The sequence below is a fragment of the Phacochoerus africanus genome, chromosome 8, assembly GCF_016906955.1.
Source record: "Phacochoerus africanus isolate WHEZ1 chromosome 8, ROS_Pafr_v1, whole genome shotgun sequence".
Taxonomy (NCBI): domain Eukaryota; kingdom Metazoa; phylum Chordata; class Mammalia; order Artiodactyla; family Suidae; genus Phacochoerus; species Phacochoerus africanus.
Genome location: NC_062551.1, coordinates 126,972,654 through 127,044,742, shown reverse-complemented (window position 1 = coordinate 127,044,742; position 72,089 = coordinate 126,972,654). Strand labels below are relative to the sequence as shown.

Sequence of the window (72,089 nt, the reverse complement as noted above, 5' to 3'; positions counted from 1 at the left end):
TTTATTTCTTTTTCTTCTCTGATTGCCATGACATGCCATAGGACTTCCAAAACTATGTTGAATCAATGTGGTGAAGTAGACATCCTTGTATTGTTCCTGATCTTAGCAGACATATTTTCAGTGTTAACAAATGACAATGATATCTGTGGGTTTGTCATATATGACTTATTGCGTTGAAGTAGTTTCCCTCTATTCCCATTTTCTGGAGAGTTTTTAATATTTTTATCAGAAATGGGTGTTGAATTTTGTCAAAGCTTTATCCACATCTATTGAGATTATCATATGATTTTTATTCTTTAGTTTGTTGATGTGGTGTATCACACTGATTGATTTGTGGATATTGAAGCGTTCTAGTGTACCTGGGATAAATCACATTTGATCATGGCGTATAATATTTTTAATACATACTTGGATTCAGTTTGCTAATATTTTGTTGAAGATATATGAATCTACTTTCTTCAGTGACATTTACCTGTAATTTTATTTTTTATGATATCTTTGGTTTTTGAATCAGGGTGATGGTGGCCTCAGAGAATGAGCTTGAAGTGTCCCTGCCTCTGAAAATTTTTGGGAAAATTTAAGAAGCATAGGTGTTAACTATTCTCTAAATATTTGATAAATGTATCTGTAAGACCATCAGGTCCTGACCTTATTTTTTCTTTTTCTTTTTTTGGATGTTTTTAAACACAGTTTAAATTTCAGTGCTTGTGATTGGTCTATTTAGTGTCTATTTCTTCCTTGTTCAGTCTGGAACAGAATCCTACAAAAGTAGTTGAGGTTTTTCTTTTTTTCTGAGCTAAGATTCTATCACCATAAATTTCCCTCTTAAAATTGCTTTAGCTGTGTTTCATAGGCTTTGGATAACTGTGTTTTCATTTTAATTTTTATTTATTCTTTAAATTTCTTCAGTGATCCATCATTTGCTTAGTAGCATGTTGTTTAGTCTCCACATGTTTGTGTTTTATTGCAGTTTTTTAAAAACTTTTTTCTTAGAGTTGATTTTTCACTTTATAGCTTTTGTGGTCAGAAAAAATTCTTGATATGATTTTGATTTTTTTAAACTTTACTGAAGCTTCATTTGTGGCCCACCCTGTGCTCTATCTTGAAGAATGTTCCCTGTGCACTTGAGAAGAATGTGTATTTTTCTATTTATCAATAGAATGTTCTATAAATATCTCAAGTCTATCTGGTGTAATGTGCCATTCAAGGTCTATATTTCTTTGTTTATTTTCTGTCTGAATGATCTGTCCATTGATGTATGTGGGGTGTTAAAAGTAGGTTGTGTTAAAGTCCTCTAGTACTTTTATGTTACTGTTGATTTCTCTTTTTATGGCTGTTAGTCTTTACTTTATATATTGAGGTGCTCTTATGTTTGGTGTACATATATTTACAATTTTTATACATTCTTCTTGGATTATCAGGGCTGCATTTAACCCCTGGAGAAGAAATAGGAAGCAAAGTTAAGTACAAAATAACCTTGATTTCAACAATGAATTCATGTTAAATGAGCTCATAAATTTTAAACTAAATAAAATCTTGTTTTTTTTTGCATGATGGAAACACTGTCTTCAAAATAAATGTCAAGCAAAAATATACTATGTGTAAAATAAAATTAAAATGATTGAAAAACAATCCATAAGATGCAGCATGAGCAGCTCCAAGAGGCAAGATTATGGCTATTCAAGTGTACCTTTGGAAATGAGAAAAATCTCAAACAGAAAAATTTGACCTTGCACCAAAAGGAACAAAGGAAACAAGGAAATGTAAACACAGAGTTAGTAGAAGAAAATAAATAATATAGGACAGTGCAAAAATAAATGAAATATTGACTAAAATGATAGAAATTATCAATAAAACTAAAAGCTGTTTCTTTCAAGGGATAAAGTAAATTGATAAAACTTCAGCCAACCTTATTAAATCAGATCAGAAATGAAAGAGGGCACAATAAAACAAATGCCACAGAAATACAAAGAATCATAACAGGTGACTATAAGTAATTGCATGCCAATAAGATGGAAATAATAGGAGAAACTGATAAATTTCTAAAAAATATACACTCTCCCAAGACTGAATCAGGTGGAAATAGAAAATATTAATAGGTTGACTAGAAGGAAAAATTGAATAAGTTATTTAAAAAAATCCCAAAATGCTAAAGTGCATATAGTTCTATAGGTGAATTTACCAAATATAAAAGAGCTAAAAACAATCCTTATTAAACTATTCCAAAATTTTGATAGGAAGAAGTGCTCCTGAATCCATTCTTCAGGGATAGATTATCCTGATAAACAAACAGACAAAGACACAACAAAAATTAAAAATTATAGGCCAATATTCCTGATGAAAAAAATGCAAATATCTTCAAAATATTATCCAACAAAATTTAATAATGTACTAAAAGATCAAATACCATGATCAAGTGGGAAATATCCCAGGGGTGCATGGATTATTTGATATCACTAAATCAAACAATGAATTACAATGCATTAAAAACTTAATTATAAAAATTATATAATCATCTAAATAAATACAGAAAAAGTGTTTTACAAATTCAACATCAGCTTATGATGAAAGCTATCCAGGAAAAGTTGGTATAGAGGGAAGCTATCTAGACACAATAAAACCATATATGACAAACCCATAGCTGACACCATATGCAAGATTAAAAACCTGAAATTTTCCTCTAAATTTAGAAACAAGAGAAGAATGCATACCTCACCATTTGTAGTATTCAACTTGTATTGAAAATCATTGCTGTAGCAATCAGAAAATTAATATAAATATTAACAAAGTATGATCAAAACCCAAAGTTAGTTGAAGGACAGAAATCATAAAGATCAGAGCAGAAATAAGCATAGGGACTAAAAAATAAAAGACAATAAAAGATAATAAAACTAGTTATTTGTAAAGATAAAATTGATAAACCTTTAGCCAGACTCATTAAGAGAAAAATGGAGAGGTCCCAAGTCAATAAAATAGGTAATGAAAAAGAAGTTACAGCAGACACAAAAGAAATACAAAGGGTCATAAGAGGCTACTAAAAGCAACTATATGCCAATAAAATAGACAACCTAGAAGTAATGGAAAAATTCTTAGAAATGTACAGTCTCCCAAGACCAAACCAGGAAGAAAGAAAATATGAACATACCAACTACCTGTATGTGAATCAATAAATTAAAAAAAATAATCTCAACAAGCAAAATTCCAGGACCAGATGTCTTCACAGGAAAACTCTACCAAACATTTAGAGAAGAGTTAACATTTATACTCCTGAAAATATTCTGAAAACTTTCAGAGGAAGAGGCACTTCCAAATTCAATCTATGAGACCAGCATCACCTGATACACAAACCAAAGATACTTATAAAAAAAAAGAAAATTACATGTCAATATCATTGATGCACATAGATACCACATGCCCCATCAAAATACTAGCACACGGACTCCAACAAATCTTTAAAGGATCATACAACTTGGTCCAGTGGTAGTTACCCCAGGGATGCAATGATTTTCAATATCTGCAAATCACTGAATTTGATAAACCACATTATCAAATTTAATAATGGAAACCTCCTAACTATCTCAATTGGTACAGGACAGTATTACAATAAAATTCAGCATCCAGGGGAGTTCCTGTCGTGGCACAGTGGTTAACGAATCCGACTAGAAACCATGAGGTTGCAGGTTTGATCCCTGCCCTTGCTCAGTGGGTTAATAATCTGGCATTGCCATGAGCTGTGGTGTAGGTCACAGACATGGCTCAGATCCCATGTTGCTGTGGCTCTGGCATAGGCTGGCAGCTACAGCTCTGATTAGACCCCTAGCCTGGGAACCTCCATATGCCATGGGAGCAGCCCAAGAAATGGCAAAAAGACAAAAAAAAATCAGCATCCATTTATAACAAAAAATAAACATCTGCAGAAAGTGTGAATATAGGGAACATACCACAACCTAAATAATTGCTATATATGACAATCCCACAGCCAACATCATACTTGGTGATGAAAACCTGAAAGCATTTCCTCTAAGATAAGGAACAAGATAGAGATGTCCATTCTCAACACTTTTACTCAACATTTTTGGCAGTCCTAGCCACAGTAATCAGAGAAGAAAAACAAATAAAAAAGACTTAAACTGAAAAAGAAGTAAAATTGTCACTGTTTGCAAATGGCATGATCCTAAAGATGCTACCAGAAAACTACTAGAGCTTTTCCATTCACTCAGTAAAGTTTCATAATACAAAATTAATGTACAGAAATTTGTTGCGTTTTTATACAACAAAAATGAACTATAAGAAAAATAATCCCATTTACCATTACATCAAAAAGAATAAGGTAGCTAGGAATAAACCTACCTAAGGAGGCAAAAAACCTGAATTCTGAAAACTGATTTAAGTGATTGAAGACAACACAAATATATGGAAAGGTAGACCATCTTGAATTGGATCAATATTATTCAAATGACCAAATCACCCAAGACAATCTACAGATTTAATATGATCTCTAATAAATCATTAATGGCCTTTTTCACATAACTAGAACAAAATAATTTTAAATCTGCATGTAGCACAAAAGACCCCAAATGGCCAAAAAATATTGAGAAAGAGTAGAGATTGAGGAATTAAGCTCCCTGGCTTCAGGCTCCTTACAAAGCTGTAGTAAAAGAGTATGATATTGGCACAAAGCCAGACATGTAGATCAATGGAACAGGATAGAAATCCAAGTAATAGTCCTATGTATATGCCAGCAATTAATCTAAAACAAAGGAGGGAAGGATGCCCTGTGGAAAAAAGACAATATCTTCAATAAGTTTTGCTGGGAAAACTGGACAACTTCCTGGAAAATAATGAAATAAGAGCATTATATAATACCATATACAAAAAAAAAAAAAAACCCAAACACTCAAAATGGATTAGGACCTAAATGTAATATTAGATATTATAAAACACATGGAAGAAAACAGAGCACAGTTTGTCATAAATTGCAGCAATATCTTTTCAGATGTTTCTCCTAGAATAATTGAAATAAAAAAAGATAAATAAATGGGACCTTATTAAACTCTAAAGATTCCACACAGCAAAGGAAACTACAAAAAAATGAAGGCAACATACAGTCTGGGAGAAAATACATGCAAACCATGGAACCAATAAGGCTTAATTTCCAAAATATACAAACAGTTCAAAGAGCTTAATATATGCATTTAAAAAATCAATTAGGGAATGGGCAGAAGGTTTAAATAGACATTTCTGCAAAGAAGACATGCAGATGGCCAAAAGATACATAAAAATATGCTCAACTGCGGGGAGCCGAGAAGATACAAGAAGACAAGGAAGGGAGCTTGCCTGAACGGTACAATTCCGAGGGCAGGCTCCTAATCAGAAAAAGGGTCATGCCTGAATGGTGCAGTTCTGAGGGCAAGCTCCCAATTAGAAAAAGGGGCCTGTCTGAATGGTGCAATTCCGAGGGCAGGTTCCTAAACAAGGGGATGCCTGCCTGCATGGAGCAATTCTGAGGACAGGCCCTAGAAGACAATAAAGCTCATCCATTGACCATGGTGGGGAACTCAATTTTCCAGGAAACAATTTCCATTTTGAGTTGCTGAGTGGGGATTGTTCCATGGATGACTTAGTCTTTTCTGTCATTTACTTGTTACTCAGTTTTTATCTCAGTCTTTCCTGATTATTTACTTATTATTATTATTTTCTATTCTTATTTTCCTGTGGTGATTTGTGATTTAACAAAATTACCACAATAATATAATAAGAATTTCATCCTGAAGGACTTTCCTCTATTTAAATCCAACTTAATTAAAACATAGTGTTTATCTACTAACTAGTTATACAGTAAACTGTAGAGTTAGGATTTTAATGAGGTTCATAGAAGTTAGGCATATATTATTCTCGATCAAAAGACACCTAGCTATGGGTTTAGAAACTTTTAAGTGATAGCTAGTTAAGTTGGTTTATATTTTCTTATACTGTCTCCCTGCCGTAATGCTTTAAAGATAAACACTAGTCTAAAAACAAGATTTGTGAATGCCAAATTCTTGTGTCTGTGACCTCTTCAACTTGTGGAGATTGACTGGCTATGGGATGATTTGTACTGAGTCTCCTCCTTTCCACATGATGTATTGTACCTAATTGCCCTTAAATTGTACTCACTAAATTTAGTTAAAACAAAGATCTTAGAACATGATGTATAGCTGCTGTACCATGTAAAAGTTAACCAATGTACTTTTAACACTATGATGTAATCTGCAGTTACAAACTGTCTATATAATCAACCACTATGCCAATAAAATTTGTTTAGTCCAGCAGCCTGAAAGAAGGGACAAAGAGGCTGTCTCCATTGCATACGGAGAGGCTGTCCATCTCCTTCGGGGAAAGTGTACACTCCCTGGCAGCCAGAGCTGGCCTCTGGCACTCAACATCACTAATTATTGAAGAAATGCAAAGCAAAACTACAATGTAGTATCACCTCACACCAGTCAGACTGTCTAGAAATAATAAATGCTGAGAGCATGTACAGAAAAAGGAACACTCCTACACTGCTAATGGGAATGTAAATTGGTATAGCCACTATGGATAAGAGCATAGAGGCTACTTTAAAAAAAAGTAAAAGTAGAGTTACCATATGTTTATCCAACAATCCCACTCTTGGTCATATATTCTGAGAAAACTGTAGTTTGAAAAGATACATGCACCCCAATATTCACTGTAGAATTATTTACTATAGACAGACTTCTATAAGCAACCTGTCTATGAATAAATGGATAAAGAAGCTGTGGAATATATGCACACACACACACACACACACACACACACATATATATATATATAAATATAGAGAGAAGGTATATATATAGAGAGAGAGGGAGAGAGAGAGAATTCCTTTATAACTAAATTAGTTTGCTGTATACTTAAATCTAACACAACATTGTAAAGTAGCTTCAACTTAAAAATTCTAAAAAAAAATAAAAATAAAAATAATCCAAATCAGAAAGAAAGAGGTTAGATGTCACCATTTGCAGTTAACAAAATACTATTTATAGGAAATATACAGATTCCAACAAAAACTATCATATTTAATAAATTGATTACATAATGTTGCAAGATAAAAAATTAACATACAGAAATCTGTTGCACTTCTGTAAAATAGCAACAAATTATTTAAATTGAGTCCCATTTACAATTCCATAAAAATGTTTCAAGTATAAATAAATATAACTTATGTTAAAAATAATTGTATTAGACTAATTTGAATAGGTATACATTTAATCAAGGAAATGAAAATCTCTTCTATGAAAACTGTAAGATATCCGTGAAAGAATTGTAGGTGCCCTCTATGGCCACTTTCGCAGTATTTTTTTGTAATCAGAAATGGGTGATGGGTTTTGTCAAAAGATTTTTCTTCATTTATTGAAATTATTATATGTTTCATATTCTTCCATTTGTAAATGTGGTGCATCAACTTGATATGTGGATGTTGAAAAGTCCTTGCATTCTTGGGATAAATCACAGTTGACTATGGTGTTAAATCCTTTTAATGTTTGCTGGATTTGGTTTGCTCACTCATTTCTCTATAGTCTTGTTATTCTTTTTCCCATTTTCTATCCCTTCACTATTTCCTGTGTTTTTTTCCTCTTCTCCTTCTTCTTCTTTCACTTCTTCTTCCTCCTCCTCCCCTTCTCCTCCTTCGTCTTCATCTTCATCTTTGTCTTCTTTTTCTTTGTCATCTCCTTCTTATTATTTTGGATTTTTGAATAGTAGCCTTAGGCATTTTAATGAAGTTCATAATTTTCTAGAATATTAGCAGATCTAGTCAGCAGTTCTGAGTCACGACTGCACATCAAATGGTCTAAATGTGATTTGATGCCAAAAGTTAATTAGTAGAATATATTTAAATTAAAAAAATGATCCCAGGGAGTTCCCATGTGGTTCAGAGGGTTAAGGCTCCAGTGTTGTCACTGTTATGTCTCAGCTTGCTGCTGTGGCATGAGTTTGGTCCCTGGTCTAGGAACTTCTGAATGCCATGGGTGTGGCCAATGCCATGGGTGTGGCTCAATCAATAAATAAATACAAATAAAAATAAAATGGGTCAAAAATGATTCCAGTGAAAGATAGGGGGCAACGGTGAAATATGCAATCCAGACTAAATTATTTTCATAATTTCTTAATATATGTTGTGAACTGTCACCTAAATATAACACTAAATAGTGATTATTTGAATTACTAAACCACCATTGACTTTTTGAATTTGTTGACTTTTTTCTTTCTACATATTATTGATAACTTCTCAAATATCATGATAGTTCTTAAGTTAAACATTAGAGTTCTTCTCTTTTTTCTTCTTTGCCAATATTACATCATAACCATCAAAATTTGATCTTAATTCACCAAATATTACTAATGAGTATGGGTTTTGATTTCCAAGGGGAGATACTAAGAAGAGAGGCAAAGCAGCATAATCATTGCATGATTTTAGAGGCTCGGGTAGGGAGTTAGGTGTTTTTCACTCTTTTATTAGTTTCCCAGAGTATATTTGGCTATATTCACAGATATAAGTATCTTAAAAAAATATCTCCTCAAGATAAGTCACAAAACATTTTATTTCAAAGTATGCTATGCCATAAAAAATAATGAAATAATGCCATTTGCAGCAACATGGATGGACTTAGAAATTATTATACTAATGAACTTAGTAAAAGACAAACATCATGTGGTATCACATCATGTGAAATCAAAAAAAGGATACAAATATACCTTTGTATAAAAAGACTCATAGACTTTGAAAATCTTATGGTTACAAAAGGGGACAGATCGGGGGATAGACCTGGGGTTTGGGATTGGCATATGAACACTGATTTTTATGGAATGATTGGCCAAAGGGAGCTTGTGTATAGCACAGGGAACTCTACCCAATATTCTGTGATAGTCTCTGTGGGAAAAGAATCTGAATAAGAATGGATGTATGTATAACTGAATTACTTTTTTGCACATCAGAAATGGCTAAAATCTTGTAAGTCAACTATATTAGATAAAACTTAAAAAAGAAAAATAATGAAATTAAATTAAAAAAATAAAAAACAGGAAAAAAAAGTTTGCTATGAGCAAATGTTATTAGTTTCCCACCTGATAGACAGTATGCATTTGTGAAGGGAAGAGGGGAAAACATAAAGTGATGGATATTAAATTTATGAAAAACTGAGAGCTGTAGGATAAAGAAAGATTGCATTAGGCAAGGATGATATATCAAATACACATTTCACTATCAAATTTTTATTTTGGACACTTACATTACTACATTTGACTTTTGATAGTGGAAATTTTACTCTAAGCAGAATGGGAGATTAAAGCTGTTCCCTCTGTTTCTTAGCATGGCATAATTGGAATGTCTTAGAGCCAAATTAAACAGCTCAAACTGCCAACACTCTCTTCTTGCCAAGAACTGACTGTTCTGAAACAATGACTTCCCTGACTACATTTAGACTTTGTTAAATCTTCAAACCACACCTTAACTTGGAACAATCTCTCCCTCTCCTCCTATTCTTCCCATGCAGCCTGATGCTATCCTTGACACAGTTAATTCAGCTATAAGCCCCTATAAAACCTACTACTCCCCAAATGTCAGGGAGACTAAGCCTTCTCTCAGTGCTCCTGGCCATTTTCTTGTCAATAAACCAGTCTTGAGGTTGCCTCCCTTCTCTGCTCTAGCCCTCTCCAGATGCCCCTATTCTTCCTCTCCATGAGGTGGCCAGGGCAGAGGATATAATATGAGTCCATATTCCCCTTGCACCGGTGATCTTTCTCAGATAGAGACATGCTTAGGGTCATTTACCTCAGACCCCACAACTTACACAAAGGAATTTCAATACCTCACCCACTCATACAACCTAACTTGGCAGGACATTTATGTCATCTTACTTCCCTTATTCCAGAAGAGCAAGAGTGAGTCTGCCTGGCTTCTGAGGCACATTACAGACTTCTTACACACCCAGGACCCAGATAATTACCCTATAAGAAGTATAGCAGTTCCTTGTACTGACCCTAACTGAAATTACCAGGCCACTTCGCCTGACAGGTGCATAAGAGGACATATGATTGCATGTCTCTTTGCGGGAATGGAAAATGCTTCTTTAAAAAAATAAATTATAATGAAATCAGAGAAATGACCCAAAAGCCCCAGAAGAACCTGGCTCTCTTTGGTCACACCTTGTGGAAGTGTGACAAATTTCTCAAGTACACCACACTAAACCCTGAAAGTGAAGAGGACAGATCCCTATCTCCATATGGGCAAAAAATTAAAACAGCTCCATGCCAAATATCAGCTTCTTGCTGTTGCCATGTAAGGAAATAAGATGAGAAATACATAAGTTGGCCTCATTAGCTCCCAATACTAAAGGTAAGTCCTCCCCTCAGGGACCCAGCTTCAAGAGTTGACTGGAAGGTCACTGGGCCCAATGACTGCCCAAATCCACAAGACCCTCTGGGCCCTTACCTCTGTTGCAGCCAACCAGGTCACTGGAAGGTGGATTGAAGAAGCCCATGCAGCCTGCCATGGCCTCCTCAACCCCCATCAAGCCAGGGGTAAACATACACAACCTACTGGGACTGGTCACTTAAGATTGATGGATCCCAAGGTCACCAGCTCCCTGCTCTCTCTGCCCCTCACTGGAGCCTCATGTTTCTATGGCAGTAGCAGGTAAGACTGTTTCATTCTTATTGGACACACGGGAGCATCATATTCAGTACTGATTAATTACCAGAGTTGGGCCTGTAATGCCTCCATCTCTATTGTAGGGATAGACAGATTCCCATAAACACCAAAACAGACAGGACCCCTACTTTGCACCCACCCCATTTAGCACCATATTTTCCCACTCATTCTTAACAATTCCTATCTGCCCTACCCCTATAAGAGGGAGTGATATCAATAACTCCAAGGCCTAACTTCAATTTCCTAATCTATCAGACTCAAAATTTATCCTCCTATGTCAGCCAGACTTGGTCACCTCGACCCCTATCACTTCTTCCACCAACAAACCCAAAATTATGGGACACATCTACCCCAGTAATTGCCACCCACCACCCTCCCGTTCTCATAAAGCTTAAGGACACCACCCAATATCCAAACCAGGCACAATATCCGATTAGCTGAGAGTTCACAGATGGACAAAACCTATCATTGAATGTTTTCTCAGGGCTAACATTCTTAGGCCCATCCGTTTTGCCTATAATACCCCTATCCTACCTATTAAAAAAACAAACAGATATTTCTACTTAGTCCAATACCTCCACCTTATTAATCAGGCAGCCCTTACCATCAACCCTGTGGTGCCCAATATTTATCCTCTTCTTTCATACATTCCCCTGAACATCTCCCATTTCTCAGCACTACACTTAAATATGCCTTTTTTTTTTATGATTCCCCTAGACTCAGCCTGCCAGGATCTGTTAGCCTTTACAAGGACAGAGCCTGACTCTCACTCAGAGATTCAACTCACTTGGACTGTCTTCCCCCAAGTGTTCAGAGATAGCCCACATTTCTTTCAGTCAAGCCTTGGCACATGATATCAACCAACTTGACATCAAGCCCAGCACTATCCTACAATATGTTGATGATCTATTTCTCTTCAGTCCTTCATTAAAGCTCTCAGTTCAGCACTATGCTCTCCTCCTAAATGTTCTGATGGAGAGGGACTATCGGGTTTCCCCCTCCAAGGCTAAATTAAAGAAGCACTCCATTGTCTATCTAGGACTTCTTCTCACCCTAACTCAACTGAATTCACAACTGATCAAAAAATTCTAGTTGACAAAATGTCCATTCCAACTACAAAACAAGTAGTCCTAGGTTTCCTAGTCCTGCTGGGAGGTATTTAAGTTGTGGATCTCTATCTGGCTATCTGGGTAAAGAAATAGCTGAGAATGGACATATTACTATAAGTCAAAAGGGGAAGTGCAGATTTAAACTGACTAGATTGTTGAAAAGTTCAAGTTCAAGTGAAAACTCAGTTTTAAAATGTACCTATGGGAATTATCTTATGACCTAGTGGTTAAGAATTCATTATTGTCACTACTGTGGCTCAGGTTTGATCCTTGGCATAGGAATTTCTCCACTCCATGGTTGTGGTAAAAAATGCATAAGTAAATAAATAAATGAATAAATGTATAAATAAATAATATTCACCAATTACTTAAAAAATGAAACCTTAGGGGCATGATAAATTATACATGGTCCATCTCTAATTTAATTTATTTTTCTACTTGATGTCTAATTGCCATAGTTTCCTCCATTACATGAAACTACATTAATATCTACCCAAATTTACATATATATATATCCTTGAAAAATAATTACCCTTGTAGATTATGTAACACACATACAGTTTTGAGTAAACTTTTGACCTATAACATATATACAAAATATTACAGAGATTATAACCAAAACACTCAATGAAAAAAATAGCAACTCTTACTGCCAAGATCAAGATATAGAATAATAATGACCCAGAAATTTGTACTGTGCTTCATCTCCGTTATTGCCTCCTATATAATCACAACATGACTTCTAGTAATATTGAGTAGTTTTCAATTTTTTTTTAATTTAAATAAATGGATTTTTTTGGTCCTTGTTGTCTTTTTAGGGCTGCACCCATGGCATATGGAGGTTCCCAGGTTAGGAGTCCAATCGGAGCTGTAGCTGCCACCCTATGCCACAGCCACAGCAATGCCAGATCCGTGCCATGTCTGCAACCTACACCACAGCTCAAAGCAACACAAGATCCTTAACCCACTGAGTGGGGCCAGGGGTCAAATCCGCAACCCCATGGTTCCTAGTCAGATTCGTTTCCTCAGCACCACGATGGGAACTCCTAAATAAGTGGGTCTTATGTATTTACTCTTTTCTATCAGGTTTCTTTCATTAAATATTATGATTTTGAGATTTGCCCTTGTTATATATAGCAGTATTTTGTTCTCTTTTTAAATTTTTTATAGCACTCCAGTATATATTTAATCAATTTAGTATTGACAGGAAAGATGATTTCTTTCTAATTTTTGGCTAATGCAATTCATGCTGCTATGAACATTTTTGTAGTTGCATGTTGTAATTTCAGTTTAGAATTTAACCTTCTGCTTCAGTAAATATTATCAAAAAGTTTTCCAAAATATTTGGAACAATGTAAAAGCCAAAAGCAATGAATATGATTCCATATTACCCAATATTCTGACTAACATTTTGTATCTATCTTCCCCTACCTTTTTATGACTTTAGTGGGTATGTAGTACTATCCCTTGTGGGAATTTTTATTTGTATTTATCTGATGAATTTTGCTGCAATCTTTTTTTTATTGATCATTAGCCTTGATATATTTTTCTTTTTTTTTGATATATTTTTCTTAGTGAAGTGTCTATTAAAGGGCTTTTGTTCTTTTTTAATTGGAATATAGGTCTTTTATAATTAGATTTTTCTTTACATGTCTAGATACAATTCCTATATCAGAAATATGCATTATAAATATATTATCTAAGTCCTGCTCTATGGTTGGCTTCTTTATTCTGTTGAATCATTTGTAATTTTTGTTTCCCTTTGTTCCTTCTTAATATTGCCAGAAATTACCAATAAAATTAATTTTCTGAAATTATATTACATTTGCTGATTTCTTTACAGAAATTTGTAAAGAAATTTGTAGTGTTTTCTGAAATTGTATTATTTTTCTGTCATTTTTCCTTCTCAATACTCTTTACATAAAATTTCCTTTTTCTACATTTTTTCCAATATAACTAAATTATTATTTTCCAAAATCTTTCTATTCTAGTATATTCATTTAAGACCACATACTTTCTCAGCACATTCCAAGCTGCCTTCCAGAGAATTTAATATGACATATCATTATCATTCAGTTCACACTTTTTTCCTAATTTCTATTGAGATTTCTTCTATGACCCATGGGTTATTTATATGTTTTTGCTTAGTTTTCAAGTAAAAGGAGGTTTTCTAGCTAGGTCTGTACTCATTTCCTACATAAGGTCTCTGTGGTTAGAAAACAAATGGAATTATTTTGGTTTTTTTATGATTTTTATTTTTTCCCATTATAGCTGGTTTACAGTGTTCTGTCAATTTTCTACTGTATAGTAAGGTGACCCAGTTACACACACATGTATACATTCTTTTTTCTCACTTTATCATGCTCCATCTTAAGTGACCAGACATAGTTCCCATTGCTGCACAGCAGGATCTCATTGTTAATACATTCCAATGGCAATAGTCTGCATCTATTACCCCAAAGCACCCCATCCATCCCACTCCTTCCCCCTTCCCCTTTACAACCACAAGTCTATTTTCCAAGTCCTTGATTTTCATTGCTGTGGAAAGGCTCATTTGTGCTCTATATTAAATTCCAGATATAAGTGATATCATATGGTATTTGTCTTTCTCTTTCTGACTTACTTCACTCAGTATGAGAGTCTCTAGTTCCATCCATGTTGCTGCAAATGGCATTATATTGTTCTTTTTTATGGCTGAGTAGTACTCCGTGTGTGTGTGTGTGTGTGTGCATGTGTGTGTGTGTGTGTGTGTGTATACATACACACCACATCTTCCTAATCCAATCATCTGTGGATGGACATTTGGGTTTTTCCATGTCTTGGCTACTCTGAGTAGTACCGCAATGAACATGCAGGTTCATGTGTTCTTTTCAAGGAAAGTTTTGTCCAGATATATGCCCAAGAGTGGGATTGCTGGGTAATGTGGTAGTTCTATGTATAGATTTCTAAGGTACCCCCATACCGTTCTCCATAGTGGCTGTACCAGTTTACATTCCCACAAGTAGTGCAGGAGGGTTCCTTTTTCACCACATCACTCCAGCATTTGCTATGCATGGACTTATTAATGATGGCCATTTTGACTGGTGTGAGGTGGTATCTCATGGTAGTTTTGAATTGTATTTCTCTAATAGTCAGGGATGTTGAGCATTTTGTCATGTGCTTGTTGGCCATCTGTATATCTTCCTTGGAGAAATGTCTATTCAAAATGTCTTTTGCCCATTTTTCAATTGGGTTGTTGGCTTTTTTGCCAAATTGTTTGTATATTTTAGATATTAAGCTATTGTCAGTTGCATCATTTGAAACTATTTTCTCCCATTCTGTAAGTTGTCCTTTTGGTTTCTTTTGGGTTTCCTTTGCTGTGCAAAAGCTTGTCAGCTTGATTAGTTCCCATTTGTTTATTTTTGCTCTTATTTCTGTTGCTTTGGGAGACCAATGTGAGAAAACCTTTGTAAGGTTGATGTCAGAGAATGTTTTGCCTATGTTCTCTTCCAGGAGTTGATGGTGTCTTGTCTTATGTTTAAGTCTTTTAGCCATTTTGAGTTTATTTTGGTGCCTGGTGTGAGGGTGTGTTCTAGTTTCATTGATTTGCATGCAGCTGTCCAGGTTTCCCAGCAGTCCTTGCTGAAAAGACTGTCTTTTTCCCATTTTGTGTTCTTGCCTCTTTTGTTAAAGATGAATTGACCATAGGTGTCAGGATTTATTTTTGGGTTCTCTTTTCTGTTCCATTTGTCTGTATATCTTTTTTTTTTTTTTTTTACCCATACCACACTGTCTTGATGACTGTGGCTCTGTAATATTGCCTGAAGTCTGGGAGAGTTATGCCTCCTGCTTTTTTTTTTTTTTTCCCTCAGTATTGCTTTAGCAATTCTGGGTCGTTTGTGGTTCCATATAAATTTTTTGATTGTTTGTTCTAGTTCTGTGAAAAATATCATGGGTAATTTGATAGGAATTGCATTGAATCTGTAGATTGTTTTGAGTAGTTTGGTCATTTTTGCAATATTAATTTTTCCAACCCAGGAGCATGGGATATCTTTCCATTTCTTTACATCTACTTAAATTTCCTTGATTAATGTTTTATAGTTCCAAGCATATAAGTCCTTTATCTCCTTGGTCAGGTGTATTCCCAGATATTTGATTTTTTGGCGTGCAATTTTAAAATGTATTATATTTTTGTATTCCTTTTCTAATATTTCATTGTTAGTATGCAGAAATGTGACTGATTTCTGAATGTTAATCTTATATCCTGCTACTTTGCTTAATTTGTTGATCAGTTCAAGTAGTTTTGAGGTTGAGTCCTTAGGTTTTTCTATATATAGTGTCATGTCATCTGCATACAGTGACAGTTTTATCTCTTCTCTTCCTATTTGGATGCCTTTTATTTCTTTTGTTTGTCCGATTGCTGTGGCTAGGACTTCCAGTACTATGTTGAATAACAGTGGTGAGAGTGGGTTTTGAAACTTGTTTAATGGTCACATCATGATCATTTTACTAAATATTTCATACTTACATGTAAATTAGGTATTTGTTAATAAGTTAAAATTTATTCTTTTATTTAGAGACTATGCATCTGTATTGACTTTTGTTTGCTTCTGTCAGTCATGGAAAGTTTTGAAAAAAGTTTCCTCTATGATGTGGATTTGTCTATTTCCCATATAGTTCTACCAAATCAGGCTTTATATATTTTGAAGCTGTATTAATGAACACAGAATTTTAAAAGTTTTACATTTTCCTGGTATTCATTTTAAGGTACCCTTTATTATCTTCCATGTACATTTCAGAAATCTACTTATTCAAAGTAGATTAAGTAAAAAAATGAATATATACCAGCTTTCTCTTGGTTGGTGTACAGGACAAACATTTTCTATTCTTCTTTGGTGCTTTCTCTATTTTTAAATTTTTTCTCTTGTAAGCATCAGAGAATGGTAAGTTGGGTTTGTTCATTTTATTCAACTTTGATAATCCCCCCCAATTTTAGTAGGAGTATTTATTCCATTTCAGTTTGTGTAATTATATCTTTGTGTCGCTATGCTCCAAATTGTCATTTTTATTCTACTGAACCACTTTTTTTTCTTTTTTTTTTCCTCTCTCTCTCTTTTTTCTTTTTACTTTTTATTAGTTATTGATAGTTTCTAATCTATTAAGTACATTTGCCCTTTGATATTGGTTTAAAGTTTCCCTGGAAATTAAAAGTTAACTATAAATTATTACTATTACTATTCACCAAATTTAAAACATTATAACTCAACTTATTCCCTCTTAATCTTTGATTCATCATTAGCCATACACTGCAGTTCTACATATATTTTAGCTATAACAACACATTTTTATGTTTTTAATATTTATTTATACTTAGACACATACTTTCTGTGTTTTCTGTTTTATTTGCATTTCAGTGTTTTGGTCTGTGATCATTTTCCTTCACTTAGTTAACATTTGCTGGCAATGAATTCTCTCAGCTTCTGCTTTTCTAGAAATTTCTTTCTTTCACCTTGATTTTTACTAGTACGAAATTCTAGATTGACAATTATCCTTTACCATTTAAAGTTACTCAATTGTCTTCAGACTTTTGTCATGTATGTTGAGATGTCAAATGAGTCTTATTACTGCTTTTTGAAAGTGTGTGCATGTAAATATATATATATATATATATTTATAAAGTACACATCTAGTTAAAAGAAGGCTATGATAAGTTTCACTTAGGGATAGCTTGGAATAGGGAAGAAGGCTATGATAAGTTTCACTTAGGGATAGCTTGGAATAGGGAAGATGGCCATGTTCTTGAGACACCAAGAAATAACTTCAAGGTAAAGGGAAACAAGAAAACTTCTAAAATGGCTCCAGGACAAATTCTTGACAGAGGACCAATTCTCCAAGAATTGGAGAAATTGTTTCAATGATCACAATTTAAAAAAAAAGCCAAGAATGTGAAAATAAAATGCCGAGAAAAATTGCTTTCAAGAAGATCATAAACAAATGTGAAACTTGTGGAGTATTTGGGATGAGCATTAATAAAGGCCCTTGGTTTATCTTTTTGTAGGAATTGTAACCATGTAACCAAGTCAAAGTGACTTAATGTATTTCACTAGACAGAGTGTTATAAAAATCTAAATCATAATAAATCCATGAGTGCTGGTAAGTCAGAAACTTCATATGTAAAGGAAACCTTAGCTGACTCTTAAGTGAGAGAGAGTATACAGATAGTCATAGGAGGTGGACAAACGCAATCTGAGTGTAAGAATAATCATGACTCTGCAGTTATGAGGAAGAGGATCAAAAGACAGACTCAGTGGGATAGAGGCTGATGACTATGGAACAGTTCTGACAAAGCTTGGTAGCAAGTAACTAGTACAAGAAATACAATTATAATCTGAAAATTTTCTTGTGGTTCTAAAGAAAGGACTATTTCTCCTATAGTTTATATGCTTCATGTGGCCAAGGATCATATTTATCATCTTGACTAACATAAATCCCCTACTTAGGAAAAACCTAGGTGGTACTAATATGTTTAATAAATATGAGCTAAAATAAAGAAAATAAAAGAATAAAGGAAAGAATATTACAAGCCTTTTTGGTTGTTTAAGCTAATGAGTTTTTCATTCATGGGCCATCAAAGCCCAGTTTAAGTTGGCAGATAGTAAGTGCTGAATAGTTTGAAGAAAAGCAAACATAAAAAGGGTGCATAGTGAAAGGATTTCTTGATACCAATCAGGAAAGCTTTTCTCTTATAGGATTTTGACTTAAGTGTGCTTGTAATAGAAATTTCTTTCATTAACATTAGAGCAAGCATTCTTAATAAAATGATATGGGACATTAAAGCAATTATCCATTATCAGATACTTCATTCTATTTGACCTGCATACAAGTAAAATGTCTTTGTATTACAAATCTGGGTATTACTAAAGATTACTGAATATTGAAGATCAATGCAACATTTCAAAACCTTTTGAAATTTTCTTTTGCTTAGCATGATACTCAAACATATCCACCAATAATATTTTTAGGGAAAGGAATGGAGAAAATATAGACTAAATTATATAATTAATAAACCATGTAAGTTATAAATTAAACTATATTTTAATTAAAATCAACAAAATAAATGAAATGGTCAAATATACTAATATGGTTATTTAAAATATAGTTATTTAAAATTTAAAAGTCGTTAAAATTTACTAGATTTCTTAAAGCCAAATTGAGTTCAAGCATTCTGTTCACTGTTTCTCAAAGTATATATACATATTTGCAATCAGAAATAAACATTGATTCACTTCAACAGACAAAGAATCATTATGAAGTAAACACTGCCACTTGTATAGACAGGTCTGTTTCCCAGGAACTTACTTGAGGCTGTGTCTTTTGAGTGGCAATAAGGTGGTTACCTAGCAACAACCCCTCCTCCCAAATCTCTGCCACAGAAGTGATATTGTTTACGTCAGCAAATTGATTACTCGTTTGCTGGATCTAGAGAGAAAAATGTGTGTGGTAGGGTTCACACTCTCAATCATAAGAAAGTTACAGGTTTTTCTTTTACTTTGGGTCAGCTTCCCACCCCTCATCTGGTGCTGCTGGCTTGTCTAAAGAGATTAGATAATGAATAATATGCTATTCTTCAAATGAAAATGAGGAAAACTCTGACATTTTAATTAATAACTTTTGTTTTCAATTTGCTTTTAAAGCAAACAATGAAAGAGTTACTACATCCACAATATCATTAGCTCTGGGTGAGATTACCATGTTTTATTATGATATGTCATTAGAAATGAGACAGCCCAGGGTAGGGTGGAGTTCGGTAGAAACAAAGTTTAAATAATCTAGATTAGTTTTGGATGACAGTGTTTTACCACCTACAGGTAAAACTAACCAGATATTAATTTATGTAGAATACATACATAAGTTATTATGTTAATGACAAGTGAATATAATCATATGTTAGCTATAACTTAGCTAGAAAATCGTTTTTTTTTTTTTTTTTGGTATTTTTAGGGCTGTACCTGTGGAATATGAAGGTTCCCAGGCTAGGGGTCAAATCAGATCTGTAGCCACTGGCCTATGCCACAGCCACACAGGATCCAAGACGCATCTGCGACCTACACCACAACACCAGATCCTTAACCCACCAGGCAAAGCCAGGGTTTGAACCCACATCCTAATGGATACTAGTTGGGTTCATTAACCACTGAATCACAATGGGAACTCCAAAAATGTATTTTAACAAACCTCACATGATATATTTTGTTTATTTGTGATGTGTATCACAAATAAATGCCACTGCCTCTTCCATCTATCTAATGGAAATATATTCCTAGGGACAAGGCCACCAAGTGTCTGTATAATTAAAAAAGTAAGTAATCTGAATGAAATGGAAGGATAAGGACACAAATACAAATTTTGCCAATGGAAACATTAAATACAGTAACTTTGTATGATTTCATAGCAGGAATATATGGGATTAAAAAATCTATTAGAAGAATGCTAAAATGCAAAGTAGATGGGAGTGAGAAGAAAGGGAAAGAAAAGGGTCTTAGGTTTATAAAATTTTCCATGATGCAAAAGGCTGAAGCCAATTTCTCCCTAGACAGTCCTAATGCTCAGAACAGCTGCTTGCCAATGTGCAGAAACCAGTCACTTGTACAAGAGCTTTCTGAGACTCACCCAGTACTCACTCCTCCCCAATCCCAGCACATACTGAATGCCACTTGCTCACTGAGCTCCAGAGCAAAGGAATTCTTTGTGGAGCAATAATTGAAAGTTGCAGTTATAGCGTGAATTCTCTTTGGTAAATTGCTAAACATTTTTTAAATTTATTCTTTTAAAAAGGCCCACTCAGATTAAAATTAATCAGAATCTGAAACCATAATTTCCCAATTCCCCAGTCCCAGGAATATCATCAAAAATAATTTTTCTTTGAAAATAACCAATAATTATGAATGCATTTTTGGATTTTTGTATGATTCTTGTAACTATTTTGTACAAACCTATTGGAAGTATGGACCTTTAACAAGAAATGCCATTCCAAAAGCAGTCTCATTTGATGCAAAATCATAGCTGAGATTGAGTCTAAATACAGAAGGGATTATTCCCATCTGTTTCTAAGTAATTTGACTGGTCAAATGTCAGATATTAAAGGAAGAGAGCTAACAAATAGATGGAAAAACAGCGTCAGCATAATGTTTAGACTCATAATTTATTAGAAAGTAAATTATAATTATAGTGAACTTATTTTATTTAAAATAGATCAATGTGCAGTGAATTTTTTAAACATAGCTATACTATATCAAATAAAAATTTATAAAGAAAACATAGTTTTACATTTTACAATGGATCTTGATGCAGAATTTTTCCTCTTCTTATTATTCCCTTAAATTGTCTCTGTAAATTGCATTATCCTGATAACACAGGCTCATTTTTACTAATCTAGATGATTAGAAGATTTTATATTAGAAAATAAGAGCGATGAGTTTTGGGACTCATCTCTTGTGCCTCTGAGCCCCAACAGAACATCAAACTAATCTCCAGTAGTCCAACAGTTAAAATAATTGATGAATGTGTGTTGAATTCTCGGGGGGGTGGGGGAAGAGAGGAAGAAAGAAGGAAAGGGAGAGGAGAGGTTTGGAGGGAGGAGGAAAGGGAGACATGTGCTGATTTCAACCCTATAGCGTCAGAATTGCGTCAATTCGGGTTTCAGCCACGTCTAGAGTCTCAGAGACAGCTTCTCTGAAGAGCCAAAACAGGAACAGTGGTAGCAAATCACTGTGCGTAGGCGAGTGGACCTCCCTCTTTGTCTCCTCCCCATTCCAGTCTTAGGTCCCTGGAGCTCTGCGCTGTTGTTTTCAGCACTAGGAAAAGCCAGCGCTTCAGATCCAGGCAAGTGAAAACCAAGCTAGGGAGTTTCCGTTCAGCACCTCGGACAGAACACGCAGCAAAAAAAAATGGCTCCGATCACTAACAGCCGGGAAGAATTTGGTAAGCAAGTTTTTCAACTTAACAACTGAGGTTGTTCCCTGACTGATCCATGGCGAGGTGGGCTGTGTGTCTGTGTATGTGTATGCGTGTGTGTTTCTGCGGTGTTGAATATAGATTTCCGAGGTAGTTATTGTGAAAGGAAAATGAGAACTGTAAACAACAATCTAGCTTGTCTTTGGTTTCTCCCTTCCTTGATACCTTTTCCCTTAAAAATGCATTCTACTGGGGCGGTTTACATCTAAGAAGTCCCTAATCATTCAAGTAGCCCTATAAATTGCAGCACACACTTAGTAGAAAAAAAAAAGGGGGTCTGTTTGCTTGCCGGTTTCATTAGTTCTGTAGGTGATTTTTATTTGTATGTAAATGTATATCTAACTTATTGGGGAAGCCACATGTTTCTGTGATTATATAAGGGTTTGATCTCGGTATAAAATAACTTGAATGTTGGACGTTTATAATGTATATTTTACTGCAGAGTGTACCGTAAAGTATTTTTTCCCCCTCTGCTATGTTTTTCTTGTATCCTTGAAATATGTTGCTAGTGAAAGACGCAGAATCCTATGATGCTAGGGTTAAAGGGATATTTGAAATGAGCTAATTGAGTCCATTCCATTTCACAGGTGAAGTAACCAGAAACCAGAGAGATAAGGGAAATATTGCAGGTCAGTTAGCTAAAAGCTACTGAAAACTATAATTAGAATTTATATTTTCCTATTCAATTTCCCTTTCTTGTACCAGATTTTTGGCATGATTGCTCTCCCTCTCTCTTTCAGTAAATAAAATCAGATGTACTTCTTCAAGTATAAAAGTAGTATTTTTTAGGTTCCATTATATTCCAAAGGCAAGAGATCAGAGTTTTACCTTACATGAATTCAGATATATCAGGGAATTTATAAAGTTTGTTATTAAACTCAGTAAAATAACTGAGATCTTTGCTCTCAAAGCTTAGGACCTTATCAGTAAAGAAAATGTAGCGAGCAGGTGAGGCTTTCTATATTATATTGAATATTTTGTCATTTGACAGGAATATTAAATAGATACATTTTGTGGTATTATATTCAGAAATGTGTTTCTTTCACAGTTTTCCATTTGAATGATTTAGTTTATATATTGTGATATATATTCCTAATTTCTTATTTGAAAGTCAGAAATTTTCAAATATCGAAGAATTTTCAGAGACTATTCTAGTGAAAAATATGTTCTAGTGTGGGCCATCAGCCTGTTTAGAAACAAAAATCTATTCCTTTTATTGTTCTTCTTGCATTGGCTAAATAAGTGCCTTAATTCATGACTTTTCTTTTGCTCCCTGGCCTGTGATTATTTGAAAGTCCAGAAGGGTTTCTTGTTTGTTTGTTTGTTTGTTTTGTTTTCATCCCCACAAAGACTTAAATAGAGGGGAAAACTGCAAAGCTAGTACCAAGTTTAGTTGATCATCTTTAGGTCTCACCCCATTCCTTTTCTGTAGCATTCACTGCTTTTTCTATCTGGGGAATTCAGGGTTTTTTTTCTCACCTTTGACTAATACAGTTTCTTAATTAAACTACAGAACTTTTTTATGGTTTCGTTTGGTTCTTTTTATCTTCTTAGATATTTCTTCTCTTATTTGTCATTTCTTAATGTTAAATTCTTTGAGTAATGTTTTGTGACTAAAGTAGATAGGTAGAAGCTTTGGGGGGATGGGATTGGGAATAACAAAAGACTGTTCTTTCGGAGTGAGTTAAAGGAGTCTTAACCATTTTCTAATGGGACTTTTAACTTTATTATAATTATTTGTGATAAAAATAGATTGGAATGGATTTAAAGGCAGATATTATATTAGTTAATTTCTCTTTGATTATATTAAACATTGACTCAATTGATGCACTGTGTTCAGGCATAGTAATACTGCTTTTACTTGTACAGTGTTACTAATTATTTACAGAATAATTTGGAGAAATATGCTTACATGTGGAACATGCTCAACTTCATGCGTAATCAATGTTACTTGGTGTCAGTAATTTAATGTGCCCTCATTCAAGGAAAGAATGCCAATTTCAATTTGATTACCATTTGCCATGGGGAAATATGCTAAAAAATCAGTTATGGATAAAATCAAACTCTAAATTATCTCTACTCACTCTTCTGCATATTAAGGAATGATGATACATTTATAACCATTATTTTTTTTCTTACTTAGGCAATTGTTTTTTACTTTGGATAACAGTGTTTGTTTGAAGAATATTGGGTTGGCATGCAAGTTCCTAGTGTCACAAGTTCTATAATATTAATATCCTGTTCACCTTTTTTGTTCTTTTTTCCTAATATGTGTACATTTCTTTTACCACTGTTTTGTGATTGGGATGGAAATTACTCATGAATTTGTGACAATTGCAGATATTCCATCATTTTTGTCAGTAATTGAAGTATGTACATTTAGATTTTGATAGTCTGTATGAATTGATGCTTCTGGAAAGCATCAAAATGTCAATGAAAATATAATAAAATTAGTACTGACCCATCATGCTGTAGTTGATTCATTTTGTCCGAGAAAACAAAGATAGGTCAGTTGTATTAGCAGCACTCCATCCCTATCCCAGGCCCAATTTCATCTTTTCATTTTATTTGTGAAAAACTACTACCATGAAGGACTGTATATCATATTGAATTTATTTTCTACATGTTACATATGTGTTTATTCCTGAAAGTGATGCAAAATAGGTAAATAGCTCACCCGGAACAGCTGGAATGCAATTCAGTCTGTGCAGCCTGTAGCAATTGCCAGCTTTAGGATGCTTTTCAAATAGGCTGCTTCATTTCTGGTCTTTTAATTCATGTTATTGGTTATTTGATTTTTCAGATGAAATCCCCACAGTGGTGGGGATCTTCAGTGCATTTGGCCTGGTCTTCACAGTCTCTCTGTTTGCATGGATCTGCTGTCAGAGAAAATCATCCAAGTCTAAGACTCCTCCATATAAGTTTGTGCATGTGCTAAAGGGAGTTGATATTTACCCTGAAAACCTAAATAGCAAAAAGAACTTTGGGGCAGATGAGAAAACTCAAGTAAAGAATAAACCAGCTGTGCCAAAGAATTTATTACATCTTGACCTTGAGAAGAGAGATCTAAATGGAAATTTTCCCAAAACAAACCTCAAAGCTGGCAGCCCTTCTGATTTGGAGAATGTGACCCCAAAGCTCTTTCCAGAAGGGGAAAAAGAGATAATTTCTCCTGATAGTTTAAAGTCCAGCACTTCTCTTACTTCAGATGAAAAACAAGAGAAACTTGGAACCCTCTTCTTCTCCTTAGAGTACAACTTTGAGAAGAAAGCATTTGTGGTAAATATCAAGGAAGCCCGTGGTTTGCCAGCCATGGATGAGCAATCAATGACCTCTGATCCATACATCAAAATGATGATTCTCCCAGAGAAGAAGCATAAAGTGAAAACCAGAGTTCTGAGAAAGACCTTGGATCCAGCTTTTGATGAGACCTTTACATTCTATGGGATCCCCTATACCCAGATCCAAGAGTTGGCCTTGCACTTCACAATCTTGAGTTTTGATAGGTTTTCAAGAGATGATGTCATTGGAGAAGTCTTTATTCCTCTTGCAGGAATTGAATTAACTGATGGAAAAATGTTAATGAACAGAGAGATTATCAAGAGAAATGTTAGGGTAAATTCAGTTTTATTGCTTAACATATTTATAAACAAGCTGTTTTGTATATAGGGAATTTTTATTAAAATAACGTCTTGTACATATCATTTTTATTGTTTAATGATTGATTAATAATAATCAAAGAGGGAGCAGAGGAATAGAAGAGATAAATGAAAATTTAATCCGCAACTGAAATGCTTAAAGTGTCTTAATTATACAAAATAAATAAGAACTTTTTATGGATGCATTTAACAATCTATAAATATTTTTGTTAATTTCTATCACAAATATGACTAAAACTGCCACTTATAATAAAATACAGGCAAATATTTCTTACACTTAAGTTAAAAAATATGTTCCAATGTCAGCATAATTCAATTTGAAATTGAAAATTAATTCAATTCATCCTTAGTATTTGAAGTTATATTGTCTTTTCATAGAATTGCTTTTAATTTATTTATTTTGATGTTGTTGTTTTAGGGCTGCACCTGTGGCATATGGAGGTTCCCAGGCTAGGGGTCAAATCAGAGCTGTAGCCACTGGCCTACACCATAGCTCACTGCAACACCAGATCCTTAACCCACTGAGCAAGGCCAAGGAATGAACCTGCATCATCAAGGATACTAGTCAGATTTGTTTCCACTGAGCCATAATGGGAAGTCCTAGAATTGCTTTTTAAAAGGAGACATTGAATCATATTGAATTATAAATGTCCACATTTATGTTGTATAACAACAACCTTTGTAGTTATGTTACTTTTGTAGTTCTGGGATTATTAGAAAATAAGACATGAATTAATCAAATTTAATTATATTTTCAACTTAAATACGGAACTCATCTGATTCCAGTTGTGGTATTTCAAAATAACTTGTGTCTATAAGGAATAATTTTGTAGACTATCATAAACATTTTTTTGACCACATCCTCCTCTTTGTCTATTAAAATTAATGAAAGTCAAGATCCAGAAATATTAATTAGTCCAGGACATCTTATTGTTTAGTGATACAATGGGAATGAAGATTTGTTCCTTGTTCTTATTCTTATTGGAATGCTTATTCATTTAGTTACCCCATATCACCTTTTATATATGCATATATTGATATTTTAGGAGCTCTGTCCAGCCATTATTCATATGATATCAAAATCAAGTCCCAAGTTTAGTTTTTGTCACTTTTTGGTTAGAACATATATGTTGAATTTTTGGTTATCTTATCTAATGTTAAAGTAAAAATAAGATCTGTATTATGAAAAGAAAAAGTCTATGATACTATTCAAAGGCAAAGCATTAAAATTTCTGAGTTAGATTAGAGGAGGACTTTGGGTGTGGGGTGGGGAAGAAAAATTTAACTCCATTAGCCTTCTGGGCCAAGAGAATTGTGAGAGTCAGAATAAATTTCAATTTTTCTGAACTCAAATTCTAATAATGTCTGTGCTAAAGCATTTGAAATCAAATCAAACTTAACATGAGTCACTTTGCCATATACAGATACATTCAAATGATTAGACAATTTTCTTACTATTAATGACTTAAAAATGGATATTTAATTAAAAAGAAAAATCTATAAATAACTCTGCATAAGCCAGGTTCTAAATATCCCCCTTTCCAGTAATGGGTATGGATAATTCATTACAACTCTTAATGTTCTGTAGTACCTAAAAAAGTCCACAAGGTGGCAGGCAGTTGCTTTTAGGAGGTGATGGTACTGCACAAAAGCTTTTATTCTTTGATTCTTCAGCATATTAAAGTAAAAATAAATATAAAAATTATACTTAAATAATTATGTTTTCACATTGATTTTAAATGTTTATATAAGTGTAAATTTCAAAGCTAAATAATAATAAAAATATTTATATCACATCTCTCTTCTGTTTAGAAATCTTCAGGACGGGGTGAGTTATTGATCTCGCTCTGCTACCAGTCCACCACAAATACTCTCACTGTGGTTGTTTTAAAAGCTCGGCACCTGCCTAAATCTGATGTTGCTGGACTTTCAGGTAAGAACGCTTCTGAAAAACTCAGGCTCAGTATATATATGAGTAACTTAACTAATATTGGACTATGATTTTCATTACCATTTTTTCACAATCATGAACAGGGCGATTGTCTTCCTGCTTCTAACTTTATAGAGTAGTAGTGTGACCCAATGCCATCAGCAAAAAGAAGAAAACTACACAGTTCTAAGATCTAAGCAAGTACATGGCAAATATCTGATTGAATGGAGTTGAGGCATAAAGCATTGATAAATGCAGAAGTCAAGCCATTGCCAGAGACACAGTGATGAATATAAAATTAAACTTTTGGAAAAGTTCTGAATTTTCATATTTTAAATGCCTGACAACCCTTACACTTCTATTATTTTTATTACCTTTCCTTTAATTATTCACATATCTGTTTTAAAAATTTGTTTTGTGTCTAATTTTTACCAATAAAGTACTTTATTGTGCAGCACAAAGAGAAAGAAAATATTATCTACAGCTTAAAATGATCTGAGTTCAAATCTTAACCCTTCCATTACTTAGTATAGTGACCTTGGGTACATTTCTTAAACTCTATACAAACTGAACATAACAGCACTTAAGTTGAAGGGGATTGTGAGAACTGGAAATATATGTATTTCATTAAATATAATATAATGTTATCATTAGTAGTAGTGGTAGTTATTAGATAATGGATGTTGAAAACATGATCCTAACTGTTTAGGTTAGGAAGCTAAAATGAATTTATACAACCAGAAATTATAGTAAAGTAGCATGACCAAAGGATGCAAGTAACCCAGGGAAGATCAATACTGGGTAACAGGAGATAAACACAGCAAGTGATTAAGAACCCCAAAAAGTTAAAGCTAAAAAAGGCTTTGCCATATGAATTCTAAATGCCCATTTACCCATTCAAAAGAGAAAGTGACCCAAGTTCAGAGAAGTAGAAAGATTTATGATTATGATATTGTGTAACACTTTTTCCTTCTATTCCATTCTCTGGAATGAGTTATTAGTTATAAAATGTGTCATTAGAATATTTTCTTTTATTCTTTATGTTGTCTCTTCATCCTGCCATTACAGTTCTTCCTCATCCTATTTTCTCTAATGTTGTACATTCTTACTTATTTTCAATTTGACTCACATTTTATTGCTATGCAGTCATCTCTAAGGGGACTGTTACCTTGAAATCAGCTTTCCTGCCAAGTTCTCTCAGTATAATACCTATGGCTTATCATTGCAGATCCCTATGTTAAAGTGAACCTGTACTATGCCAAAAAGAGAATCTCCAAAAAGAAGACTCACGTGAAGAAATGCACCCCCAACGCAGTGTTCAATGAACTTTTTGTCTTTGATATTCCTTGTGAGGGTCTTGAAGAGATAAGTGTTGAATTTCTGGTTTTAGATTCTGAAAGGGGATCACGAAATGAGGTGATAGGGCGGTTAGTCCTGGGTGCAGCAGCAGAAGGAGCCAGTGGTGAGCACTGGAAGGAGATCTGTGACTATCCCAGGAGACAAATCGCCAAGTGGCATATGCTCTGTGATGGTTAGCATTCTAGCCATGATGAGTTGGAACTTACTGATTTTTACTAAGTAAGGAGAAGTTTTCTTTTTTTTTTTCTGATAAGTAATTGTAAGCTTGTTAAAACAAGCTTTTGATGTTATTGTTAGAAATGAATTATCAGACCAGAAAGTAATTGTAAATGTGCATCATGATAATTTCCCTTTTATTAGAGAAGTTGGATAAATTTTAACAAGACATTCAATTTCCCCTACAGGTTACCAGGGACAGATATAAGAACAGTCAAGCATTTTGTGAATACTGCCCTGCAGTCTCAAGTTATGGATGTAGTTTAGAAGGTGATGATCTCATTGGAACAAGTCATTGTAAATCAGTGTGACTGTAAGGATTTAGAAATGAAAAGCATGACTTCTCTTATGAAAATTCACTCCCTGTTTTTCAAGAGGGGAAATAAATTTTTCTTTAAATCCAAATATATTAAAAACATGTTCCCTAGTTTGTTTTATTAATTATGTCATATGCAAACAGTTGTCCTGCATATAAAAGTCTATGGTTATTTCTCTTTGGTTTGTAATTATTTGACACAATTTTATCATAGGAGAAGTAACTTAGATTTGTTGTTAAAAAAAATTCAACAAGATGAGAAATCATTTTATCAAAGGGCTGATTTGAGAACACTGTAGCTGAAATATGATCCCCCCAAGTTTACTCGTGAGTCAAAATGTAAAATATAACCTCACATAAGAACCATGGCTTTGAATTACTCACCACCTGTCACAAGTTTCAGTGTGGCCTAAGAAAGATCTATATACTTGTGTGAAGTTGTTGAGTTAGCTAGTGTGTAAAGAAACTTCAGCTAGAAATACAGTTATAAATGCAGTTTTCTTATTGGAAATATGTATAGCGTGCAAGTATACATTCAAGATTATCCTTAAACAGAGAGGGCATGGATAACAAAGTCTTCATTTAGCTTGTTCTCCCCTAGAAAGAACTAAGCTACTATTTGAAAATAAATGAAGAAAAAAATTTGTGAGGTTTTTAACACTGCTGGATAGGAAGTGTTACTTAAGCAAAGAAACTAATAAAAAATAGTTATATGGTAAGCCTAATGTACTTTACATATGTTCATACACAATATATTTAGGCTGTCAAATTAGCACAGCAAAATATGTTTCACTATCTTTTCTAGGCTAATTTCCCTTGAGCTGTTGTCCTTGGACCAGTTTATAGGTGTGTGTCTGTCTTGTATGCTTTCTAGTGCCGGGGCTCTGAAATTCATTAAAAACTTAGATTATTTGATTATTTGGAAAGAATTAACTTGATGTAATATCTCTGTATTTGAGTTTTTAGAAAAGTATGAGTGAAACTTGGGTGCAGTTGAATTTTAAATATGCAAGTTAGAAATGAAGTCTACTGAAAAATTTACATTTTGAGTCAGGTTTTGTGTCAGTGCTTTAGCAGTTTTTGAGAATGTGTTTGATATCACAGTGTTTGTTAAAATCTATGACAATGCATTTTCAAAACAACTTATACATGCTTTATGACTATGCCTAATGTAAAGAAAATGTTTTACGTTCTATATACAACGATTGAAATCAACCTTCTTTTTTGTGCTTTATGATGATTTGGGGATTAAACAAGAATATTCCCCAATCATTGTCTTCATGCCTTCACAGTCATCTCACAGCATCTTGGTCCACTCAGCATTTCTGTCAAAGCACTATGAAATGAACTAAAGTCAGTATATGGTTTGGGGAAATCAAATGGCCTTTTTATGTATGTATATTTGGTATCATGAGCCATGGAAAATAATATATTTTGGAGCTCTAAAATGTTGTAAAGAGTCAATCCTAAGTATCCTTCACAGCTGCCAGAAGTTAATGATGGTACCAAGCAAAGTATGGTCATTGGAGGAGGGTGATTTTTTTTTAAAGTAGAACAACAAAACCAACAACAAATACTTATAAAATTACAATAACTAATTTGTAAATAATTTTTACTTTTTAAAATTTAAAGTGTTTTTCAGCGTTAAAAGTTGAGTAAAACTATTTGCAACTGTTGTAAGAAGGAAAGATGAAAACTATTAAGGAATTGAAGCAGGCAGGGACATATGTGATCCCATCATCTTCTGAAAAATTGTACTGTTTTAATATTGTATTACAATATCAATGTGAATATCTTGACTTCTGTTACAAGTTCTGCACTGTATTAAACATGTAAATTCATTGTTTGTCTGATTAGCCAAGCTAATCTCCCTAATGGAGAGGTATCCATGTTTGAAAAATTGTGTAACTCAGTAACTGATTTGTTCTGATGTTGTAATTTAGAAGTGATTTGGAAGGAAGCATGGTATATGAGATGATGTCTGTTCTTTTGTGCCAGCTCTGTATGATGTTTGTAAGATCATGTTTGTAAGACATGAATAAATTGCTGCTTTTGCTCAACCCATTTCAACTCAAAGTTTTCTGCCAGTTGATTCTCTTCTTTCTTTCCTAAGCTCTCAGATTTTCCTAATAGATCATCTAGCATAGATTAGAGAACATAATGACACAGCACCAAGATCTTCTACATAACTTTTTGCAGTTTTCTCAATCTTCATAACAGTCATCTGGGATATATATAATTTTCCTATTATTCAGAAGTAAAATTTGAGACTCAAGGGATTTTGGCTATTGACTCAAGTACGCATGGATAGTATGTGAAAGGATTTCATTGCATACTGCACTTGCACTCTTCTCTTTATGCCAGGCCACTCTCTTCCAGGGGTCCTCATCAATTGGCTCTGCCAGATTCTTAAAAGTTCTCATGCCCACACTCATTGACTTCTCTTTTCTCTATTGTATTCCTTTTTTATATTTTGTTTACTATTTTCACTCTTTTTATCACCATTTTAACTTACTCTACCTTTTATTCTCTTTTATTATCTTATTTCTCAATTTAGTCTCTTGCATTACCTATTTTTTATTACTGTCTTGTTTTCTTTTTCATTTTTCTAATATCCTTGCATTGGATAGATTTAGTTAGTAAAATGGCATTGACATGGGAGTCTTATTTCTTCTTAAGTATGGAGGAAGAAAGCCTCAGGACATCTGCAATGTTTCCATCGGACACTAGCTAAGGTAAATGGGAACTATGAGATCCACCACAAGGAGAATCAGTTATTTTTTACAGCACTAGCCTATATGGAGGTGTTTTCTGTGTTATTACACTTAGAAAAAATAGTCCTGTATATGGAATGCCACCAGAATCTGCTACCATTATGTTTTAAATCATATTAATTATATTAACACTGATAATAGATATGTTAAAAGAATTAGTTAGTCATTACATGCAAGTACTCAAATATATTTTAGGCCTATTTGCCAAAAGCAAACATAGACACTGAAGAGATTTTCCGAGGGAATTGTTCATTAGGAAAATGCTAATTAAAACCATAGTGAGATATCACAACATACTTATTAGAATTGCTAAAATTAAAAAGATTGAACATGTCAGGTGGTGAGGATTTGGAGGAATTAGATCTCCTACATTGCTGGTGGGAATATAATATATATAACTGCTTTGAGAAACAAGTAATTGGTTTCTTAAAAACTTAAATATATAACAACTATATGACCCAGTCATACCACTCCTAAGTATTTACCTAAGAGAGAATAAAGCATGTGTTTTCGTGAAGACTTGTACCTTAATTATCATAGCAGATTTTTTTATAATAACAAAAAACTGTATTCAAACCAAATGTTAAACAACAGATGAAGGATAAATAAGTTGTGTTGTAGCCACACAATAGAACACTACTCAACAATAAAAGTGAATGAGCCATTGATACATGCTACAACATATATGAATCTTACAATGATTATGCTGAGCGAAGGAAGCTAGTTATTCTCCAATGCCTCCACAAAATGTCGAGTGTATAATGCATGATTTAATTTATTAAAAATGTTTCAAAATACAAACTTGTCTGTAATGGTAAAAAGTTGATCTCTATTTCCTTGTGATTGGAAGGGGCCATATAGATATGTGTAAGAGAGATTACAAGGGAACAGAAGAAATTTGGGGGTCATGTATATGTTCATTTTCTTGATGTGGTGATGTTTCCATGTGTATATACATGTATCAACATTTAATCAGTTCTGTTTAAGTTTATACAGGTTATTATAAGTAAATTATACCTCAACAAAGTTGTAAAAATGTGTAAGAAGCTATTTATAACAAAATTTTAAAAATATATAACAATACTAAAATTATTACCAACAATATGATTCCTGAAAATTACACTGTTTAACATATTTTGGAAGCAGTTTTTTATTAATGTATATTTTTCCAGGAATGTACACCTAGATGACTGTTTTTTTGAAGTCATTTTTGATGGTTTCTGTGTAATTATGCCACCAACTCATTAATTCAAGCACATTTTTTGCTTGCTTTTATTTCTATCTTTTAGAAATTTATTTTTAAATTTAATTTACTTTTATATTCTTATAAAGTATTTACATTGTCTTAGGGATACATTTATGAAATAAGTATATTAACAAAAGCTCATTTATTTCTACATTCAACAATTTCCTCTTTTTCCACAAATAATGACTTTTGGGTTAATTCTTCAAATTTTTAATATAAACAAATATGTACATATATTCTCATTTCTGTTTTTATGAGATAAAAAATATGCTACACAATATATCATTGAGCTCTTTCTCCAGCTGCATATAGATAGTCCTTAGTAATTTTCATAGCTGTATAGTATTCCTTCCTAGCATTATTTTAAATGATTATTTGGGAACATGTGTTACTATCCTGTTATAAGGCCCTTGTAAAGAAGAAATGCATATTGTATTGACATTTATATTTTTACTACTAGCTTGATTTCATATAATAAGCTCAATAAATATTTATTTAAATAAACTTAAATCAAATTTATGATGAATATATGGAAAAACATTGTGAAAACCATGGTTGTTAAAGGATAGCAGAAGGAAAAAGTTATTCCACAGATATAAAAGGATTTTTTGTCATTTTGATATGTAGTAGTCTCCCTTCCCCACAGCTAATGCTTTGAAGACATCCCCCCCCCCAGGTTGATGCTGAATTCTATGTATACTATGTTTATTTTTTCCTCTACATACCTACATATAATAAAGTTTAATTTACAAATTTAGGCACAGAATGAGATTAATAGCTAAAATTAATGGTAAAATACAGTTATTATAACAATACACAGTAATAAGATTTATCTAAGTGTGGTCTGTCTCAAACACTGTACCCTCCCTTTTTATTATAAATGTGTGATAAATTATCTATGTGGCAACATGAAGTGAGGTGAATGACAGCTACTATTGAACTCTGAAGATATGTCTTTGGGTGATCTTGGATCATTGAGATATGACAATGGTTTGATGTCAGGAACAGATGATGTCAAAGTTCATAATCCGGGGTAGAATGGAGTGTGGTGGTGTGACACTCATCAAGTTCATAGAACAGGGCACAACTTAAAACTTCTAAATTGTTTAATTGTGGATATTTCCATTTAATATTTTCAGGCTGCAGCTGACTAAAGTAACTAAAACTGAGGAAAGTGAAACTGCAGATAAGGAGAGGTACTATAATTTATAATATGAGATACTATATATAAATAATACACATACCAAACTTTTTCAAATTAGTTTCGGTTTGAACTATGTTTCATTGTTTGTTTCTAAGAATTGGATTTATAATCCAAGTTTCCAGCATTAAGCTAGCACTAAAGTGATTCTGTGTTCCTTGGTAGGATGTCATCTGAAGTCAAGGAAAGAAATTTCAAAGCAACTAAGTTATGATTTTGATTTGAAAATTTACTGTAGATTATTTGAAATTCTAACATTGAGGTTGCATACCATACATGAAATATGACCCATTGAAATGCTGAAATTCATCTAAGCAAAATATTTTAAGCACAAATGATTTTAAGGACCTAATTAGGTGGCCTGTACAAACTCATGTAGAGAGAAATTGGACAATTACAGCAAGCTACTACAGATGTGCAGTTCTATACCACAAATGTTCACATGACTCAGGCAGAGAAGGCAAGGCCACACTGAAAGTACTGTTTCAGTCTCTGCTATATTTGTAGGTCACTTATAAATTCAATGGAAAATCCATAAATAAAAATGACTTTTGGATGTAAAATAGGTTTAATTCTCACCCCAAAATTGCTCCCCTGATCTAGGTTTCAAATAATACTGATGATGCTAGTGATGCTAACTCTTCTATTATTTCTAGTACAAACAACCACCACCTTGGAATTACTTGTCTAATATGTATATTCTCCCTTGATGGGGAATATATCTGTGGCATACCTGCTATATCCCCAGTATCTGTTCATGGTAGAAGGTAACTCATTTATTGCATTGACAATTACAATTTGATAATACAATACATTTTTAATTAATATATTTTTATGGCTCCACCTGTGGCATATAGAAGTTCCTGGGTTAGGGTTTGAATCAGATCTGCAGCTTCCTGCCTGTGCCACAGCCAGAGCAGCATTATATCCAAGCCACATCTGTAAACTATACCTGAGGTTGTGGAAACACTTACTGAGCAAGGCCAGGTATCAAACCGAAATCCTCACAGATGATAATTCAGGTTCTTAACCCACTATGCCACAATGGGAACTCCCTATCATATCATCTAATGTGCAGCACAACCCAAAATGTAATGTTCCTCTAGTTCTATTGATGATAAAGATAAACTGAAGAATTTTATTTACTTTAAAACCACATGGTTGAAGATGGGACAGGACTTAAGCACTCCTTAATACAAAGACCCTACTATGTGTATAACATTACACTGACAAGTTTTAAGCTAGAAAAAAAATTATTTTTTTAGAGTACCAGAGGATTGGTACTCTGTCCACTTCCATGGCAGAATAGAAGGACTGGAGCTCAACTTCTCTCCTAAAAATAACAAATGCTGAGCAATCTTCAACCAAAAGGACCAGAAACTTTCAAAAAGATATCCCACTCCAGAAGACAAAGAGGAGGCCACATCAAGAAGTAGGAGGGGTGATTACATGATGTAAGCAACCCCATACCTCCCTGGTGGGAAGCCCCACAGACTGGAAAGTAACTGGTTCACAGAGACTCCCCTACAGGAGAGAGAGTTCTGAGCCCCAAATCAAACTCCCTCTTGTGGGGATCTGGCACTGGGAGAAAGAGCCCCCAGAGCATCTGGCATTGAAAGCCAGTGGGGCTTGTGCACATGAGCTCCATGGGACGGGGGGAAATGGAGACTCCATTCTTAAAAGATGCACACAGAATTTTATGTGCTCTGGTCCCAGGGCAAAGCAAAGTCTCCATAGGAATCTGGGTCAAACCTGACTGCATTTCCTGGAGGACCTCGTAGGAAACCAGGGGTGAATGTGGCTTGTTCTGGCAGAAGGACATTGGAAGCAAAGCTATTGGGAGTATTCATCAGCATGCCTTTCTCTGGATGTGGCCATTTTGGGAAAATATGGCCCCACCCATCAGTGCTGAGAAGCCCCAGGCCAAACAACAATCCAGGTAGGATCACAGCCCCACCCCTCAATAAACAGGCTGCCTAAAGACCCTCAGGCACACAGCTTCCTCTAATCTCCCCCAGGGACAAAGCCCCACCCACCAGAGGGATTAGAATCAGCTCCACCTACCAGTGGGCAGGCATCAGCCCCTCCCATCAGGAAACCTAGAGTGAGCCCCCCCATACCAACTTCAGCCACAAGGAGGGGCAGTCACCAGAATTAAGAGAGGCTATGACTGTATTATCTGTAAAAAGGTCACCACACAAAAATCCTATAAAAATGAAAAGACAGAACTATAACTTAGATGAGTGAGAAAGGAAAACCCCAGAAAAACAGCTAAGTGATCAGGAGATTCTCAGCCTCTAGGAAAAAAACTTTAGACAGTTGATGCTGAAGATGATGCAAGACATTGGAAAAAACTGAATGCAAAGATGGATAATTTACAGGAAACACTGAGCAAAGAGATGTAAGATATAAACTTAAACAAGAAGAGATGTAAAATATAATAACTGAAATAAAAAATTCATTAGAAGCAGAATACAGGAGGCAGAAGAACAAATAAGTGAGGTGGAGGACAGATTTGTGGAAATTATGGATGCAGAACTGAAAAGAGAAAGAAAGATTGAAAATAAATGAAGAGAGTCTCAGAGAATTCTGGGACAACATTAAATGCACTAACATCCATATTATAGGGGTGCCAGAAGGAGAAGAGAGAGGGGGGGGGGACAGAAAAAAATATTCAAAGAGATAATAACCAAAAACTTCCCTAACATGAGAAAGGAACCACTCTCTCAAATCCAGGAAGCACAAAAAGTACCATATAAAATAAACCCAAGGTGGAATACCCTGAGACACATATTGACCAAAATTAAAGACAAAGAGAAAATATTGGAAGCAGCTAGGGAAAAGAAACAAATAACATACAAGGGAACCTCAATAAGGTTATCAGTACATTTTTCAACAGAAACTGCAGGCCAGAAGGGAGTGGCATGATATACTTCATGTGATGAAAGGAAAAAACCTCCAACCAAAATTACTTTATCAGCAAGGCTCTCATTCAGATTTGAAGGAGAAGTCAAAAGCTTCACAGATAAGCAAAAGCTAAGAGAATTCAGCAACACTAAACCAGCTTTACAACAAATACCAAAGGAACTTCTCTGGGCAGAAAAGAAAAGGCCACAACCAGAAACAAAAATACCGCAAATGACAAGGCCCACTAGTAAAGATACAAAATAATTCACACAAAATTATGCCACCAAATTAGAAATCATGAGAAGAGGTGGATACAAATGCAGGACACTGGACATGCACTTGCAATTAAGAGACAAACAACTTAAAACAATATTGTATATATACAGACTCAAAACTTCAGAATAACTGCAAACCAAAAATCTACAACTGATACACAAATAAAAATAAACTCAAATACAACACTAAAGATAGTCATCAAACCACAAGAGGAGAGAACAAGAGAAGAAGGGAAGAAAAAAGAACAACAAAAAGAAATCCAAAGCAATTAATAAAATGCCTATAAGAACATACATATCAATAATTACCTTAAATTTTAATGGCCTCAATACTCCAACTAAAATACATAGACTGAATGGATACAAAAACAAGACCCATATATATGCTGTCTTCAAGAGACCCACTTCACATATGGGACACATAAAAATTGAAAGTGAGAGGATGGAAGAAAATATTCCATGCAAATGGGAATCAAATGAAAGCTGGAAGAGCAATACTCATATCAGACAAAATGGACTTTAAAATGAAGAATATTTTAAGGGACAAGGAAGGTCACTACATAATGATCAAAGGATAAATCCAAGAAGAAGATATGAAAATTTTAAACATCTATGCATCCAACATAGGTTCACCACAATACATAAGGCAACTGCTAACAACCTTAAAAGGAGAAATAAAAAATAACATAATAATATTGGGGGACATTAACACCCCACTTACAGCAGTGGATAGATCATCCATACAGAAAATCTATAAGGAAACACAGGCCCTGAGTGAAGCAATCAGAGAATTAAAAGAAATAAAAGGAATCCAAATTGGAAAGACAGAAGGAAAACTATCACTATTTGCAGATGACAGGATAATATACCTAGAGGATCCTAAAGACTCTACGAGGAAACTGTTAGAGCTCATCCACGAATTTGGCAAAGTCAGAGAATACAAGATTAATACACAGAAATTGATGGCATTTCTATATACCAATAATGAAAGATGAGAAAGAGAAATTAGGGAAGCAATTCCGTTTACCATTGCATAAAAAGGAATAAAATACCTAGGAGTAAACCTACCTAAAGAGACAAAAGACCTGTTCTCTGAAAACTATAAGACACTGATGAAAGAAATCAAAGATGACACAAATAGATGAAAGACATAACATGCTCTTGAATTTGAAGAATCAGTATTATCAAAATGACTATACCACTCAAGGCAATCTACAGATTCAATTTAATCCCTATCAAATTACCAAGGACATTTGTCACAGAACTCAAACAAAATACTGTAAAGTTTGTTTGGAAGCACAAAAGACCCAGAATAGCCAAAGACATCCTGAAAAAGAAAAATGGAGCTGGAGGAATCAGGCTCCTGGACTTCAGACTATACTACAAAGCAACAGTCAATAAAACCATATGGTACTGGCACAAAGACAGCAATCTAGCTCAGTGGATTACAAAGCCCAGAATTAAACCCATGCACCTACAGCCAACTAATCTATGACAAAGGGGGCAAGGATATACAATGGAGAAAAGACACACTGTTCAATAAATGGTGCTGGGAAAACTGGGTGGCCACATGGAAAAGAATGAAATTAGAACCCTCCCTAACACCATACACAAAAATAAACTCCAAATGGATTAAAGACCTAGATATAAGACCAGACACTATAAAACTCTTAGTGGAAAACATAGGCCAAACACTCTCTGACATAAGCAACAGCAACATCTTCTTGGATCCACCTCTTAGAGTAATAACAGTAAAAGCAAAAATAAACAAATGGGACATAATCAAACTTAAAAGTTTCTGCACAGCAAAGGAAACCCTAAACAACATGAAAAGACAACCCACAGAATGGGAGAAAATCTTTGCAAATGAATTGACTGACAAGGGATTAATCTCCAAAATTTGTAAACACCTTCTGCAGCTCCATACCAAAAAGCAAACAACCCCATCAAAAAACGGGCAGAAGATCTAAACAGACACCTCTCCAAAGAAGACATACAGATGGCAAAGAAACACATGAAAAGATGTTCAACATCACTTATTATTAGATAAATGCAAATAAAAACCACGATGAGGCACCAACCTTACACCAGCCAGAATGGCCATCATCAAAAAGTCTACCAACAAAAAGTGCTAGAGAGGGTGTGGAGAAAATGGAACCCTGGTACACTGTTGGTGGGATTGTAAATTGGTGCAACCACTGTGGAAAACATTAGGGAGATTCCTCAGAAAACTCAAAATAGAACTACCATTTCATCCAGCAATCCCACTCCTGGGCATCTATCCAGAGAAAACCATGACTTGAAAAGACACATGTACTCCAATGTTCATTGCAGCATTATATTCAATAGCCAAGACATGGAAACAATCTAAATGACCATCAACATAGGTGTGGATCAAGAAGCTGTGGTACATATACATGATGGAATATTACTCAGCCTTTAAAAGGAATGAAATACCAGCATTTTTGGCCACATGGATGGGCCTAGAAATTATCATGCTGAGTGAAGTCAGTCAGAAAATGAGACACCAACATCAAATGCTTTCGCTGACATGTCGAATCCAAAAAAAAGACACAGTGAAATTCTTTGCAGAACAGATACTGACTCACAGACTTTGAAAAACTTATGGTTTCTGCCGAGGTCCAGCCCCAGCAGCCAGGGAGTGCCGAAGGAGAGGAGGGGCTACAATCGGCGCGGAAAGAATTGGAGCCAACTCCTCAGCTGCATGCTGCAGATGACCCAATTTATTAAATGAAAAGCATCAGTTTTTATACCCTATCACAATCAGGTTTCGTGTAAGATTTGACATTAACATTTGATTTAAAGCCCTTTTGTTCCCTCCACCCAAGATACAAAAAAGAAAAGTTAATTAAAACATATTCCTTTCAACTTCAGATTTTCCTTCAAGATTACAAACTTAAAGCTTCATACTGTACTTTTCTTAAAAGGTCAACAACAATATCTTATTCTATTCTATATAAAGAAAACAAAGCTTTAATAAGTAACAAACTATGATACCTAACATTCTTTAACTAAAGTTATATGTGGTTAACAGAACGCATGAAAGCCTTGGGCTCATGGCATTCTTAAAACCACGATTTATTTGGCGCCAGCAAGCTAAGCGTATAACCTATTGTGCTGATTTACGTGAATTCCAAACCACCAAATTCAATAGAAAAAAATATTATACCCAAAAATTAACAAATGCCTCCATAAAGGATAAAAGTTACAGGTGACACTGCTATTTGATAAAAAATATATCTATTATAAAAAATAGTAATTTATAGGCCAAACAACATTTTCCCAGCCCCAAACTTCTTTTTAAGTAAAGGGACTGAAATCACGTTCCCCCTGTATAATCTCACAAAATAGGTGCCATAAATTATTACTCCAAAACAAAGGCTTTTTCCATTACATTGTTTAAATAACTTCACTCTGTTTTGGTTCAAGTATTTTATGTACCCAGGGCAAATCTTTAGCAGTAAGAAAGCTGTGAATAGAGACAGAAAAGGGAGAATAAACACAGAAAAATAGATTAACATATTTTTTAGGGGATATCATTTTTATTTTTCTGGAGCCGATGTCTTTCAAGGGATTGCTCTGCAATCCTTCTTCTTTCTTCAGCTTGTCTGTAGCTCTGCTAACCAGACAAGCCTCACGCATCCGCAATTCTTCTTCTTTTCTTCAGCTTGTCTGTAGCTCTGCTAACCAGACAAGCCTCACGCAGGTGCCAACTGTGGCTTTGCTCTCTTTACTGGAGCAACCTTATGGCTCCTGACATCTCCCCCTTTTTTATTTTTTAGAATGAAGGTATGAAGTTCAGTAGAAACTTTAGTGATAGACTGTTTTAAAAGTCTGAAGATGACTGGAAGAAGAAGAAGAACAATTAATAGGACTGCTAAAGAGACACCTATATTATAAAAAAAATGTTAACCAGGAAGAATGGTTAACTAATCCTTTAAATCCTGAATACAATTGAGAGGATAAATCTTGAGCACTAAAAGCCTTTTCTCCCTCACTCATAGCAAAAATTTCTTGATGTAATTTAGTAATATCCAGAGAGAGATCAGAATGATTCCAAACTCCTTCAAGATGATTTTTAATTTTATTCCAGGTATGAATGGAGTGATTAACTTGTAATGGAGTAACACATATCCATTTAAAATCTGAATGGCACCGCAAGGCTAATTTTATTTTAAGTGTTAATAACTCCTGTCCTATAGCCAAAACTGCTTCTTCCAAAGCATCCACTTTATCATTTAATTTTCTATCAATAATCTCCTGGGTGGTTAAAGCTAAAGTAACATTCTTTGACAATTGGTCAGCAAAGGTAGCTGTATGTACTTCCTTTGTAAGAGCTATGGCCGACACTGTCAAAGAAGCTATAACAGAAATTAATGCAGTAATCCCCAATATAAGTGCAGCAATAAACCTTTTAGGTCTAAATAATTGATTATTTAAAAGCTGTAATATTCTTGTACCTTGATTATCATACCAGTCACCTGTAATATTTACCGGAATCATAACATAAGGAGGCTGTCTTACAATAAACATAATTTTAATATTACCATTATCTTTTGTTAAGCAATTAGTTAATGTGCAATTATAACATTTTACTTTATACAAATCATTTTCCACGGTAATTACAACATCAGCATAATAATATGCAAGCAAAAAAGCATAAGAACTCTGTATACATGACTTAACTATATAGGTTGTAGTTTTCCATGGCCTATGTAATATAACTGGACATAAGGCTGCTATAGCTTTCCATAAATGGGGCTGAAAATAAACTTTCTTTTTATCATTAGCCTTATAAGTTAACACAGGAGCTACCCATCCATTATCTGTTAATTTATTTGCCAGCAGTGGAGGTGGGAGGCGATCATCAGTCCACTTTAGGGATTGATTATATTTATTAAGCCATCCCCTATAATTTTTATTTGGATTTGGAGAATTCCACTTATATACCATCAAATTATGATAAGGGTCCACATTTGGATCGGTAGTATTATACATACAATAATTCCAGGGTGGGAACCCTGTCCCATAATTTACTCTATCCCACAAATTATCCAAATCTGGATAATAATAGGTATCGTTTTGACGTGGAATAGAACAACCCAATTGACCTTTAGGATAAAAAAATTTATAATAAAAACTTACTGCCCCATTAAATGGGTAATTAATCACTTTATCTAATGTATGGGTACTCCCAGGCCCAAGATAAATAATTGTCCATGAATAAAAATCTTGTTTATAATAGGCTGAACGAGGCTTAGGTTTTTTATCCACTGGACTAAAGGTTATAGCTCCATCAATTTGAGTAGGCAAACATTCAGCAATATTATTTGAAGCCCCTTTTGAGGAAGTAAATGGTAAAATAAAACATATTGGGAAAGCATGAATACTACCTGAAAAATTATAACCTTCAGTAATAGCTTCTGTAATTTCAAAAGGAGCAGGGGGTAATCCTGGAGCCCCTAACAAATCAAACTGATTAGTATGTATCTTAATCATTTCATTATCCCAAGCCACAGGCTGAAAGCTTGGAGGGTTAGGAAAAAATGCCTGTAGCTCTGTAGCTCTGCTAACCAGACAAGCCTCATGCAGGTGCCAACTGTGGCTTTGCTCTCCTTACTGGAGCAGCCTTATGGCTCCCGACAGGTTTCCAAAGGGGACAGTTCGGGGAGTGGGGGTATGTGCTTGGGTTGTGGGGTGGAAATCCTATAAAATTGGACTGTGATGATCATTGTACAACTATAAATATAGTAAATTCACTGAGTGATAAAAAATAAATTAAAAAAAATGGGCATAGGAAACAAATGATTTTTTCACTTCCACTTTCTATAATAATGTCAGACATACGGCAAATACTGAAAATAACTAAGAAATTATGGTTGAATTAACTCCTCCTCAGTTTTCTTGTACTATGCGGTTTTTATTTTTTTTTTTCTTAACACACGTCATATAACAAATAAGTAGTAAAAATTTCTTCCTTGTCCAAACTTTTTTCCGACTCCTTTTTAGCCCTCTTCTTTTTATAGGCCTCAATCTTGGCCTATAAAGGCCAGTTTCAGCAAAGAATCTTCCTAAGTTTATTTATCAAGAATCCCTCCACTCTTGATATCTGGTCAAGTTCCTCATCTCATCACTCAACCTGCACTTGATATCTAAGTCTTTGGCCTACATTTTGCAAAAATACTGTTAAGCCAGTTAATCATGATCTTTCTACTCTCAATATCTGAAGAAGTTCCTCTTAGTAATTTTCCATCCACTGACTTCTCATTCTGCTGATTCATTATAAATCCTCAATTATCTTTGCTATATTCTGAGTTGAGTTCTCTCTCTCCCTTATTGCAATAGTTTTCTTTTTTTCTTTTCTTTTTTTTGTCTTTTTGCCTTTTCTATGGCCACTTCCCATGGCATATGGATGTTGCCAGGCTAGGAGTCCAATCGGAGCTGTAGCCACTGGCTGACACCAGAGCCACTGCCACATGGGATCCGAACTGTGCGACCTACACCACAACTCAAAGCAACGCCGGATCTTTAACCCACTGAGCAAGGCCAGGGATCAAACTCACAACCTCATGGTTCCTAGTTGGAATTGTTAACTACCGAGCCACGACGGGAACTCCTGCAATTGTTTTGAGTAAAGTCTATCCTGCTATGTTTAACAAGCATCAGAATATATATATATCTATATTTATTTAACATTGGTAAAACCTAGAACTGAATACATGTGGGTTTTCCACTAAAAATTTTATAGCATCACTGTCTACTTATCTGAATATTCATATGTGAGAGTTTGATGCAAAAATGACAACTTGATGTCATCTTGAATACCAATCCATTGGTGATAACTTTGTCGGAAATCATGTTGGGATGGATTATGAGGCCAAATAATTACCTAACTGAAAAGTGATGGACTTTGTTATCTATGCAATGTGAATTATTTTCCCTAGCTTAAAGGAAACATTTATATTTAGTCTCTTCTCAGTAAAATTCCAGAGTTCTTAACTTTATATTGGCAAAATGTGAATTGATTAAATTATTTTATGTCAGCTCTCTCTCACATAAAATGATATTTTTCATTGTCCCTCTATATTCATGGATTAAAAACATATGAGTTTCATATTTATTGTCCTTGGCTTGAATTTTGACTTAATTTCTTACTAGCCCAGTAAATATTATTTGTTATTAAATATTTTTGTATATCAATTTCTTCCTCTAAAAAATGACTGATAATAATTCCACCATAACTAAATGTCCAGACTGCACAGAATGATAATGGGGAGAGTAATTGATTTTTTGTGGAGACGGGTTTTCAGAAAATGTCTATTGAAATTTTTGGATCCAAAAAAAGCAAAAACAAAAGAAAATATAATAATTTAAACTGCAAGTCTTTTAAAATATGTATTGATATCATTTAGTAATTCAACTACTTCTAGAAGCTTCAGTTATATTTTACATTATATCATATCTACTTGAATATTTAATCCTTACAACAAATCTGTGAATATGGTAGGAATTATATTGTTTTTTTTTTCTTATTTGTGAGTTTGGCAGCTTATCAGAGGTTAACTTTTTTATTTTACCAATGGTGGCAATTAGGAATGGAAAAAAAATGATAGGGTTTGAGGGAGACAGAGTCAGAGAGTTTAGGTTTAGGATAAGACAGAGCACAGAAAACAGAAAACAGAAAAAAAATAGCATTTGGGGTGAGGAAAAAAATATATATATTTTCCTAATTCCTAATAAAGAATGATCTTTATTTCTTAAAGAATGTGTGTGTTCTCACATTATCCTCCATCAAGATCCATCACAAGTGACTAGATAAGAGTTCCCTGTGCTATACAGCAGGACCTCATTGCTTATCCATACAAAATTCTATAGTTTGCATCTGTCAACCCCAGACTCCCAGTCCATCCCATCCCCCCACATTTGGCAACTGCAAGTCTGTTCTCCAAGTCCATGCATTAATTTGTGCCACATATTAGATTCCTGATATAAATGATATCACATGGTATTTGTCTTTCTCTTTCTGACTTACTTCACTCAGGATGAGTCTCTAGTTCCATCCATGTTGCTGCAAAATGACATTTTTGTTCTTTTTGTGGCTGAGTAGTATTCCATTGTGTATATATATCACATCTTCTTAATCCCATTCATCTGTTGATGGACATTTAGGTTGTTTCCATGTCTTGGCTAATGTGAATAGTGCTGTAATGAACATATAGGTGAATGTATCTTTTTCAATGAAAGTTTTGAATGGCTGGTCATCTTTTAGTGTCCTCACCTGGTCTTCACAGTGTATGATGTGTTTCTTCATTTATTCTTTTAAGGAAATTAATCATATTCAATTAAGTAACCATATAATTTCATTTATCTTAATTATCACTTTAAAGGCCCTATCTCCAAATATGGTCACATTCTGAGGTATTGAAGGGTTAGGAATTCAGAATATTCCTTTTGGGGAGAGGAAGCACAATTTAGGCACAGTAGGTATAGTGAAAGAGACAGAAAAAGTTTCCCTCAAATGCTTAATGAAATAATATTTTATACTCAGGAAAGAAATTTCAGATACCACATTAATAGAAAGATTTTTCTTATTCTATTTGTTTTTCTCTTTGAAATATGTAGGCAACAGAGTTTATTTAATTACTCCCAAAAGCCAGCCACAGTGACAGTCATGTTTGTTCAGAGACAGTGTAAACATTATAACTTCTTTCTGCAGATGTATTTTGTGGGAATAAACTAGTTAGAAGCATTTAATTATTAGTAGTATTATAATAACTTTTTAAGTAAATTAGAAAAAAAATACAAATATCATGCTAGTTAGCATTTTCACCACTGAAATAAATAAAAACTAGTCATTTCAGGAAATATGGAACTGGGTTTTGCCTGAAAGTGATAATGAAGTTGCTATAAAATATGAAACAAATATTTTCATGATTTTATCACATTAATTATCATAGAAATACATGCATTGAAAAAATTATGTACAGGCAGAATGAAAGAGTGCTGCACTGAGCTAGGATGACCAGTGAGGATATCAAGTTTCCAAATCTAAGCTCTACTCTTAACATGGGAATATCAACTTTATTCTAATATTTTAAAGTTCTGTAATTCTGTATGACTCAACATAACTTAGTTCTATTGTATTACCATTTGGTTTTTTAACTATTCTGGTCAATTCAATTTATCTACATTTTCCAAGAAGGATAGTCTGAATATAAAAGACAGTAGAGAGGTCTCAAGCAACAATTTTAAAACAAAGACATAATTTTGGTTAATATATAGACTTTGTTTTTTCTTTCAGGACTGGTTCTTCTGCAGCTGCTTAACCACAACCTTCACACGTATCAACTGAGAAGTAGAAGGATCATTTGACATCTTCAGAGGTTGACTTGAGATCTCTGCTACTGCCATATTTATTCAGTAGCTACTTTCTGACTGAGATTTATCTTCCCTGCAGGTAAAGAGATTAATTTCTAAAAACATTGATATAAAAATTCTATAGAAATAGTGCCTTCCATTAAAGAGTTATCTAACTGTAAATGTTTCATTTTGTAATATTCATTGTTTTAGCTCAATATTACCTCTTTAAAATGTCTACTTGGAATATGCTGACATATTACTTGACATCACTTAAGGTACATAAGAGGAATGATCCATTAATATATTAAGAACTGAGGTGAACCAGTGTCAATCAATCTCATTATTTAGACAAGACAACCCTGGCTTCTATATGTGAGGGTAAGTTGCCAAAAAAATAAAATAAAATAAATAAAGAAAGAAAAAGAAAAGGTGCTTAAGATAATGGTAGATTCTAAAGATAAACTTGAGGGAGTTCCCATCGTGGCTCAGGGGTTAACGAATCCAACTAGGAACCATGAGTTTGCAGATTCGATCCCTGGCCTTGCTCAGTGGGTTAAGGATCTGCCATTGCCATGAGCTGTGGTGTAGGTTGCAGACATGGCTCATATCCTGCATTGTGGTGGCTCTGGCATAGGCCAGCAGCTACAGCTCTGATTGGATCCCTACGCTGGGAACCTCCTATGCCGTGGGAGCAGGCCAAGAAATGGCAAAAAGACTAAATAAATAAATAAATAAACATAAACTTGATATACTTCAAAATTGCCATATATGTTAGGCATTAGGATTGTGATAGAATTGTGCTATTTTATTGTTTTGAACCGGTATCAGCCTATGGATAACCAATGTTATGGCTGGACCTGCCCTGTAGTATTAAGTGATACAAACTACTAGCAGTAGTTTGTCACCTGACCCTTCTACTTCTCATCTAATATGTGTGAAGGTGATCGTTTAGCAGGTGGGGAAGAAACAGTACTGAAAGAAAAAAGATAAGAAAGAAAGATATATCATATAGCCTAGGAAATTGCAGCCATTATCTTGTAATAACTTTTAATACTGAATCACTATTCTGTACAACTGAAACTAATATTATAAATCAACTATATTCAATTAATAAACAAACCAACAAACATAAGATCAGGTATTTAAAGTGTAGGAAGAGAAAAAATAAGTGGCCCAAATTGTAAAGTTATTGAAATCAACCAAGCTGTCTAAAACAAGGAGGAGGCAGTTGTGGTAAGGTAGCCTGGTTCTTTATCTAGTTATGTGGCTGGCAATGTTTATTGAAGTGGATGCTTTAGCACTTGCATTTCAAAGAGAAAAGCATTCAGGGCTTACACTATACAAATAGAAATTACCAATAGGAAATTTTTGAGCAAAACAAAATTTAGAACATTTTTTGATACTGATGAATCCACAAATCTTTTTATATAAGGGAATAAAAATTTTAAATATGCTATGCTAATTCAATAGATTTAGAGAAATAGTCATAGAACATCTTAAGGTATAAAGCTGGGTATCTTGAGGTTTTGGAAAGGTAGATTAAGAAGCCCCACTCTTGAAGTTTCTGTCTCAGTAAGACTTCAGGTAGGATCATATTAAATAAGCTGAAAAAACATAAACTAAAACCAAAATAAAACTTTAGCAGATAGTTCTTATTGTCAGAAACTTCTAGGAAATGATTTTTTTATTTTTATTAAAGTAAAGTTGATATACAATGTTTCTTCAGTTTCTGCTGTGTAGCAAAGTGACCCAGCCACCCATATGTACCTGTTTTTTTTTTTTCTCCATTTTCCATCAGGTTCTTATCTAAGAGACTGTATGCAGTTCCCTCTGCTGTATGGTAGGACACCATCATCCATCCATTCTAAATGTAACATTCTGAATGTAACAATCCCAAACTCCTCCCTCCTTTTCCATCCTCCCCCTGGAAAACACAAGTCTTCCTTTTATGTCCATGATCTGTTTCTGGTTTGTAGATAGGTCTTTTGTGCCATATTTTAGACTCCACATAACATATGATGTTTGTCCTTCTCTTTCTGACTTACCTCACTTAGTATGAGAGTCTCTAATTCCATCCATGTTGCAGCAAATGGCATTATTTTTTTCTGTTTTATGGCTAAATATTATTCCATTGTATATAAGTACCACATCTTCCTAATCTATTCATCTCTTGATAGACATTTAGGTTGTTTCCATGTCTTGACTCTTGTAAATATTGCTGCAATGAATATATGAGTACATGTATCTTTTTCAATGAAAGTTTTGGCCAGATGTATGACCAGGAGTGGGATTGCCGGATCATATGTAGTACTATATTCAGTTTTCTGAAAAAGCTCCATAGTTTTTTACATAGTGGTTGTACCAACTAACATTTCCACGAGCAGTGAAGGAGTGTTCCCTTTTCTCCATATCCTCTACAGTATTTGTTCTTTGTTGACTTAATCATGGCCACTCAAACAGGTGTGAGGTGATACCTCATTGTAGTTTTGATTTCCATTTCTCTAATACTTAATGATGTTTAGCATTTTTTTCATATGCCTGCTGGTGATTTGTATGTCTTATTTGGAGAAATGTCTCTTTAGTCTTCTGCCCATTTTTTGATTGGGTTGTGTGTTTTGTTGTTGTTGAGTTTTATGAGTTTTTGGTATATTTTGTGGATTAAACCTTTTTCCATTGAATCATTTGCAAAGATTTTCTCCCATTCAGTGAGTTGTCTTTTCATTATTTTCTATGCATGTGTGTGTGTGTGTGTGTGTTTGTGTAAAATGACTTTTATTTTTTTCATTATAGCTGATTTACAGTGTTCTGTCAATTTTCTACTGTGCAGCATGGTGACCCAGTTACACTTACATGTACACATTCTTTTTTCTCACTTTTTCAGGCTCCATCATAAGTGACTAGATATAGTTCCCAGTGCTACACAGCAAGATCTCATTGCTAATCCATTACAAAGGCAATAGTCTGCATCTATTAACCCCAAGCTCCCAATCCAGCCCGCTCACTTCCCCTCCCCCCGGCAACCACAAGTATTTTCTCCATGTCCACAACTTACTTTTCTATGGAAATGTTCATTTGTGCCATATATTAGATTCCAGATATAAGTGATATCATATGGTATTTCTCTTTCTCTTTCTGATTTACTTCACTCAGTATGAGAATCTCTAGTCTCATGCATGTTGCTGCAAATGGCATTATATTGTTCTTTTTTATAGCTGAGTAGTATTCCATGTGTATATATACAACACCTTCCTAATCCAATCATCTGCTGATGGACATTTAGGTTGTTTCTATGTCATGACCATTGTGAATAGTGCTACAATGAACGTGCAGGTGCATGTGTTTTTTTTCTTTTTAAGGAAAGTTTTGTCCAGATATAAGCCCAAGAGTGGGATTGCTGGCCCATATGGTAGTTCCATGTATAGATTTCTAAAGCATCTCCATACTATTCTCCATAGTGGTTGTACCAGTTTATATTCCCACCAAGAGTGCAGGAGGGTTCCCTTTACTCCACACCCCCTCCAGCATTTGTTATTTATGGACTTATTAATGATGGTGTGAGGTGGTTTCTCATGGTAGTTTTGATTTGAAACTAGAACACACCCTCACACCATGCACAAAAATAAACTCAAAATCACTGAAAGACTTAAATATAAGACAAGACATCAAACTCCTGGAAGAGAATATAGGCAAAACATTCTCTGACATCAACCTTATGAATATTTTCTCAGGTCAGTCTCCCAAAGCAACAGAAACAAAAACAAAAAATAAAACAATGGGACTGAATCAAACTGAAAAGCTTTTGCACAGCAAATGAAACAAAAAAGAAAACAAAAGGACAACTTACAGAATGGGAGAAAATAGAGTCAAGTGATGCAACTCACTAGGGCTTAACCTCTAAAATATACACACAATGTATACCACTCAACATCAAAAAAGCCAACAACCCAATTGAAAAATGGGCAAAAGACCTGAATAGACATTTCTCCAAGGAAGATCTACAGATGGCCAACAAGCACATGAAAAAATGCTCAACATCCCTGATTATTAGAGAAATGCAAATCTTTTCACTTTTAATGGTTTTCTTTGCTGTGCAGAAGCTTTTGATTTTAATTAGGCCCCATTGGTTTATTTGTGTTTTATTGTCTTTATTCTAGGAGGTGGGTCAAAGACGTTTTTGCTGTGATTTACATCAATAGTGTTCTGCCTAAGTTTTCCTGTAGGAGTTTTATAGTATCTGTTCTTACATTTAGACCTTTAGTCCATTTTGAGTTTATTTTTGCGAAAATTGTTTTAAAAAGTTCTAATTTCATTCTCTTACATGTGGCTGTCCAGTTTCCCCAGTTGGATTTTCTGAAAAGATTATCTTCCCCCATTGTATGTTCTTTCCACCTTTGTCATAAATTAGTTTAACATAGTTGCTTGGGTTAATTTCTGGGCTTTCTATCCTGTTCCATTGAGATATATTTCTGTTTTTGTGCCAGTATATACTGTTTTGATGATTGTAGTTCTGTAGTAAGAACTCAGGGAGCTGATTCCTCCAGTTCCTTTTATTCTTTTCAACCTTTCTTTGGATATGAAAGATCTTTTCTGTTTCCATACAATTTTTAAAATATCTTGTTCTAGTTCTGTAAAGAATGTCATTGGTAATTTGATAGGGATTGCATTGAATCTGTAGATTGCCTTAGGCATTACGGTCATTTTGACTATATTGATTCTTCCAATGCAAGAGCATGGTGTATCTTTCCATTTGTGTCATCTTTGATTTCTTTCATCAGTGTCATAGTTTTCAGTGTACAGTTTTCTTCTTCTTTCCTGAGATACTATTGTATTTGTACATTTTTTCCTCTCAGAACTATTTTTGCTCTGTCCCATAGGTTTTGAATTGTTGTGTCTTCATTGCCATTTGCCTCTAAGTATATTTTAATTTCCCATTTGTTTTATACAATGATCTATTGTTGTTTAATAGGATATCATTTAGCTTCTAGGAGTTTATTTAATTATTTTTGCTTTTTTATTTTTTTCTTGTAGTTGATTTCTAGCCTCATAGTATTGTCCCAGAAAATGCTTGAAATAATTTCATTTTTTAATAATTTACCAAGTCTTGTTCTGTGGCCCAAGATGTGATCTATCCTGGAAAATGTTCCTTGTGCACTTGAGAAGAAAGTATATTCTGCTGCTCTGGGTGAAAATTTCTATAGATATCACTTGATTTAGAGTTTTTAACAAAGTACATAAGTATGTACTTATAACAAAATACATAAGATATGTACTCTTAAAATCTTCACAAAGGCCTTGTGAATTATTTACCAAAGTCTTATTGGGGCCATTTTACAGATGAGGATATTGAGGCTCAGAGGGATTATAGAATTTTTCTGAATATTTGAGGCTATATCTTTTACTTTCAAATTTCATATTCATTTTTCAATAGCATACAACAAAAAATATTTTAAAGTACATTCTTTTGAAATTGTGAAGAATCTTATTTTCTGAAGAATAAATTTTTATTTATATTGACATTTCCTCCTGTCTGTGTTATATAGGAATTCCCCCTATATTTTAAACTGGCATTTCAAATTTAGAACACCCAAAACAAAACTCAAAAAGAATCATCTTCCTCTTGGTTAAAAACCTCCTATCATATTCTTCTACTTCCCAGTAAAAGTCCACTCCCTACTCCACACTTTCAGTTATTTTCTCCCCATATCTTGTAGTCAATCATTTATATTTCTTTCCATCCCTCATACACAAATGTCCACTGCAGGCCCTAGAACACTGTAAAATATTCTGACTACTTAATTTAACATTTGCTAAATAGACGTATGATTGAAAGAAATCAGGTCTACCAATGTTAAAAGCAGACTATCTGAAATTTGCTCAGTCATTATGAGTTATGTCTCTAGTTAAGACTCCTTCATTTCTGTGGCAGTTCTGGAATCTCTGGAGTTAAGAAAATAGACCTAGTGTGTAGGATTTCCTATAATTCTCTAGGAAACACAACTGTATTTTCTTCTCTCCAATAGTAGATGACAGGAACCAGTCAGTCACTTCATTCTTTCTTCAATATGCTACCTTGTTTCCAAATTCCTTCTGGAATAACCTTTGTAAATGTATTTAACAATTTAATAGTCATTTTCAGACCCTAAGTTCCCCAAAAAAATCATCAGGAAGATTGATAAAAGGATGTGAACTAGTAGCTAAAAAAAATGGACTCCAATTTTCACTGTTTTTAAAATATTATTCAATGAATTTATTACATTTATAGTTGTACAATGATCATAACAACCCAATTTTATAACATTCCCATCCCTAATTTTCACTGTTTTTTAATATATTTAGGAAGCTCCAACTAGAAAGAATTAAAAAAAAAACTAAAGAAAAAGAAAAAAGAAAACTGTATGCAGGACTTTCTTTCCTGAATCTTAAGGATAAAATACTATTAGAAATTGTGCCTGACATTTGAATATGACTGCCATCTGCATTAAATTGAATGCTTCTCATTTTCAATGAAGGTGAAAAGGGTAAATCTGTCCTGGGTGTGCTAGAGGCAAAGTGGGATGCAATGAAATATCACCCAGGACACAGAAGACTGCCCCTTTTGTTGTGTTCTGATTTGAAATAACTTCCAAGAAATGAAAATGTTATCAATAATATTATATGTTCCATATAGATTTACAAATTAAGAGAGATGGTTTAGGTCTGTGAGCATATCATAGTTAAATGCAGAAAGTTCCCTTCTACTGTGAAGGATGGCCACTTCCTACTATTACATACCCCAATCTTGAAATTCCTGTGTGGCACAAACATTCAGGGCTATCTAGCATAATCTCACACTTTAATCAAAGTATGAGTGATGTAATTTTAGGACTTGCACATATAATAGATATTTAGTTAATAAATCTTCTTTTAATAATAAGACTTTGGTGAGGTTCCCGGTTAATATCACCAGTATAACCTACTGATATATAGATCAAAGGATTATATACCAATATATGGAGCTGATTTTGGCACACAGGAAATACAAAAGTAGTTTTCTATACATCATATTCAAAATATCTGAATAAATTATTTATTTATCTTTGCATTATTACAAATAAATAACTTGGCCAGGTGGATGGTTTAGTTTGATGTAGAGTCAGAATTTTTGAAATGGATGTGTTATTAAGAATTTGAAGTCAGATCTCCTGGTGAGATGACAAGTAGCATAAGAATGTTTGACTCTTCATGAAAGTGAAGTTAGAATATAAGAGCTCTGGAAAATCTGCCTAAAGAATAAGAAAGTCAGATTTCATTGGCTAGCTTCCTGAGAAATCATTTTGCTTGACCTAGGTTTCCTCATCTCTAACAGGCTTTTTTTTTTTTCTGGCCATACAAGTTAAGGTTGACAATTAATACTACTCTCAGTCATAATCTACAGTATTTACCCTCAAATGCTTCTGGTTCCAGCATTTTAAGTTCTCCCATCTCTCCACTCCCAGTCCCACACAGTCTTCTATTTCCAAGAGCTCCCAGGGAACATCACCCACATGCACACAAGAGTACTGTTTTCAACATTGGTCATTTTCTCCCACTCAGTAGACCACTTCTCTTCCTGTGGTGATGGTTTGGACCCCCTTGGTGCTTCCATAAAGTCACAGTGAAATTCCTGCTGCCACTGCCCCAGCACTGCAGGCAAAGCTAATGTTGCTACCAACAAATTTCCTTTCTGCCTGAAGCTGCTACACAGGCCCAGAACACCAATATTTCTAGTGCAAGCAGTGTACAGTTTTCCAGACCCTGACAGTCAACACTGCAAAACTTTATTCTATGGAACTGAGATTTCCGCATTGGATAACTTTGTGTCAAATTATGTGAATCCTAGAGATTCTCCCTTTCATGCAACCATGTGAAAACAGTTCTTTTCAGAATCCTTCCAGTTTTCAATAGCCTGTGAAAACTGGCCATGTTATATGCGCCATTGCTCAGGAATAAGCTCAAAGCTGTTGCAGTAGAAAGTAAGCTGAATGGTCTGCTGTGTAGCACTAACAATCTTCCTACACTCTGCACATACCTAACACACTACCCTTGGATTAAGCTAATATGTCAGAATTATCCTCCTTTGAATGCATGGTATCCAGTAGAATTCTCTGGTATTTTGTAGAAAGAATACTGACAGAACCCTCCTAAAACCCTTACATATATTCCAAACATCCCTAATCACAGGGTGATTGGAGCTTGGCTTTTTGTTAGGCAACCTCTTGCTGCCTGTAACATTGAGAAAGTGGGTCAGATAGTCTCTGTTGTTCTGCCAGCATTAAAACGCTAACCTCAAGTTAAATATTTGCCATAAGTATCATGGTGACTAAATGAGTCATCAAAATTCCTATCTTTGGAGTTTCTGTTGTGGCTCAGTTGGTTAAAGACACAGCGTTGTCTCTGCAAAGATGTGGGTTTGATTCCTTGCCTCACTCAGTAGGTTAAGGATCTGGTACTGCCACAATCTGAAGCCTATTTCAAAGATGAGGCTTGGATTTGCTGTTGTCATTGTTGTGGTGTAGACTACCAACTTTGGCTCTGATTTGACCTCTAGCCCAGGAACTTCCATATGCCAGAGGTATGGTCATTAAAAAAAATCCTATCTCTGAGAAGCTAAACTGGTGCTCTGAGATTTTGAAATTGTTCAACTGTTCAGTTGCCTAGCTCTCCACAGTCCAGTCTTAAAAAGATCCAGGATGTTCCAAAGTAGTGAGTTGTGTAACTACAAATGCTTTAGAGGCAGGTAATGTGCTAGAAGTGTAACATATTTATTTCAATTCAAGAAAAGTATTAGGCAGAGAAATACTTGTAGGATTGTAATTTATGAGATTAAGAAATAAGACAAAATGTGGTTCCTGCTCTCACAACCTCCACTGAAAAATAAACATATGTACAAGTGAAGGGCAAAGTGTGTTACGTGTTATAACATTTATCTAAAGTAAAATAGGACTATAAGGAATGGAAAGACAAATTATAACCAAAAAATTTGGTATTACAGAAGTGATTTAAACCTAAAACTTAAAAGTTTAATGTTAATAGACATTTTTACAAGGAAAGCTATGGATAAAGCAAAAGAAATTTTGTGCCTTGTCAAGAATTATCAAATAATCCATTGTGATTGGGGCACAAATATTTAGAGAAAGTTAAAATGTATTCTTTGACTTTGACTAGATTTAGAGAGCTATGAATAATATGCTAAGACTTTTGAATATTTTTCTGTGTGTATCAAGAAAATTGGTAGCTTCCCTGTTACTTTAAGTTCTGATCTTTGACCAAAAAATGATGGAAATGAAGAGTTTCATAAAACATGTGGTTTTGTTATATTTATTTTTGTTTTCCCCAAAAGACATAATTTCAGTAGATTGCTGAAAAATGATTTTTATCTTTAAATTTGCATTTTCAATGTTAAGCATGTAGAAAGAAAAATTGAAATTGAAAATTAAATTTCAGGAGTTCCAGTCATGGTGCAGCAGATATAAAACTGACTAGGAACCATGAGGTTGAGGGTTTGATTCCTGGCCTCACTCACTGTGTCAAGGATCTGGTGTTGCTGTGAGCTATGGTGTAGGTTGCAGACATGGCTCAGATCCTATTTTGCTGTGGCTGTGTGCAGACTGGCAGCTGTAGCTCTAATTGGACCCCTAGCCTGGGAACCTCCACATGCCATGTTTGCAGCCCTGAAAAGCAAACAACAACAGCAACAAAAATTTCATGTCATGGGGCGTTCCCGTCGTGGCACAGTGGTTAAGGAATCCGACTAGGAACCATGAGGTTGCGGGTTCGATCCCTGCCCTTGCTCAGTGGGTTAACGATCTGGCGTTGCCGTGAGCTGTGGTGTAGGTTGCAGACGCAGCTCGGATCCTGCGTTGCTGGGGCTCTGGCATAGGCCGACAGCTACAGCTCCGACTAGACCCCTAGCCTGGGAACCTCCATATGCCACGGGAGCGGCCCAAGAAATGGCAAAAAAAAAAAAATTTCATATCATATATATTTGCAAAATTTGTTATTAGAATTTAGAATGGTGCAGTGACAGTGTATCTTGATGAATGGTTGTGATTAACTCATCAAATTCCATTTCTTCCATACTCTCCATGTTAAAATGGATGTTTCAATTCTTTGTTTTCAGTTTGTATAAAATGTATTTTTTCTTGGGGCTATAACTGACATTAATCAAATGGGCATGTAGTTTAACACCTCTAAGTGCTCTAAAGAGGGTGACTTCTGTCTCACTCAATTTCCTACAAGATCATGTATGACAATAATATAAATGTAAAAATTGTCCACATAAAGGTTATAGTTATCACTATGATTTCTACTACTATCATAATAATATTAAAAATTAATTTGAGGAACTGCCTGTCTCATCACTCTCTTCCCAAACTCCAAGAGTTTAGGGGGCAGCATTTTCTACTACCCTCTATCACATTGGCATTGATTCACCTGACATCTTGGCTCCTAGTGTTGCAACATCCTCTTCCTTATGAAAAATGGACAAACCCTTGTGTTATTATGACTGGGCTCCAGTTTTTGCATGGTAAAAATGAGCATTAATGAGATACCAGGTAATCTAACCTATTCAATTGTTTTTGGCTTATATGTGCTACATTGCTGGAGTCAAATGAGATTGACAAATAAAATCATTCTCTTTTCAAAAGATCTCTGGCAGATAAATGGTAACTGGTGCCAGAACCATTTAATCACTCATTTAGAGCACTGCCTCCTTCCTGCTCTATAGCTACAGTCCCAATATTAGGTTTCCCAAGCATGCAAGAAAACTCTTACTCCTGCAAGACTCTTACCAACATAAAAGATTATACCTCCCTCAGACACATGAAAAATGGTTTAGGTCATATGATTTCTTTGGGCCAATCAAATGTGTTCAAAATTTCTATTATCATTTTATGTGACATTTTTAAGAACCAGAAATGCACTGCCAGATTCTCATTTTTCTCTGCCCTGCATGATGTTTGGTAATGTTTCAGATGAAGTTGTTGCTTTGTTATCCTATCTCCCACAAAGTAAAGTTGAGCTCACAGATAATCTACTATTATTAAAGCCATTGAGATTGTGGAGTTATTACTGCTATTATTTTCTAAATCTCAAAAATACTCTTCTAAGATGTAACTTGATTTCCCCAAGTTCATACTAGTCAGAATCAGAGTATACTAGAATCTTATTATAATTTCTGTGATTTTTCCATTCTGTTCTTCTCCTAGATTTAAATTCTAACAATTTCTTAGCAAATCTGTCATCTAGCATGTCTTTTTGGGGTTGCTGTATCTTCAGTCTTTATCAGGGTTCTACCATTGTTTTAATTTGTGAAATTGCCTTCTCTTAACTCTGTTAAATTTTCCTCTTTCAAGCCTAATTTTAGCACATTATAGAATGTATCATTATAATATTAAATGGAGGACCAAAATACCATTTTAAACCATCATTTAAGGACAATTTGCTTGTGTACGATAGTGTTGAAAGGAAAATATAGGAATCAAGAGTTGAATGTACAACTGGCACCAGGTTCAGGTAGTCTTTATTTTTGATCAGATAGCATGCTATTCAAATTATGCATATTTCATTGAAATTTAGTCCTGAGAATTAAAACATGCATAATTCTCTAAGAATACTAAATAATTTAGGAAATAATGAATTAGTTCATCATTTCATTGTAGTACAGGAAGACATTTATGTTGCATTATTTTTAGTGTTTCTGCACATATTTCTGGTTATGTTTATTGAGAAGATGCTGTTTCTTGGTATGTTAGAGCAAACACTTCATATTATTCATATTTAATGTCATGCTTTATCATCAGAATCACAGCTTTCCAAAACTTTATTTATTTATTATTATTATCTTTGTGGGACTAACCTTACTATGATGGCAACACTCTTATTGCATGTAAGCATGTTTCTTGTTGTAAAAGATTTTCTTTTTCATTATTCTTAGTTCTCAACTTCAGAAAATGACCCCTAATCATTTATTTGGGATTCTTATGGAAATAGAAGCAGTTTGGCATAGCTGTAAAATGTATAGACTTTGCCTACCAACATGGTTTGAACTCCATCTTTCTCAATTATTGAAAAAGTTATTCTGAAATTTTTGGTTTCCTCATCTATAAAATAGTACAATGAATACCTACTTTGCTTCATGAAAAAATGTACATAAGAGCTTGAAAAATCACAGATGTTCAATAGTTGGAAGCAATTAAAATTTTAGCTCAAGTCCTATACAGTAATTATCAGTCCTGGCTAAAAAATACTAGCTCCCACTGGTGAGTATTCACACTTGTCAGCCACATTTTCATTTTTCTCACACAGCAAGTGTGATTAACATCAAGGTCAAGAATAGATGACACCTGACTAGGGTCATTTTTCCCTGGTTTTATGTGGGTCTATTACATATGAATTGCCTGAGATCATCACTACTGTAACCAGTCTCCCTGTCTTATGTATCTTATTTCATTTTCCTGTGGCTTAATTTCCCTCTTCATATTTTGGATACAAACTCCTTCCAAAATTCATTATTGTTTTATTTCTCTTTACTCAACTTGAATCCACCTTACTCATACATCAGTTTCTTTAGCTTTGGTTCATCTCAGATATCAGGAATCATATTTATGGTTTTTTTTTCCATTTTAAATAGAAACTTCAAGTTCTTATCTGATTTTTACATTCCGAAGTCATGTAAACTTCATGCACATTTTTTTTCTAGCTCTCACCAGAAATCCTGTACACTAAATCTCAGACATAGAGTCATATATTATCCATCTTATATTTGTTTTCTTGTTGTTATGAACAGCTTTAGCACTGATGCTGGGAAATACGAAACATGAAATAAAACTCATGAACATTCAACTGTGAATGAGCACATAAATCTATAAGCACAAACACGGGCCAAGTGAATTTAATAATAAACTTATTTCCTTTTCCCTTATACATTTAGAAACCAATATTGCAACAGTTCCCACTCCTCAAATGCTTAGATCATTCAACATAAATTTAATTCCTCTTTCCATCTGGAAATTGATGTAAATAGGATGTAGGGTACTGCAAATTGGGCATCCCTGCCAAATTTTCCATCTGAGAATAGCCTGTAAAACCCAGAGAATATTCATGGAGGTGTTGATCTGTGTCTCACTCAGGAGCCACAGGATTGCAGATCATTTGAATAAGCAGTTTTTCCAAGGTTGAGATCCTGACTCTAGAGAGCTTATCAATATCCATAATGTCAAGAAGACACTACAATTGTGGTATGCCTAGCATACAGATATTGTATATTTTTTCTATTGAGACTATAGTAAAAACATCTCTAACTTTATGTTGAATTTACATTCATAGATTGATCCTCTTTCAGTCAAATCTAGCCACTGAACTGGGACAATTTTTATATACTTTCATGTAAGCAGAGATTATGTTTAATGTGATACCAAACATTTGCAGAAAATTTAAAATTAAAAAGGTTTAATTCTTGGATGTTTGATAAGCACCTAGTTGATTAGAGTATTCTCTATTTCTCTCCTATAATCCAGAGTCATGGTGCAGAGTTGGGGGGAAGGCTTCATGTGTTATATAGAACTCCAGTTTTCATGAGGATCCTAATGACTCTGTGTGTGTATTTAATGTAGGTATTGTGGGGCAATTAACAAATATTTATTGAATACCTAGGTATGACTACTGAATTTTAGGAGAAGTAGAGGGATAAAAAGATAGAGTTACTCAAGTGTACATATATTCTGAATTTACCATGCCTGAGTGCATTTTTCAAAATGGTTTACTAGAATGAATTCATCTTAAATGAGAAGACTATGATTTTCAGGTTTAGCTTTGAAAATTTCCTAACCATGGGATTTCAACTAAGAATTCCACTTTTGTGGGTTTCCATTTTCTTATCTGTAAAATAGAATAATATCAAATAGTTTTGGTCTATTGAAAAATCACATTAAAGTGAGTTTTTCAAGTCATTTTTGGAATTAAGGAAAATACTTCTATAAAATTAGCATTTGAACTCAAAATTTCCACTTCCAGATAAGAGGATCATACAGTCCATGGTACTTGCTTATGAGTATCATGTTTTTTTTTTTTAGTTGAAATGTAGTTGACATACAGTACTATGTTTATACTACACCATGTTAAGCCTGGTAAACATTTGTGCCCATAAAATTATTACTATATTATGTATCATATTCTTTAATATATTAATTACCATGGCTTATTTTTTTTAATACTGGAGGTTTATAACTCTTAATCCCCTTTGCCTATTTCACTACCTGCCCACCCAGTCCCTGGACCCTTAACCACTTGTTTTTGCTCTGTACTATGAGTCTGTTTTCATTTCATTTTTTAAAATTCATTAGATTTCACATATAAGTGATATTATATGGTGTATATATAATATATAAAATATTATATATTTTTCCCTGACTTATTTAACTTAGCTTAATACTACCTAGGACCATTCATATTTTCATATATGGCAGGATTTCATTTTTTATTGGCTGAGTAAAATTAACATAACATCTTTATTCATCCATTAATGGACACATGTTGATTTTACTTTTTTATTTTTATTTTATTTTATTTTATTTTATTTTGTCTTTTTTCTAGGGCTGCACCAGCAGCATATGGAGGTTCTAGGCTAGGGGTCTAATCAGAGCTATTGCTGCTGGCCTATGCCGGAGCCATAACAATGCCAGATCTGAGCCACATCTGTGACCACACTCACAGCAATGCCGGATCCTTAACCCACTGAATGAGGCCAGGGATCGAATGTGTAACCTCATGGTTCCTAGTCAGATTTGTTTCCACTGCACCATGATGGGAACTCCTAGGTTGGTTTTATATTTTGGCTATTATAAATAATTACACCCCAACGGAGTAGCACCCAACACCACCAGCACCCGGGAAAAGGCCTGCAGCCTAGAAAAGCTAGAACAAGCTTGGCGGGGCCATGAAAATATCTGCCTCCATTCTCAGGCAGTCCTTCCAATTCTGACTGCCCTGGGGAAGAGCCTCTTGGGTTCTCAGTGACCCAGATAGCTGCTCCAGCCCGTGGGGGGTGATGCACTCCTGAGGAATAGCTGCCCAGCACTGCCAACACCCTACAAGAACTCCACAGCCTAAAAACACAAGAGCAAGCTCTGCCTAGCCAAATGAAATCTGCTTCCATCGTAGTGTGGACCTCCCAGTCCTGTCTGCCCTCAGGAAGTCCTCCTTTGCTTCAAAGAGACCCTGTCAGCCCCACCAACACTCCAGAAAAGCCACACTGCCTCAAAAAAGACTGACCAACAACACCAGCCCTCAGGAAATATTCCATGGCAGTGATAACGCAAACACTGCCTGGCCACAGAGAGTACAACTCCACCAGGAGAAAGAAAACAAAAAGCAAGATGAAGAAGCTGAGAAACCACCCCCAGTCAAACTAACAGGAGAACTCACCTAAAACAGTCAACAATGAAACAGATCTCTGCAGTCTGACAGACCTGGAGTTCAAAAGAGAAATAGTGAAAATACTGAAGGAATTAAGAGAAGATATGAACAGCAATGCAGACACCCTCAGAAAGGAACTAGAAAATATAAGGAGGAGCCAAGAAAAAGTAGAACATTCATTTGCAGAGATACAAACAGAACTAAGGGCAGTAAAAACCAGAATGAATAATGCAGAAGAACGAATCAGTGATGTGGAAGATAGAATAATGGAAATCACCCAATCAGGTCAGCAGACAGAAAACCAAATCAAAAAACAGGAAAGCAATATAAGAGACCTATGGGATAATATAAAGCAGGCCAATCTGCACATAATAGGAATTCCAGAAGGAGTAGAAAAAGGTAAGGGAATGGAAAACATATTTGAAGAAATTATTGCTGGAAACTTCCCAAATCTAAAGGATACTGAGTTCAAGATACAGGATGCACAGAGGGCCCCAAACAAGTTGAACCCAAATAGACCCACAGCAAGACACATAATAATAAAAATGGCAAAAGTTAGTGATAAAGAGAGGATCCTAAAGGCAGCAAGAGAAAAGCCAAATGTTACCTACAAGGCAACCCCCATAAGATTATCAGCTGATTTCTCTGCAGAAACACTACAGGCCAGGAGGGAATGGCAAGAGATATTTAAAGTGCTCAAAGGAAAAAAAATATGCAACCTAGAATACTCTATCCCACAAGAATATAATTTAAAATATAAGGGGAAATAATTTTTTTTTCTAACAAACAAAAGCTAAAAGAATACAGCAATACAAAACCCAGGGTAAAAGTAATACTGAAACGGCTTCTCTAAACCAAAAAGAAAGGAAGGAAAGAAAGGGAGGAAAAAGAAAAAAAAAAAGAAGAGGAAGAACTAGGACTGAGGAAACCACAATCAGAGAGCAGTCACTCAAATAAGACAGCATACATATTTAATCATGAGCATGTTACAAACAAAATAAAATAAAAAGAAAAAAAAGAGTCATTAAACTCACAAAATGTGGAAAAGGGATGCTAGGAAATAAATAGTCCCTTTTCTTTGTTTGTTTGTTTCTCTTCTTAATTTTAGTATAGTAATGAAGTGTTTGAACCTACAAGATCATCAGGCTAAAACACACAATTATAGGAAGGGGTTAGCATACTTAAAAAACAGGGCAACCACAAGCCAAAACTAAACATTGCATTCACAAAAAATGAAAAAATAATAAGAAAAAATACGCAAGCAGAAAATAACTGGAGGCTATCCAACCAAAAAAAGAAAGGAAGAATGGAGAACCATAGAATCAACTGGAACACGAGGTTTAAAAATACAATAAATGATCATCTATCAATTATCACCTTAAATGTCAATGGACTGTATGCTCCTATCAAAAGACACAGAGTGGCTGAGTGGATGAAAAGGCAAAAACCTTCAATATGCTGCCTACAAGAAACTCACCTTAGGACAAATGGTAAATATAGATTGAGAGTGAAGGGGTGGGAAAAAATATTTCATGCCAATAGACATGACAGAAAAGCAGGAGTTGCAATACTCATGTCAAACAAAATAGACTTTAAAACAAAAGACATAAAGAAAGACAAAGAAGGACACTGTTTAATGATTAAGGGATCTATCCAAGGAGAAGATGTTACTATCGTCAAAATATATGCCCCAGATACAGGAGCACCCAGATACATACAACAAATATTAACAGACATAAAGGGAGATATTGATGAGAATACAATCATAGTAGGAGACCTTAATAACCCCTCACATCAATGGACAGATCCTCTAGACAGAAAACCAATAAAGCAACAGAAATCCTAAAGGAAACAATAGAAAAGTTAGACTTAATTGATATCTTCAGGACACTACATCCAAAAAAATCAGAATACACATTCTTCTCAAATGCTCATGGAACATTCTCAAGAATAAACCACATATTGGGACACAAAGCTAATCTCAATAAATTTAGGAGCATAGAAATTATCTCAAGTATCTTCTCTGACCACAATGCCATGGGAAATTAGAAACCAACCATGGGAAGAGGAAAGAGAAAAAACCTACTACATGGAGACTAAACAACATGCTACTAAAAAAGCAATGGGTCAATGAGGAAAGCAAGAAGGAAATTAAAAACTACCTTGAAACAAATGATAATGAAGATACAACCTCTCAAAATCTATGGGATGCTGCAAAAGCAGTGCTCAGAGGGAAACTTATAGCGATACAGGCCTTTCTCAAAAAAGAAGAAAGATCCCAAATGGACAACTTAACCCTCCACCTAAACGAATTAGAAAAAGAAGAACAAAAAAGTCCTAAAGTCAGCAGAGGGAAGGAAATTATAAAGATCAAAGAAGAAATCAATAAAATAGAGACTCAAAAAACAATAGAGAAAATGAATAAAACCAAGAGCTGGTTCTTTGAAAAGGTCAACAAAATTGACAAACCCCTGGCTAGACTCAATACGAAGAGGAGAGAAAGAACCCAAATAACCAAAATTAGGAATGAAAAAGGAGAAATCACAACGGATACCTCAGAAATACAAAAAACCATAAGAGAATACTATGAACAACTATACGGCAACAAGTTTGACAATCTGGAAGAAATGGACAATTTTCTAGAATCTTACAGGCTGCCAAAACTGAATCAAGAAGAAACAGCCCAACTGAACAGACCCATCACTAGAAATGAAATTGAAGAAGTCATAAAAACACTCCCTAATAATAAAAGTCCAGGACCAGATGGCTTCACAGGCAAATTCTATCAAACATATAAAGAGGATCTGGTGCCCATCTCCCTTAAACTTTTTCAAAAGGTTGAAGAAGAAGGAATACTCCCAAAGACATTCTAGGATGCCACCATCACCCTCATTCCAAAACCAGACAGAGATAATACTACAAAAGAAAACTATCGCCCAATATCATTGAAGAATATAGATGCAAAAATTCTCAACAAAATCTTAGCCAACTGAATCAAACATATCAAAAAAATTATACAGCATGAGCAGGTAGGGTTCATCCCAGGTTCACAAGGATGGGTCAACATATGCAAATCAATGAGCGTCATACACCACATTAACAAAAGAAAAGTCAAAAATCATATGATCATCTCAATAGGTGCAGGAAAAGCATTTGACAAAGTCAAACATCCATCCTTGATCAAGACCCTCGCCAAAGTGGGTATACAGGGAACCTTCGTGAATATAATCAAAGCCATTTATGACTAACCCACAGCAAATATAATACTCAGTGGGGAAAAACTGAAAGCCTTCTCACTCAAATCTGGAACAAGACAGGGATGCCCACTCTCACCACTGCTCTTCAACATAGTTTTGGAAGTCCTAGCCACAGCAATTAGACAAACAAAAGAAATAAAAGGCATCCACATAGGAAAAGAAAAGATAAAACTATCACTGTATGCAGATGACATGATACTATACATAGAAAACCCTAAGGACTCAACCCCAAAACTCCTTGAACTGATTCATAAATTCAGCAAAGTAGCAGGATATAAGATTAACATTCAGAAGTCAGTTGTATTTCTGTATACCAGCAATGAAATATTAGAAAAGGAATACAAAAATATAATACCCTTTAAAATTGCACCTCACAAAATCAAACACCTTGGAATATACCTGACCAAGGAGGTAAAGGACTTATATGCCGAGAACTATAAAACTTTAATCAAAGAAATCAAAGAAGATGTAAACAAATGGAAAGATATTCCATGTCCATGCATTGGAAAAATCAATATTGTCAAAATGGCCATACTACCCAAAGCAATCTACAGATTCAGTGCAATCCCTAGCAAATTACCCATGACATGTTTCACAGAACTAGAACAAACAATCCAAACATTTATATGGATCCACAAAAGACCCAGAATCAACAAAGCAATCCTGAGAAATAAAAACCAAGCAGGAGGCATAACTCTCCCAGACTTCCAGAAATATTCCAAAGCCACAGTCATCAAAACAGTATGGTACTGGTATCAAAACAGACAGACAGAACAATGGAACAGAATAGAGAACACAGAAATAAACCCTGACACCTATGGTCAGTTAAACTTTGACAAGGGAGGCAAGAACATAAAATAGGAAAAAGAAAGTCTAATCAGCAAGCATTGCTGGGAAACCTGGACAGCTGAATGCAAAGCAATGAAACTAGAACACACCCTAACACCAGGCACAAAAATAAACTCAAAATGGCTGAAAGACTTAAATATAAGACAAGACACCATCATCCCCTAGAGAAGAACATAGGCAAAAAACTGTCTGACATCAATATCATGAATATTTTCTCAGGTCAGTCTCCCAAAGCAATAGAAATTAGAGCAAAAATAAACCCATGGGACCTCATCAAACTGAAAAGCTTTTGCACAGCAAAGGAAACCCAAAAGAAACCAAAAAGACAACTTACAGAATGGGAGAATATAGTTTCAAATATAATGGGAGAATATAGTTTCAACAGACAAGGGCATAATCTCCAGAATATATAGGCAACTTATGCAACTCAACAGCAAAAAAGCCAATAAATCAATGGAAAAATGGGCAAAGGACCTGAATAGACTGTTCTCCAAGGAAGATATACAGATGGCCAGGAAACACATGAAAACATGCTGAACATCACTGATTATAAGAGAAATGCAAGTCAAAACTATCATGAGATACCACCTCACACCAGTCTGAATGGCCATCATTAATAAATCCACAAATAACAAGTGCTGGTGGGGTTGTGGAGAAAAGGGAACCCTCCTGCACTGTTGGTGGGAATGTAAACTGGTACAGCCACTATGGAGAACAGTTTGGAGATACCTTAGAAATCTATACATAGAACTTCTTTATGACCCCACAATCCCACTCTTGGGCATCTATCTGGACAAAACTCTACTTAAAAGAGACACATGCACCCGCATGTTCATTGCAGCACTATTCACAATAGCCAGGACATGGAAACAACCCAAATGTCCATCAACAGACGGTTGGATTCAGAAGATGTTGTATATATACACAATGGAATACTACTCAGCCATAAAAAAGAATGACATCATGCCATTTGCAGCAACATGGATGGAACTAGAGACTCTCATACTGAGTGAAATGAGCCAGAAAGACAAAGATAAATACCATATGATATCACTTATACCTGGAATCTAATATCTAGCACAAATGAACATCTCCACAGAAAAGAAAATCATGGACTTGGAAAATAGACTTGTGGCTGCCTGATGGGAGAGGGAGGGAGTTGGAGGGATTGGGAGCTCGGGGTTATTGGATTCAATTTATAATAGATTTACAAGGAGATCCTGCTGAATAGCATTGAGAACTATGTCTAGACACTCATTTTGCAACACAACAAAGTGTGGGGAAAAAATGTGTACATGTAAGGATAACTTGATCCCCTTGCTGTACAGCAGGAAAAAAAAAAGAGTAAATTAAAGTGTAACTCTTCCAGGGACAAAGCACATTTTTGAGGACAAAATAAGTTTTACTTTATAAAATTAAAAGTATTTGTACAGAGATTTTATTGAACTTCAGTAACGGACTTGGGATGGTGAAGAAGGGAAACTATACTTATTGAGTGCCTATTATAAGCCAATAATTATGCTGACCACTTCAAATATAATATCTCATTGACAGACTCTGTTGCTGGTCTTTATCAGCTTTAGGGATCCATGATAATGAAGTTAAAAAAAGGTGAACTTTCTAGCTGTGTTACCAGATTTAATTATAGAAGTAGTACTAAGGGATTATTGAATGATTTTCCATTTACCACGCATACCTCTCCAAAACACACACACACACAAACACACACACACACATAAACACATATACATAAAAAACACATGCTATCTATTACCTCTTTTAGCTTTCTAATTATACATCATTTTATGTTCTGATGTGGTGAATATTCAACAATACCCCTGAGAAATATGAACTTAATCCCAATTTACAGATGATGAAATTGAGGCTCAGATAGAGTAAATGATCCTGCCATGGTACATCAAAAAGTTAAACTCAGTTTTCCAAAGAATGTGCCCCTGTAAACACATAATATATTGCCTCCTGATGGATCTTAGCAGATTCTAGCTGTAAACTCTGTTGAAAAATCAGCTCCTCCCCCATAAGAGTGAAGAATGCAATCCTAAGGCCAGAGTATATTTAGCTTATCTTTCCTTATCTCTCTCAAAGCTTCATTCCAATGCTATTTCTACACTGCCAATTTTGTATGCATCCCCATTGTTTTTTTCCCAATTATCACCAACTTTCTAAATAGAGTAACACAGTTTTATAAATTTAAAACAAGCCCAAGGAATATTCAGCAACCAGGATGCAAAATCTGGGAACCGTGCTATAAAATATATCTTTCTTGGGGTTAATAGATGCAAACTATTGCCTTTGGAATGGATAAGCAATGGGATCCTACTGTACAGCACTGGGAACTATGTCTAGTCACTTATGATGGAGCATGATAATATGAGAAAAAAGAATGTATACATGTATGTGTGACTGGGTCACCTTGCTGTGTAGTAGAAAACTCACAGAACATTGTAAACCAGATATAATGGAAAAAATAAAAATCATTATAAAATTTAAAAAATGCACATGGAAATATGCTCAATATCTCTAATTTTTAGAAAAATTCAAATAAAATTACAATAAAATTTTAAACTGATCATAATAGTCATTATCAAAATGTTAACAAGTAATAAAGGCTGGAGAGGGGGTGGAGAAAAGGAACATTTGTACACGGTTGGTGGGAATGTAAACTGACACAGCCACTGTGGAGAACAGTATGGAGGTTCCTTTAAAAACTAAAAATAGAGCTTCTGTATGATCCTTCAATTCCATTCCTGGACATATCCAGAGAAAACCAAAATTTAGAAAAATTTATGGACCCTGATATTTATTGAATCACTATTCACAATAGCCAAGACATGGAATCAACCTAAAGGTCCATCAAGAGGTGAATGGATAAAGAAGATGTGGTGTTTTATATATATAAAACACTAAAATGTATCTATTTTTACTTCTATGAGACCTGATGGCCATAATTTGAGAATACCTGCTCTAGAGAATAAATTCAGAAGTAAAATTTTTGCAATGAATGATAACAGTATTTTCAGTATTATGAGATACTGTCAAACTGCACTTAAAAGTTTCTATTCTGGCAGGATCAAGATGGTGGAGGATTAAGATGTGGTGTACAACTTCTCCCACATACATATTAAAAAAAGGAAACATGTAGAACAATTCACACAGAACATCTACTGAACTCTGGCAGAAGACCTTAAACCTCAAAAAATTTCAAGTAACCCTCTGCATAGCAGGGTATAATAAAAGAAAAGACAGAGAAAGGGAGAGAGAGAAATAATGGTGGGACTGGCCCTCCTGAGCAAGAGCTGCTAAAGAGAAAAGGAACTCAAATCATGAGTAGACTACTGATGAGGAGATCAGCCAAGAGGGAGGGACCTCAAACCTCAGAGAGAAGCACAACAACTGGACTGAAGTGGGAAAAGTAGAGAGTGCAGCACAACAAATCAGTACCACCACCCAGGAAACCACAACCCTAAATGCTCAGACAGGAGCTGGGTGGCTGAAACTCTGACTCCAGAGAATAAGGAAAATATAAACAAAATGAAGAAGCTCAGGAACCATTCCCATTTAAAATAGCAGAAGAATTCACCTGAAGCAGCCGAAAATGAAACAGAACCATGTGGTCTAATGACAGCAAGTTTAAAAAGTGATAATAAAATACTGAAGAAATTAAGAGAAAATATGAAGGAAATAAGAGTGGATATTAACAGTAATGTAGATTACTTTAGAAAGGATCTAGAAACTATAAGGAGGAGCCAAGAAAAATTAGAAAAGTCATTTGCAGAGACACAAGCTGAGTTAAAGGCACTGAAGAGCAGAATGAATAATGTAGAGGAACGAATTATTGACTTGAAAGATAAAATAGTGGAAACCACCCAATAAGGACAGCAGACAGAAAACCAAATAAAAAAATTATATATGAGATTTATGGGATAATATGAAGTGGACCAATCTATGCACAATATAGATTCCAGAAGGAGAAGAAAAAGAAAAAGGGATTGAAAATATATTTGAAGTAATTATGGCTGAAAACTTTCCAAACCTAAAGGAAACCAATATCAAGATATAAGCAGAATGGAGGGCTTCAAACAAGCTGAAACCAAACAGGACCACACCAAGATACATTATTTTTAAAAAATGGCAAATTTAAAGGTAAAGAGACTATTCTAAAGCCAGCAAGAGGAAAACAAAGAGTTAATTATAAGACAACTCCCATAAGGAATTTCAGCTCTCTTCTCTACAGAAACACTAAAGGCCAGAAGAGAGTGGCAAAATATATCCAAAGTTGTAGAAGGGAAAAGAAAATTGCAGCTGAGAATACTCTACCCAGCAAGAATATTATTTAACATAGAAAGATAAAGTATTTCTCCAATAAACAAAAACTGAAAGAGTAAATCAATACTAAATCCATTCTAAAAGAAATATTGAAAAGGCTCCTCTGGGGGAGTAAAAGGTAAGAAGAAATGGATGGAGGAAATAACATTTGGAAAGTAATCACTTAAATAAACCTGTATATGGATCTTAAAAAAAAAACTTGTAAAAGTGACAAACACAAGGAACAGCAAAATGATAAATATGAAGATGTTAAAAATGACATTAGGAGTTCCCGTCGTGGCGCAGTGGTTAACGAATCCGACTAGGAACCATGAGGTTGCGGGTTCGGTCCCTGCCCTTGCTCAGTGGGTTAACGATCCGGCGTTGCCGTGAGCTGTGGTGTAGGTTGCAGACGCGGCTCGGATCCCGCGTTGCTGTGGCTCTGGCATAGGCCGGTGGCTACAGCTCCGATTCAACCCCTAGCCTGGGAACCTCCATATGCTGTGGGAGCGGCCCAAGAAATAGCAACAACAACAACAAAAAAAGACAAAATAAATAAATAAATAAATAGTCACCTATTCTAAAAAAAATGACATTAAATTCATAAAATATGGGGAAGTAAGGAGATCTGGAAAAAAATTGTTTAGGGTATGTTAGAGCCTATATCACTATCAGGCTAAAGCAGGTATAGGAAGATATTAACATACTTGAAAAACAGGGCAACCAAAAATCAAAACCAAATAATACATTCACAAACACTAAAATGAAGAGGACGCAAGCATAAAATAAATGGAAATCATCCAACCAAAAAACAGGAAAAGAAGAGAAACATTATTAACTGGAAAATAAGCTTTACAATGACAATAAATACATATTTATCAATAATTACCTTAAATGTCAACAGACTGAATGCCCCAAACAAAAGATACAGAGAGGCAGACTGGATTAAAAAAAAACAAAAGAATCTACAGTATGCTTGCCACAATAGACTCACTTTGGGAAAAGGACATATATAAATTGAAAGTGATGGGATGGGAAAACATATTTCATGTAAAAGGAAGAGCAGAAAGTGGGAGTTGCATTACTCATATCAGACAAAATAGACTTTAAAATGAAGTCATAAAGAAAGATAAAGAAGGCAAAGG

At 34.7% G+C, this 72,089-nt stretch overlaps 1 protein-coding gene across 1 annotated transcript; it reads left to right on the top strand.

The window, feature by feature from the left end:
- The first annotated feature begins 21,533 nt into the window (after window positions 1–21,533).
- SYT4 (synaptotagmin 4) lies at window positions 21,534–30,871 on the top strand. The gene is made up of 4 exons (XM_047791860.1): window positions 21,534–21,780; window positions 24,617–25,428; window positions 27,285–27,405; window positions 28,631–30,871. The coding sequence occupies exons 1-4, from the start codon at window positions 21,747–21,749 to the stop codon at window positions 28,936–28,938; spliced, it is 1,275 nt and encodes a 424-aa protein (XP_047647816.1). The 5' UTR covers window positions 21,534–21,746; the 3' UTR covers window positions 28,939–30,871.
- Window positions 30,872–72,089: the final 41,218 nt, after the last annotated feature.

What these genes read in the sequence shown, in the direction of transcription:
- SYT4 (XM_047791860.1), top strand. Translation starts at nt 21,747, where the DNA reads ATGGCTCCGATCACTAACAGCCGGGAAGAATTTG. An exon ending in TTATCAAGAGAAATGTTAGG is followed by an intron (nt 25,429 to 27,284) that starts GTAAATTCAGTT and finishes TCTTCTGTTTAG; the next exon opens with AAATCTTCAGGACGGGGTGA. An exon ending in TGATGTTGCTGGACTTTCAG is followed by an intron (nt 27,406 to 28,630) that starts GTAAGAACGCTT and finishes TTATCATTGCAG; the next exon opens with ATCCCTATGTTAAAGTGAAC.